The sequence below is a fragment of the Lontra canadensis genome, unplaced genomic scaffold (genome assembly GCF_010015895.1).
Source record: "Lontra canadensis isolate GAN:19392208 unplaced genomic scaffold, GSC_riverotter_1.0 scaffold25, whole genome shotgun sequence".
Taxonomy (NCBI): domain Eukaryota; kingdom Metazoa; phylum Chordata; class Mammalia; order Carnivora; family Mustelidae; genus Lontra; species Lontra canadensis.
This window is the reverse complement of record NW_022631019.1, coordinates 14,372,787-14,441,880: the sequence shown is the minus strand read 5'-3', so window position 1 is coordinate 14,441,880 and position 69,094 is coordinate 14,372,787. Positions and strand designations below refer to the sequence as shown.

Genomic DNA, 69,094 nt, shown 5'->3' with positions numbered 1-69,094 from the left:
GCCCGGTGAAGTGGCAGCATTACCCTCTGTTCCCGCAGCTCCAGGAAACAGAACTGTCCTGACGGCCGGCCACTGCAGAGGCTACTCGTCTGGGCTCCGGAGAAGTCTGGGATCGGTGCCCAGTTCAGTACAGGAATAAAGAAGATATCCAAGCTCAACACTCACCCTGTCACAAAGGTCTGGGCAGATTTCTCTAGCTCCTCGGAAAGAAAAATGTGCTACCCACCCCATCTCCTTTATGACCCACCCCCCTCCTCATCCCTGGGGAGACACCGTGCTCAGACCACAGGCTTTGACATACACAGGAATCTTCTCAAAGAGGTGGGGCTGATGAGAAGTCCCCACCCCCATGCCCCCTCCCTGCCAAACATCCCAGAGACACTCGCCTCTGAGTGCCCAGACAGACAGACATTCTGGGAGGCCCAGACAGACAGCAGACACTCCTCCAAGGCTTGGCACAGGTGATGTCACACCTGCTACTGTCTCCTTCCCTGACATTAAGGAAACAGCTTCCTGGCGGCAGCCCTTCCCCGCCCATCCTGCCGCTTGGCTCCAGATGCTAAAGGGGGCCCCTTCCTAGGGGCTTGTCCTGTCCCTTAGAGTTCTGATAGTATTTTTGTCCCCAGCAAGCCTGGCATCAAACAAAACACCAGAGTGGAGACAAGGATGAAAAAGCAGGTCCACTTTATTTACAATGATCATTTGGTGACACATAGATCTTTGGGCTTTTTGTGGCCTTCTTGAGACACACCTGAGCAGGGGCCCTCTCCCTCTGCTGGGTGAACACATGCCCCTTCCTCAGCTGGCTATGAGAACCCACCTCCTGTCAGGACCCTCCTGCCCTGACCAGCCTCCACTGGAGGTGGGGGGAGGGGGACATCTCTTCTGTGTCCACTTTCTGGGTAGTCAGTGTCCTCAAGCACCTGCCAGAGTTTCTCCTTACCTCCTTTGGAGACCCCATCTTGGTCCTACTTGGAGGCACCTAGTGGGGAACCCCACACATCTGTCTGTGGAGATGGGGGGTGGAGTCTTCTGGGGGTGCCAGGTACCAGGGCACAAACTTGGGCAATTGCCTTGGGCAGAAGGCTGATACCTGGTCTAACCTGTTGTTTGGGTTGGTAGGACCAGCCCAGTCTTCTCCAGAGGCAGAGCAGCCAAGTCCAGAAGTCCTCCAGGGGGCAGAGAGGCCAGGAATAGGGCCTGTGAGTATGGCAGCGGACTCCCTTCCCACTTTGGACCTGGTCTCAGGTCTTTGGGGCCACTCTTCGTCCTCTATGAGAATGCCTGCCCAGAACTGGTCCCATCCCAGCAAGGAAGGCTTGACTGGCCAAGGGGAGGACCACCGCTTCCACCTGGCCTACATCCAAGGCCACCCGCCTGGTTTTCTGGAAACTTCTTTCCCCTTCTTTGGAGAGGTTGTTTTGGGAGGGAGGGGGTGGTCTATGGACAAAGACCTATTGTAAAGCTTATGGACAATTCCACGATGGAAAGCAGTCAGAAACTCCGGATGTGGGGGGAAAGGTGAACATCGAATACTTCTCTTGCTCTCCTCCCCTCTGTCCCCCAATAATCAAGGGCATATCAGGCGTCACCCTGAGCCAGGATGAGACAAGGGGTAGGCAACAACAGAGACCACGAGGGAGGCAAGGGCGGGGGGCGGGGGCGGCAGGGCACCAGAAGGGAGCTGAAGCGGGCACGGCCAGGGTTGGAGGCTGGAAGTCAGGCCGGCCGGGGCTGGGGCCGCAAGTCCTGCTCCCCACTCCGCGCTCTCAGCGCGCCTGGCCCGCCCGCTCCCTGGGCCCGGCCTTCCAGCGGCGGGGCTGCGCGGGCGGCGGCTGCGCCGGGGCGCCCCGCAGGCTGCACGTCCTCAGCTCCCGGGCCAGGCTGAGCACCTCGGGCCGCTCGCGCTCCTCCGCGTCTGCGTCCTCCTCCTCGTCCTCCTCCTGGATGCTGCTAAGGCGCGGCGCCCCACGGCCGCGCTCGGCGGGCGGCGGCCGGTAGGCGCACTTGGCGTTGAGCAGCCAGCGCAGCGGGGCGCGGGGCACCGAGGCGGCGGCGCCCCCCGCGCGGAGGTGCTGCTGGCGCACGTGGCGCGCGTCGCTCTGGCGCTGCAGGCGCTTGAAGTCGCTGAAGGCCGCCAGCGCGGTCTGGCGGAGCAGGCGGGCCAGGGCGCGCGCCTTGTGCGCTCGCGCCAGCAGCACGGCGTGGCAGCGCAGCACCACGGCCTTGTGGCGCGCCTGGTGGCGATAGACCCAGGCGAAGACGCGCGGGTGGCGCCCGTCCGCGGTGCAGTAGGTGATGCGCGGCAGCAGGTAGGCGTGCGCCGGCCGGCGGCCCCCCAAGCCCCCCGAGCCTCCCGAGGCGCCGCGCTCGCACGGCTGCATGCGGATGCCGTGAGGCCCCAGCGTCAGCTTCATCTTGGTGCCCCCGCCCGGCCCGCAGCGCGCCCAGATCTTGCCCACGGCGTCGTCGGTGCAGCCGTCGCCCTTGGCGTGCAGGGTGACGGCGTTGCCCAGGTACCACACGGTGTAGGTAGGGTCCTCCTTGTTGAGCTCCACTTTCTGGCGCCGGCTGCGGAACACGCGGCCCAGGCGCTCCAGCGGCCAGTCGGGCAGCAGGTCCGGGCAGGAGCGCAGGAAGCTGGAGAGGAGCGACGTGTAGGCGAGTCCCGGACTCAGGCTCTTCGCCTTGCACTTGGCCTCGTCCTCCACCAGCACGAATTTGTTGCGTCTCCAGGGCAGCATCGCGGCGGCGGTGGCCAAAGGGGCTGGGGGCACGGGGAGCTCACGGGCGTCCTGCCCGGCGGCCGGGGGAGGGGAGGGCGATCAGAAGCCCGCGGCCCCGGGGTCGCCAGCAGCTGGGTGGCGCCGGGGCCAGTCGGTGTCCGGAGATGCCCGGTGCCCGGCCGGGCTGGCAGCCGAGATGCCCGGGCGGCGGCCGAGCGTCCGGGAACAGCCTCCCCCGGGAGTAGCTCCAGCCGTCCGGGAAGCGAAGAGGGGAGGGGGCTGGGCGTGGTGGAGGCGCCCCCCAGGCCCGAACAGGGGAATCCGCGGTCCCTGGCGCTCAAATTGCCGCGGCAAGGAGGTCGCGGGAGCTGGGGCTGGCGGCTGGCCGCTCGGAGGGGTAAACCAAGAGCGCGATTGCAGTGGGGACTCCTTCAGGCGTCGCGGCTCCACCTCCCCGGGCTGCCTACATCACCGGGCGGGACCGCTAGCTCTCTTGTCCCCTCCCCTCGCCCTCCTCTTTTTCCTCCCCCGCGCCGGCTCGCGCTGCTCTTCGCCCCGGACCCGGCACAGGCGCGGTGGAACGGGTTTAATCATTCTTACTGGAAGAGTGGGGAAGGAGGGGCGGTTAAGGAGTAGGAATCTTTTGAGATGTACGGGAGGGCTTTGCTAAATGCACATTTCTCTGACCTCCCTGGTGGTCTCCACGCTCCCAATGGCGCATTCGGTATCCACCTCCTCTTTCCAGGTTTCCTGCTGCCTGTCAGTCGCCGCGTATCCCTACCCCCATCTCTGAGTGCTTTTGGGTGGGTTCCTGATGGGGCTGGCCTGGCGCACTTTGCCTCCAGTCTGCACAGCAGAAAGCCAGCTGAGGTGGCCGAGCCCTGTAGTGGAAAAGTACTGTCGCTTGGTGAAGCTTTCTCCTCAGTTCCTCCAAGGTCATGGGCCAGGCTGCTGCTCCTGAGCCGGGAGAGCGCCAGCGCCTAGTAGAATCCCCCCCGCCTGGCCGGGAAGCACAGGGGTACTTTTTGAGGGTGGGGGAACGTTCCGGAGCAGTCCTGGGTCTGTGGGAATTGCAGCTGAAAAGCTCCTTCTGGCCAAAGGGCTGCCTCTGGGCCCTCTGAGGATTAAATAGGTAAAACTCCTGTTTGCGAACTCGGATCCTCCTCCCAGAAGCCCTGGGGTTTGGCATTCATTATCTCATTTAATCCTCGGAGCCCTTAAGTGACTTGCCCAAGGTCAAAGGGCCAGTAGGAGGTGGGACTAGTGCTCTACTCAGGTTTGGGAGACCCAGAAGCAGGCCCTCATCCTCCTAGGAGTCCACAAGTGCTGCATATAGATGAGTGTCTTCTGTCCTCCCCTGCGTCCATCAGTGGGTGCTTTAACTGGGGAGGGGACTGGAGTACTAGGAGACAGTTGTCCCTGGGTGGGGGGACGCATCTCCCCCTTTCAGGATTTGTTAAACCATAGGTTCTGTAGAATCCCAGGTCTGCTCCGATGGGGCCCAGGAGTCTCACGATCTCGGGGCTCTTACACAGCCAACATCCAGGCTCCTTCCTTGGCTTCAGAACAGATCATCTGGGGAGTCTTCTAGGTCAAGAACCAGCTCAGAGACTTCGGCCCCACCAGGCAAGCCAAGTGACCTCTGGGAGTGGGGGCAGGGGGAAGATTGTTCAATGTTCAGGGTCAGCAGGCACCAGTAGTGAGTGGCTGAGTTCAGAGTCCTTGGGGGAATCAAAGCCCCCCCACAAATCTCCCAAATACCCCCCCAAAACAAACAAAAACCCATAACTAGTCTGTATCACTGAATGTTTCTAAAATTACATGCAAATAACGAACAGACAGTTACTTAGAATTGCAGACTCTTAGCCTTGGAGGGGCCCTCACAGATGATCCGGTTTACTGTGGCCTCATTTTATTTTCAATATGGAAATGTCTATTGCTTTTTAGTGATTATAAAAGTAATACGTGCTTGTGATCAACAATCATTCAAGAAGGACATGGAAGCCTCCCGCTGTTCCCGCCGCCCTGAAGATGTGGCCTCATTTCCCCACAAGAGAACGGGCTCTGAGAAGCACAATGAATGTTTTGAGTGCTTTTCATGGGGCTAGATTTGCCTTTTGGGCCAGAGGAGACATTATTCAACCAACTCCCTTTATGGAAAAAGCTTGAGGTGGTTTTGACCAGAGGGGTAGCTCATGGAGAAATCCTGCTGTTTCTTGCCTTGTGTCCCCCATCTTGGTGGGAGTGGCCCCAGCAGGGATGTATCGATATGCAAAACGGAGATGCGTCCGGGCCTCTGAGGTTACTAGGTTCACATACAAGATGCAAGACACAGACTTAAATCTGCATTTCAGATAAACCACCATTTTTTCGTGTAAGTAGGTCCCCAGGATTGCACGCCTTTTATCTGGTCCCTGAGCCTCCTGCCTCCCAGAGGAGGAGAGATCAAGGAGCTACAGGTAGGTGTGCAGCCTGGAGGGCTTTCACTGCCTCTCTAAGCGGCCGGCCGTGCCTTCTGTTCCCACTGCCTTTGGGACATCCCCTCTGGAGGGTGCCCCCAGGGCTGTGGGAGATCAGTGTGCAGTAGTCTGCTTTTATGCGAGGTCCCCTGGACCTCAAAGCTGCAATTGACATTGTGAGCTCATTTGTTACCTTGTTCACAACTCACTTGGCCTCATTGGCAGGGATACCCACCTCTCCTGTCCCCCCTTCATCCCTCCCTCCCCCCACGCCTCACTTCCAGGGCTCCTCCTTACACCCTCAGGCTTGGTCTCAGACCTGCACTTCCGCCGGGTTTGGTCCCTTAGAGGGCTCAGCGGCATCCAGAGCTGCGCTGTTCTTTTTATTCAGGTTTTCTTCACTCTGGTCCTTGGTACGAGCTCCTTTGCATCAGCCATCATTGTCTTATGGACTAGTGTGCAGTTGGATATTTTTTTGGGGGGTGGTCCTTCTTCCACTCATTTTTATTTCTATCATATTGATACTTGTATTATTTTTATTTTATTTTGTTTTTAAAAAAGATTTTATTTATTTATTTGACACAGAGAGAGACAGCGAGAGAGGGAACACAAGTAGAGGGTGTGGGAGAGGGAGAAGCAGGCTTCCCACCAAGTGGGGACCCCAGTGTGGGACTCGATCCCAGGACCCTGAGATCACAACCCAAGCTGAAGGCGGAGGCTTAACCCATTGAGCCACCCAGGTGCCCCTCCCTCTGAAAGTTTTAAGGGTCTCCCAGAGGTGAAGGTTTCATAGGGATGTGCATTGACTCTGGGCACTTGGTGAGTCTTTTAATCTGGAAATCAGTCTCTTTTAATCTGGAAATCAGTTTGAGGGACATTTCTTTGTGTTAATACCCTCCATTCTGTTTTCTGTTTTTGTTTTTTCTTTACAGATGTAGTTTAGTCAGATGTTGGACCTCTTGGACTGGTCTTCTCATTTTTCACAATGTTCTTTCCAATTTTCCATTTTTAAAAATGTTTGTTCTGTTTTCTGGGACATTACCTCAACTTTATCTTCCAACCTTTCCATTAGATTTTTTTTTTCATATCTTTCTCATAACTTTTCACTTCAAGGATTTTATTTATTTATTTGACACAGAGAGAGAGATCACAAGTAGGCAGAGAGGCAGGCAGAGAGAAAGAGGGAAGCAGGCTCCCTGCTGAGCAGGGAGCCCCGATGTGGTGCTGATCCCGGGACCCTGAGACCATGACCTGAGCTTAAGTCAGAGGCTTTAACCCTCTGAGCCACCCAGGCGCCGCATAACTTTTCACTTCTAAAAGCAATTTTTTGTTCTTTTTTAGAGCATCCCATTCTTGTTCATGTCTCAAAGAATAGTAGTTATAGTTGCTCTAACTTTTTTTTTTTTTTTTAGTTTTTAGTTGTGGTAAAATACACATAACATAAAATGTGCCATCTTAACCATTCTTTTTTTTTTTCTTTTTTAATATTTTTATTTACTTAAGAGAGAGCGTGCGGGGGAAGGGGCAGAAGGATTCTCTAAGCAGGCTTCACGCGGAGTGTGGGGCCAGACTCGGGGCTTGACCTCACGACCTTGAGATCATGACCTGAGCTGAACTCGAGTCCAACACTTAACCGACTAAGCCACCCAGGCGCACCCACCCCCATCCTAACCATTTTTTTTTTTTTCCATAAGAGATATTCTTTTTTAAATCTGGAAAGAAATAAACCTATAGCCTTTTTTTTTGTTTGTTTACCCCTGACAGTCCAAGATAAATTCCTTCCTCTCTTTCTTTCTTTCTTCCTTTCTTTCTTTCTTCCTTCCTTCCTTCCTTCCTTCCTTCCTTCCTTCCTTCCTTTCTTTCTTTCTTTCTTTCTTTCTTTCTTTTTTATTAACATATAATGTATTATTAGCTCCAGGGGTACAGGTCTGTGAATTGCCAGGTTTACACACTTCACAGCACTCACCATAGCACATACCTTCCCCAGTGTCCATAACCCAACCACCCTCTTCCTACCCCCCTCCCCCCAGCAACCCTCCATTTGTTTTGTGAGATTAAGAGTCTGTTATGGTTTGTCTCCCTCCTGATCCCATCTTGTTTCATTTATTCCTTTCCTATCCCCCAAGCCCCCCACATTGCCTCTCAGCTTCCTCATATCAGGGAGATCATATGATAATTGTCTTTCTCTGATTGACTTATTTCGCTCAGCGTAATACCTCTAGTTCCATCCATGTTGATGCAAATGGCAAGATTTCATTTCTTTTGATGGCTGCATAGTATTCCACTGTGTATATATACCACATCTTCTTTATCCATTCATCTGTTGATGGACATCTAGGTTCTTTCCATAGTTTGGCTATTGTGGACAGTGCTGCTATAAACATTCGGGTGCATGTGCCCCTTCGGATCACTACATTTGTATCTTTGGGGTAAATACCCAGTAGTGCGATTGCTGGGTCGTAGGGTAGCTCTGTTTTCAACTTTTTGAGGAACCTCCATGCTGTTTTCCAGAGTACATCTAACCATTCTTAAATGTAAGTTCAGCATTGTGAATCGTATTCACACTGTTGTGCAACCAATCTCCAGAACTTTTTCATCTTATAAAACTGAAATGCTATACCCATTAAACAACAACTCCCCATTTCTCCCTGTCCTAGCCCATGGCAATCACCATTCTGCTATCTCTGTGGTTCCATATAAGTGAATCATGCAGTATTTGTCTTTTTGTGACAAGTATTTGTGACTTTTTGTGATATTTACTTTATATAATGTCCTTGAGGTTCATCTGTGTTGTAGCAGGTGAGAATTTCCCTCCTTTTAAAAGCTGTATAATATTCCTTTGTATGGATATACCGCATTCTGTTTACCCACTTATCTGTTGGTGGACATTTGGGTTGCTTCCATCTTTTGGCTGCTGTGAATAATGCTGCTATGAATGTGGGTGTACAGATGTCTCTTCAAGGCCCTGCTTTCAAATTATTTGGATCTAGAACCAGAAGTGGAATTGCTAGATCATATGGTAATTCTATTTTTTTAATATTTTGAAGAACTACCATGCTGTCTTCCGTAGCTGCTGCACCATTTTACACCACACGAGGGTTTTAGTTTCATATCCTCACCACTTGCTATTTTTCTGTTATTATTACTTTAAAAATATGTAGTAACCATCCTGATAGCTGTGAGGTGGTATCACATTGTTATTTTGATTTGCATTTCCCTAACTATTGCTGTTGAGCATTTTTTTTTTCATATGCCCATTGGTTATTTGCATATCTTCTTTGGGGAAATGTCTATTCAAGTACTTTGCCCATTTTAAAATTGTTTAATTGTAGGAGCTCTTTATATATTCTGGATATTAACCCCTTATGACTGGCAAATATTTTCTCTGTTCCTTAGGTCGCCTTTTTATTCTGTTGATTATGTCCTTTAATGCACAGAAGTTTTAAATTTTGCTGTAGTTCATTCTATTTTTACCCTTATTGCCTGCCATTTTGGTGCACTGCCAAATTCAATGTCATGAAGTATTCTCCCTTTGTTTTCTTCTAAGAGTTCTATAGTTTTAGCCTTACTTTTAGGTCTTTGAACCATTTGGAGTTAGTTTTGGCATATAGTGTGAGGTGAGGATCCAACATAATTTTTTTTTTTGTATAGGGGTATCCAGTTTTTCCAGCACCATTTGTTGAAAAGACTGTCCTTTCCTCAGTGAGTGATCTTGGCACCCTTTTCAAAAATCATTTGACCACATATGCAAGCATTTATTTCTGGGCTTTCCGTTCTATTCCATTGGTTTATGTTGGTATTTGTGTCAGTACTGCACTGTTTTGATTACTATAGTTTTGAAAAAGGAAAGCGTGAGACCCCCAACTTTATTCTTCTTTTTCAAGATGGTTGTAGCTATCTGGGATCCCTTGAGATTCCATGGGAACTTCAGGATGGATATATTTATTTCTGCAAAAAGTGCCATTGGGATTTTTCTTTAAAGATTTTATTTATTTATTTGACAGAGAGAGACACAGCAAGAGAGGGAGGACAAGCAGGGGGAGTGGGAGAGGGAGAGGGAGAAGCAGGCTCCTCATAGAGCAGAGAGCCTGAGGCGGGGCTCAATCTCAGGACCCCGGGATCATGACCTCAGCCGAAGGCAGACACTTAACGACTGAAACACCCAGGTGCCCCGTGCCATTGGGATTTTGATAGGGATTTCATTGAATATGTAAATTTCTTTGGGTAGGATAGACACATTGTAACAATATGAAGCCCTCTTCAGTTCCAGTCCATGAACATTGCCATTTATTTGTGTCTTTTTAAATTTCTTTCAGCAACATTTCATAGGTTTTGGTGTACTGATCTTTCCCCTTCTTGGTGAAGTTCATTACTAACTATTTTATTCTTCCTGATGCTATTGTAAATGAAATTGTTTTCTTAATTTCCTTTTCAGATTGTTCATTGTTAGTGTATAAAAATGCAACAGATTTTTCTGTGTTGGTTTTGTATCTTGTAACTTTGCTGAACTTGCTTTAAAAGTTTTTTTGTGGTATTTTTATAGTTTTCTAATTATAGTTGTTTTTATTTTTTATTTTTATTATTTTTTTAAAAGATTTTATTTATTTATTTGTCACAGAGAGAGAGAGCACAAGCAGGTGTAGCAGCAGGCAGAGGGAGAGGCATGCTCCCCACTGAGCAAGGAGCCCGATGTGGGACTCCATCTCAGAACCCTGGGATCATAATCTGAGCTGAAGGCAGATGCTTAACTGACTGAGCCACCCAGGCATCCCAGTTGTTTTTATTTTAACATTTTATTTATTTATTTATTTATTTATTTATTATTGTTATTATTTCTGGAGACTGTTGTGATTTTTATTCAATTTGGTATCTTGATTAAAATAAGAGCAATACAAATTATGTTTTATAAACATTGTATTATTACCACATCATTCTGATAAGGCTTTACATTGATTATATTTAGAGAAAAAGATAACCTTGGAATTATAATTATAGTTGTTTTAAAAAGCCCTCTTCAGTTTCAGGCATTGCTCTGCTCCCTGGGTTCCTTTTTCTTGTTTTTCATTTTTTTATTATTCATTTCTAGAAATATAAATCTCTGATTCTCATGTAGACAGCTTTCCCCTACTGTCTGGGAATCCTTGTTTCTTGTGTCTGAGAGGCACAAACGCAGACTGGAAACTCGTTATGTTTGGGGAGTGGAGGGGGATGACAGGACTTGTGCCTGGCCTCAGTACCTGACGACGAACTCAGCCGTCGATGTTATAGGCAAGCTGGACAAAGGCTGTCCTTGCCAGAGCTTGAGTCAGACCCTTGTGCACCGTTTTTGCTCTGGCCCCAGTCCTGCATCTCTCGGTCATAGCAAGAATCTCAGTAAGTCACTTTACTGACAAAGTAGGGCCCTACCCTCCGTATCTGGTCACCCTCAATGTCTGATCCAACTCCTCACACCCCACCACCCCGCAGGGGAGATCTGATCACCTTCAGGAAGAATCCTGTGGAGTCGGTTTAGCGAGAAGAGCCCCTCACCCCTGCTGGAGCCTCTTAACTCTCCACCCACTGAGTCCATGCTACTCCTTGGCTATAAAGCCCCACTTGTTCTTGCTGTTTTGGGAATGGAGCCCAGTTCTGTACCGAGGTCTCATTTCCCCTGTTGCAATCACTTCTGGATAAAATCTGTTTTTACCACTTTAACAGTCCAGCTCTGGTTTTTCTTGAACAACCCTCACAACATCAACGTCTGTAGGGCTTTTCTTTTGGGCAAGCCACTGGCCCCAGAGAGAACTTCTAGAGCGGCCTGCACCTGGGGGAGGGCTGCCTCCCTCTGGGGGAGGAGTGGAGGTGGGGCCTCCTGCCTCCTGATGGCCAGGCAGGCTGCCAGGGAATCCCTCACCCGGGCTGTGCCCCGGGGTCCTCAGTCCAGACGCCCTGGGGACAGCCCCTCCAAAGAGGAAAGCTCCAGGCCACCACCCAAGGGCAGAAGTGGGAATGTGTGCACTTCTCAGGAAAGGGGATGGCATCTGGGGCTCTCACTGCCGCATTCTACCTGACCCCGGTTCCTGGCCCCCTGGCATGACTTTTGTGAGGTTTCTGTTGTTCCCACCCTACTGAGCTTACTACCCCTTGCCCATGTGCCGTCCATCTTCCAGAATGTTCTTAACACCTCAAAGCTGCTGTCATCACTTCTCTCTTTTTTTCTTGTCAGTTGATGCCACTTTTGGTCTTTTGTTGTCATCTTGGTGAGGCTTGGGGAAGGACTGGGGAGTTTACCTCAATTTTCCATGTCTACCGGCAGTCTCTCCTCAGTAGTTTCAGATGGGCCATTATTTTATTATTATTATTATATTTTTTAAAGATTTTATTTATTTATTTGACAGACAGAGATCACAAGTAGGCTGACAGGCAGGCAGAGAGAGAGGAGGAAGCTGACTCCCTGCCGAGCCGAGAGCCGAAAGCCCTATGCGGGGCTCGATCCCAGGACTCTGGGATCATGACCTGAGCCGAAGGCAGAGGCTTTAACTCACTGAGCCACACAGGTGCCCCATTATTATTTCATTATTTAAAAAAAGATTTATTTATTTTAGAGAGAGAGAGAGAGAGCGAGCAAGGCAGGGAGGGGTGGAGGGAGAAGGAGAGGGAGAATCTCAAGCAGCTCTGTGGTGAGTGCCAGCCGGACAGAGCTCCATCTCACTCTCCTGAGATCCTGACCTGAGTCAAAACCGAGCATCAGCCGCTCAGCCGACTGAGACCCCCAGGTGCCCCACAGATGGGGCACCGCTGTGCTTAGGAGTCACATGTCATATTCTCATGACCATTTGTTCCTGGGATCATAAAAGCACCTCGATGCACATCAATTGATTCGTTAATCTGTATTTATTTATATATTCATTCAGCAATGTTTTTCTGCCAACTGAGGAAGTTGGACTCATCGCCATAGTCCTTTTTAGTCTGGACATTGTGCCATCATAGGAATCGTTTTATTGAGTCGGTGCTGAGTTCAAAATCAGACACTGCAGGGGACACTGAAGAAATGCATGAGATGTTCCCGCTGTCGCCAGCCACTGAGAGGCTCCCGCTGATCCCCGCCTCCCTGGTACTCATGCCTGTGCATTGTCCCCTCCCACACTGAGGAGTGCTGGCATAGGTCATGGGCCAGCCGTTGGAAGAAGGACATGGCGTGGTTTCTTTTCTTTCCTTTTTTTTTTTTTTTTTTTTTAAGATTTTACTTATTTATTTGCCGGAGAGAGAAAGAGAGAGCATACATAGGGAGAGGAGCAGGCAGAGGAAGAAAGAGTCTCCCTGCTGAGCAGGGAGCCCCATGTGGGGCTGGATCCCAGGACCCTGGGATCATGACCTGAGCTGAAGGCAGAGGCTTAACCGACTGAGCTGCCCAGGTGCCCCATGGTGTGGTTTCTGAGGCAAAGACATTGTGGGTCACCGTCTCTGGTGGAAATCAGCTGCTGGGTCATGAGGACACTCGAGCAGCGAGTGTCTGGAGGAGTCCACATGGGGAGAAACCGAGGCCTCAAGCCAAGAGCCGGCATCCGTTCACCACGCATGTGAGGGAACCACTTGGAAGTGACCCTGCTGATCCCCACCCTTCGGGTGACCCTGACCCAGCTTTCATCTGGACTGCAGCCTCGTGAGGGACCCTGTAGCAGACCACAAGGCTCGCCTGCCCTCCTCAAACTGGGACGTAATAAATGCTTACTGGGGTCTTCAGTTGCTAAGCTTTGGGAGGGAGGATTTTTTTTTTTTTTTTTTTTTTTTTTAGCAGAAGATAACTAAGACAATCCCTAATCTGTCAACAGGCCCCCCAAATCTCTGTGTGATTGCGCTCCACCCCCACTCCCGGCTTCCCTGGGAGACCCTTTCTTGGCCTCAGCCATGCTATGCCAGGCTCCTTCTGGTCCTGCCACCTCCCCAGCCCTGTCCCGTCCTCTCTGCAGGTTTTTCCTGCTCACCCCCATGCTTCCCCTTCATCTTGTTCTCTTCTAGCCTGTTCATCTTCCAAGCCAATGCTGAAGTGTCACCGCCAGGGAAACAGTCCCCTAAGCTCTCCTGCTTTTCCTTGGTTCTGTCCCTCACAGCACCCTTAAAGCATTGTTCAGAATTGTCATCGTGTTGTTATATGTGTAATCATTTATATAATGCTTGACTCTCTCTACCCCTAAGATTTGGAGCACACCGAGAGCAGGGAGTGTGTCCATCATTTACGCTGCTGAACCCCACAGTGCCCCCGAGAGCATCCAGTACCTAGTAGGCTCTGCAAAGACATTTGTTGGACATAAGAATGAGAATGAGAGGTGCTCCTGCCATCTGACTCAGTGGTCGTCCTCTCGGCTACGACAGAAACAGCTTAGAGCAAATCCTGAGTACGTTATTCTTATAGGACAGCACATACACTTAAATTAAAAAAAAAAAAACTAAAACATAAAACTCACTTCCGACAATGACTCATTTTGTGACCTTGGGCGGCTTGTCTTCCTTCTCTGAAAAAGGTAGAGAGTAATTGGCGCAAAGTTTCTCTTGAAGGCTGGGAACTGTTTCATTTAGAGAGATTTTGGCAAGGTTTTCAGAGCTCTTAAAGTACAGTTTTCTTAATATTCAGGTGGTTGTAAGTGATTGCGTAAATGGTGAACAGAAATGAGTTATGTTCCGGTGTGGAGGCATCTCATTTCTAGGTGTGTGTGTGGGGTGTGTGTGTGTGTGTGTGTGTAGGTCTTTTGGTGCTAAACTGATAGACCTTTGTGTGTCTATTTGTTTTAAAGAAGAATTTATGTTTGCTCTAGACTGTCCTTGAACATCTAAAATTCTACAGATTTGTTTGAAGCTGTATTTTTTTTTAAAGATTTTATTTACTTATTTGACAGAGAGAGAAAGACAGTGAGAGAGGGAACATAAGGCAGGGGAAGTGGGAGAGGGAGAAGGAGGGAGCCCGATGCAGGGCTCGATCCCAGGACTCTGGGATCAGTACCTGAGCTGAAGGCAGACGCTTGACGACTGAGCCACCCAGACGCCCCTGAAGCTGTGTATTTTACAAAGATTTATTTATTTATTTGAGAGGGAGAGAGAGGATGAGTGGGAGGGGCAGAGGGAGAGAGAGAACCTCAAGCAGGCTCCACAATGAGGGCAGAGCCTGACATGGGACTTGATCTCACAACCCTGAGATCAGGCCCTGAGCTGAAAGCAGGAGGCAGATGCTTAACCGACTGTGCCACCCAGGTGCCCCTGTTTGAAGCTGTATTTGAAGCTGTATTCATTTCTAAGTCATTCGGCTCTATTCTTTTGTGATAATAATAAACCCATATTTACTGAAAGCTAACTCGGTACCAGGCATTATGCAAAACCTTTTCCTTCACCAAGCCAAACCTTACAGTCACTTTTTGCCAGGTAGGAACTGTTGTAATCCCCATTTTACAGATGAGGGGACTGAGGCTCAAAGAGGATAGATAGCTTCTCTAAGGCCACGCAGTGGGTGTAGAAAGAGCTGAAATCTGTTTGGCATGCTCTTAACCTTTGGAAAAATTGCACATGTGGATTTGTGATTCAGAAATGTTAAAAAAGGAGTGGGGGAGGGGCTCCTGGGTGGCTCAGTCGGTCAGGTCTCTGACTCTTGATTTTGTTTCAGGTCATGATCTCAGGGTCAAGAGAGTGAGCCCCACGTCAGGCTCTGAGCACAGCGTGGAGTCTGCCAGAGATTCTCTCTCTCTTTCCCTCTTTCCCTCCCCCTTTGCTTGTGCTTTCTTTCTTTCTTTTTTTTTTTTTAAAGATTTTATTTGTTTATTTGACAGAGGGTGAGAGATCACAAGCAGGCAGAGAGGCAGGCAGAGGGAGAGGGGGAAGCAGGCTCCCCGCCGAGCAAAGAGCCCGATGCAAGGCTTGATCCCAGGACCCTGAGATCATGACCCGGGCCAAAGGCAGAGGCTTAACCCACTGAGCCACCCAGGCGCCCCTGCTTGTGCTTTCTAAATAAATAATTAATTGATTTAAAAAAAGAAAGAAAAAGAGGAGTATGGTAAGAATTCCTATTCATTCAGGAGGATGTAAAATGTCAAGGAGCCTTTGGGCTAGCGTTGGTCCATGATCAGATGCCTGAGTGCCGAGTGGTATGAAGGTAGGAGATGAACACGGGTGATGGATGAAATGTTATTTTCAGTGCACCTGAGTTCACGAGATAAGCTCCTGGTGCATCCATCAAATTATAGTCTGGTTCAAAGCAAAATCATGTTTGCGTAACAAACGGAAGAGTCTCAGCTGAGGCTTGTGTTTGGGTACAGCTGGCTCTCGGGAATGCAGACAAGAGGAGACAGCTGCGGCCCCCAGGCCCTGAGCCCGGGCAGGTGGCATCAAACACAAGGCTGGAGGCGGGGATGTGGCTCCGTTTTGTCCCGAAGCTGATCTCGACGGGCCCCCTCCACTGGACCCCCTTCCCTAAGCAAATGTGGTCAGTCTTCAGTCACTCTGCCAGCTTTTCAACAGATGAGTTCTGAGCACTCGTTATGTGGCAGGCACGGGGGACAGAGGCCTGCAAGGTATGTGTGGGCCGTCTCCGGAGCTTATGGTCTTGGCTGGGAGAGGGGCATGTGTCCTCGGAATGTACACAAAATGAACGATTGTGCAAATCATTATTTAATTATGCGGTGAGAAGAACAGAGGGCTCTGAAAAGGGTCAGGGGCAGCCTGTCTGAGGAATTCACTTCATTTGAAATCTAGGGGTGTTGGCTGAGGAGAGACTATTAAAAAAGCACAGGTTTGGGGCGCCTGGGTGGCTCAGTCATTAAGCATCTGCCTTCGGCTCAGGTCATGATTCCAGGATCCTGGATGGAGCCCCACATCGGGCTCCCTGCTCAGCAAAGAGTCTGCTTCTCCCTCTCCCTCCCCTGTGCTCATGCTCTCTATCTCTCTAGAGTAAAAAAACAAATAAGATTTTTTTTTAATAAATAAGATTTTTTAAAAGATGTTTTTTATCTATTTGACAGAGAGAGAGATCACAAGTAAGCAGAGAGGCAGGCAGAGAGAGAGGAGGAAGCAGGCTCCCTGCTAAGCAGAGAGTCCGATGCGGGACTTGATCCCAGGACCCTGAGATCATGACCTGAGCCGAAGGCAGAGGCTTAACCCACTGAGCCACCCAGGCACCCCCCCTACTTTTTTTTTTTAAAGCACAGGTTTATTTAGTTATCTATGAAACAATTCCCTCCACAACACAGTGGCTTACAACAGCAATAATTATTTGATTACCTCTCAGGGTTTCTGTGGGCCAGGAATTTGGGGGCAGCTCCCCTGGCTAGTTCTCAGGGTCTCTCCTCAGATCTCAGCCACATGCTGGCTGGGGCTGCCATCATCTGAAGGGTCGCCTGGGGCTGGAGGGTCTGCTGTGACAGGGCTCACCCTTGTACCTGGCAAGATGGCACGGCTGTTGGCCGAGGCCTTAGTTTCTCTTCATGGGACTGCTTGTGTGTTCTCGTGGCATGGTGGCTGAATTTTCCCCAGAGAGAGAATGAGCCAAGAGGCCAGGACAGAAGCTGCAAAACCCTTTATGATTAGTCTCCAAAGTCACACAGTGTCTCTGCCATGTTCTATTAGTCATATAGGACCAGTCCTGCTCCAGGCTGGGAGGGACTATATCGGGTTATGTGTGCTGGGAAATTGGACCCTCGGAAGGCATTTTAGAGGCTAGTTACAAATGAGGGGTTTGAGCAATGGCCCTCCCATACAGTGTTTTCTTGGAGCCCTTGCAATGTGTGGGTGGGTCCTATCCCACACCACTCAAACCACTGGACCTGTGGCCAGGTACTGGTCCTTGCTGCTTCCCATTGTTGCTCCCAAATCAAAATCCCTTTCTCCCCCCTGAAATCTCCCATGTCACCAGACCGTGCCACCCATATGGGGCCTTTTTCCCCCACAAAAGATGTTAAGTCCTGGCTCGTTCTCTGCCGTAGCCACAAACAGGATTCCCCACCATTTCAGCCCCCATTTCCTCCTGTTAGGATCCTGTCTCCTGCCCCGTCTTAGTACTCATTCCCATTATCCTACCCTTGACCTTGCCATTATCAAAAGCTGCAATCCCATCATAATGTCAACTCAAAGCATCCTTTAGTACAAGACTTTACCTTCTAGTGTATCCTCTCCTGTAGTTCTTGGAACCCACCTGGTCCTCTCATTCATGGATCTTACTACCTTTGTACCCTGCTCATAGCTCGATTTGCTCTCACTGAGCTCAGAGGCTGTGACTTCCTGGCATATCCATGTATTCGTCTCCCGCTGCTGCTCTTACACCACGGACCTGATGGCCGAAAACAACACAAATCCATTTTCTCGTGGTTCTAGAGGTCTGAAATCTGAAATGGGCCTCACTGGGCTAACACCAAGCCATTGGTAGGCTCCAGGGAGGACTCTGTTTCCCTGCCTTCTCTAGCTTCTAGGGGCCACCCACATTCTTGGGTTCATTGCCCCTTCCACCATCAGCAATGTTGGGCAGAGTCTCATCTGACCATTTATGTCTTTTCTGTCTTCCTCTTCCACTTATAGAGACCCCTGGAGATCACACTTGGCCTGTCCAAACAACACAGGATAATCTCTCTGTTTCGTGGTCCGCCGATTGCCAGTCTTTATTCTATCTACAACCTTAACTCGGATTCCTGTTCGCCTTGTAATCTAAAATATGCCGAGATTCCAGGGATAAGGCTGTGGATATCTTTGGGGAGGGGGGCAGCATTATTCTGCCTCCCACAAGCCCCCTCAAGTGCTTTGCTCTCCCCCCAGGCTGAGTTACTAAACCGAGCAGAATCCCAAATCTTGCTTCACCCAACCATTCACCTACTCTGGGTCTGCACTGGCACAGCTCAGCCTGGCTGGACCAAGACGGAGACTGCAGCTTGGTCTCCATTCACGACTATTTATCTCAAGCAGACATCAGCCAGCCAGCCAGTTCTACTCTATGTCCCTAGTCCATTCACTCTCCCGCTCTCCGTGATGACTTCACACCTCCTCTCCCTCCAGACCCCCACGCCTCCTTCCTGGTCCTCACTCTCAGCTGTGCATCTTGCTTCCTACTTCACAAAGAAAATTGGGGCACTAGGAAGAGAACTTCCTCAGACTCAGCAGCACACCCACCCGCCCACCTGCATCTGTGCTCACATGCTGCTTCCTTTCTGCTACTGTGGAACAGCTGCCTAGAGCCGGCCCTCCACCGCAGGGAGTGAGCCCACAGCCCACCCCATTCCCCTCCTCAGGCTTTTCCCCCAAGAGAGCCCCTGTGCCCTCTTCTGTGTTCTCAATCCACCCCCCTCAACTCCTCTCTTTTGGGTAATTGTTCCATCAGCATACAAACATGCCATCATTTTTCATCCCATACAAAATGAGAACAAAATAAAATCCTCTCTTGATCTGACATGCTGTCTTTAGCCAGTGCCTACTTCCCCACTGTTCTTTGCAGTGGAACTTGAAAACGTGCTCTCTGCTTCTTGGGTCCAGTTCCTTCCCTCCCAGTCTCCTGGATCCGTTCGTTCATATCCGGCCTTGGCTTCCACTGTGCTTCTCAAGGTCATGGCCGACTGCCAAGCTGCTAAATCAGTGTCAACTTTCAGTGCGCACCTTAACTGAGCTCCCAGCAGCGTTTGATACATCTGGTCACCCCTTCCTCCAGAACATCCGTCTTTACATCCTCTTTGGTGTCCTTGTCTCTCCATGGCCACTCTCTCAAGTTCCTCCACTGGGCTCTCCTCATCTCCTTGACCTTCAGGTGCTGGAGTGCCCACAATCCCTTGGTGATCTCATCTGGGCTCTTTGCCCAAAATACCATTTTATAAGCCAACGACCTCCAAATTCTATCTGTAGCCTGGACCTCTCCTCTGAACTCCAAACTCTTTCCTATCCTAGACTTGCAGGTCACATAAACTTCTCAAAATGAAAATGACCCAAACCAGTGATGACTAGCCTGCCAGTTACTTGGGCAAGAACTGAGCATCAATCTTGACTCCTTCCTTTCCTTCACATCCTCAGCCAGTCCTTCTTCCCCTTTACCTTGGCTCTTATTTCAAGAACGTCGGAGGTCTGACCGCTTCCCACCACACCCACTGCCCCTACCCTACTCTCTGCCCTCATTCTCTGCTGTATTTTTCTCCATTGACGTGTTTCTGTTTGTCTCAGTTTCCTATTGTCACTATGACAAATGACTATAACAGTGGCTTAAAACAACCCAAACTTATTATCTTAATAATTCTGGAGATCAGAACGCTGTAGGGCTATATTGCTTTTGGAGGCTTGGGGGATAATCTGTTTCCTTCCCTTTTCCACCTTCTAGAAGTTTCCTAAACTCCTAGGCCTGTGGCCCCTTTCTCCACCTTCAAAGCCAGCAGCATAGCCTCTTGTTTATCTGGGGCCCACCTGGATAATCCAGGATAAGACCCTCATCTCAAGATCCTTAACTTAATCATGACTGCGGAAACCCTTTTTGCTACTTCAGATGAAATATTCACAGATTCACAGGGATTAGGACATCTTTGGGGGGGGGTGCTTGTCAACCTACCCCACCTTCTGAAAAACCATCTTTTCCTTCTGTGTTGTTTATCATCTGTCTTCTTGGGGGCAGGATTTAGACTCTTTGAGGAAGGTTTTTGTCTGCATCCCCAGTGCCTAGGACTATCCGTGGTTGATAGTAGCTGCTCAGTAAATGCTTTTGTGGCATAAACACCTTTTGTTTCGGCTGTGGTTGTGTTTGCCTGTTTTTGGGCTATGTGCCCCCAGCAACGCTGGCTCCTGTTGGAAAGTCCCTGCCACCTAAGCAGCAGGCAGTGTTGACAGTGCCCAGGGTGGTTTCGAGGAGGGCACTGGGCAGCCCCCAGCCCAGTCAGGCTAATGGGAGCTTCACTCGCCTTCCATTTTTCCTAGGCTGCTTCAGTGCAATTCGATTTAATTCTTTGATGTTTTTTTGAGCGGCAAGGTGGAAGGCTCAGTCCCGCCCCGCCGCACCAGGAGATGTCTAGAAAGAGCCACCGTCTCCCTCAGCTTCAAGCCAGAGATTCATCTCCAGTCTCGAAAACGGTATTTGGTTACCATGGCAACTGAACTTCTAAAAAAACGGATGTCAAGCAACATGCGGATCCCAGTGCTCATGGCAACCACCGTTCTGCATATTTTGGGGAGAAAATGTGTCTTGTCTTCTTCCTGCCTGGGGGTTGAGGAGGGGGAAGGTGAGCTGAGCAGCACCAGGTTCCCTTCCAGAATTGATGAGCCCCTGAGGGTATCGGGTTAGAGGCCAGGCCCCTCCCCCAGTGTAAAAACAGCTCTTTTCCACAGGGTTGCATAACCAATGTCTAACACCCCCCCCACCCCCCGAGACACACACACACCCTGGGAAGATCTGACTCCTGCCCCTCTCTTCTTTAATGCTGTTCAAATCCCTGGGGCCTTGCTTGGCTTCCGCTGGGCACATATACGGGAACACTCGCCCTCCACTCCCCATGGGCTGAGGATCTGACAGGTGGAGGCATAACCCTATAACGCTCACCATTGTCCTGCTTATTTGCTCTTCAATTCATTCATGCATTTCCTCAGTAAAAATTCACTAAGACCCTCCTGTGTGCCAGACCCTGTGCTGGGGCTGTGGGGGCAAGTAGGACACGATTCAGTGACCCTTGTTCTCCAGTCCAGAATCTTGCAGAGGAGATAAGTAAACACTCAAATTACATAGTGGCTTGAAAGAAAGAGGCGTCGTGCATAAGGCACAGGAGGAAGGGGGTGCTTAGCTCTGGCGTAGATGTAGGTGGGGGGAGGAAATCAAAGAACCCAGCCTTGTTTTTGCTTCTTTTATGGAAAAAATTGGCCCAATTCTATTCATTCGAGGAAGACTTAAGAAAATACCTCTGACAGCTTTCTCAAAGGCATTTTGGCCTCTCCACTTCCTCAAGGGAAGACGCACATTTTCCCCAGTATAGTGTTTCTGAAATCAAGATGTCTTATGATCAATGTCCCTATTTAATGAAGCGTTTCTTTCCTCACTCCCAATAAAATTGCTAGTGTGTCTTATAATCAGTGGTGTCTTAGAATCAAGAAAACGTTGTTCCCAATATTCATGAGTAACTAAGCCTGAGACCTCTGAGAATCTCCTCCGCCTCGGATTCCTGCTTGTATTTTTTCCCTGAAGAAGTGTAGCCTTTCCCGTTAGAAATAAGGTATGAGGGGCGTCGGGGTGGCTCAGTCAGTTTAGTGTCTCCCTTTGGCTCAGGTCATGATCTCAAGGTCCTGGGATTGAGTCCCAAGTCAAGCCCTGAGTCGGGGCTCCATGCTGAGCCGAAAGTCTGTTTCTCCCACTCCTTTTGTCCCTCCCTCAGCTTGTGCGCATGCTCTCTCTGTCTCTCAAATAAATAAACAAATTAATCAATTAAAAAAAGAAAAGAAACAAGGTTTGGTTCCAGTCAGAAGGATTTTGAGGGGTTCCCTGACTTGGGTAGCAACTAAGTTAGTGTTCAAGAGCCAGACAGCCTGGGTTCCCTTCATGTCCAGGCGCCTCGCGGTGAGATACTCTCAGACCCTCATCTGTAAGTTCATTTTATTACGTAATTTTATCCTTCCATTTGTTCATTCAACTAATTTTGTTTGAGCATCTACTATGAGTTGGGCACTATCAAAGAACTAGGAATGCAGGAGTGGACAAAACATAAAATCTCTGCCTTTGTAAGCTTACATTCCATTGGGACAGACCAATGATAAAAACACAAATTATTAAAATAAAGTACATTAGATGGTAGTAAGTGCTCTGGAGAAAAATGAAGCAGGAAGTGGGTGGGGACAGCTAGTGCAGGGTAGTTAGGCTTAGCAGTTGCGATTAGGTTCACTTGGGAGTAACAAAAAAAGCCAAAACAATGGTGACTTAAAAAAAGACAAAAGTTCACTTCTTTATGATAGATGTAGGAAGTCCAGGCTGACTTTATAGCCATTAGGGATCCAGGACCCATTTATCTTACTGCTCTGCCATCCTCAGCACCTGGCTTCTCCCTCATGATCCAGTATGGCTGCTGGAGCACCAGCTATCTTGACTATATTCCAGCCAGCAGGAGGAAAGGAGGGAGTGCAGGAGGATGAGTTCTTTATAAAATCAGGATGTATCTTATGATCCAAGTATGTATCTATTGAAGCGTTTCTTTCCCTACTCTTTTTTTTTTTAAGATTTTATTTATTTATTTGAGAGAGAGACAGTGAGAGAGAGCATGAGAGTCAGAGAGAGAAGCAGACTCCCCATAGAGTGGGAGCCCGATGTGGGACTCGATCCTGGGACTCCAGGATTGTGACCTGAGCTGAAGGCAGTTGCTTAACCAACTGAGCCACCCAGGAGCCCTCTTTCCCTACTCTTAATTAAACTGATGTTTGTTAAGAACATTCCCTGGAATGTGACATTTCCCTTTCCTCTCCTTTGTCTGGAACTTTGTTGCTGAGATGGTTATATTTTGGAAGAAGGGCCGGAAAATGCCGTTTTTATGTGCCTAGCTGAAACCAGGAGCTTTTATGACAAGGCAAGAATGGATGGGACCAATATTGGGTGCAGTTAGCGTCTCTGCCACCACTGTCACACAGATTTGATTAGATAATGCATGCAAAGGATTTCGCATAGAATAAGCACTCGGTAAATATTAGCTGTATTTCAGTGTGGGTTTTCTTCATGTATGTGTGGTTGGGAGCTATTTGCGCCTGGTAAACATTGAGCAAACGGGGGCCCAAGGGTCTTAAGTGACTGCCCCATGGCCACAGAATGGAATGGTCGTGGGTCCTGTCTGGGGAGCTTGAGTGGGTCTGCCTGGGAAAGAGCAGGGAGTCATATGGGGGTGAGGGTGTGTCAGGGAAGACCCTGTGGAAGTCCTCTGAGTTCGAGGACCCACATGATGCCCTAGGAGTTAGGGCCCCGACAATGTGCATTGTGCTGTGTGCATTCGGGCTACCGGCTTCCCCAGACTGCAGTCCTTTCCAGCACGTGGGCCTTGTTACCTCTCCTGCCAGCCTGAGAGGTGTTGGCCACACAGTTTAGTGGCTTTTCAGAGCCATTTCTTTCACTCGGACATGCCTCTGCTCTGCTCAAAAACTCCTTGCTGCTTCCTGAGTAGAATGCGGACTTCACCATTTGGTGGGCATTGATATACAAGTTTATTAAAGTAATCAGTTACAGGACCTCATTGATCTGGCTTTATTTTTTCCAGCCTCTTTCCCCACAATTTCCACACTCCCTGCTCCAAGTGGAATCTTTTCTTTTGTAACTCAATTGTTGCATTTTTTTTTTTTTTTTGAACATCAGGTTATCAAACTGTTATTTAAAAATAATTGTATCAATGGAAAACAAACAAACAAACAAGGGCTAGACTGTTGACTTACAATACTCGGAGTTGTCTTAGCTTACCAGACACTTTCCTGGCCTCAACCTGCAGCCCCTGGATCACAGGAACAAATACATGTCCCAGATGATACCACCGTATGATCCCACCCCTTGGTCACAGTGATTGGTCCAGGCATGGACACGTGACCAAAGATAACCAATGCGAGGTCTTCCCTGAGATTTTCCTGAATGCCACTACCTGGAAACTCTCCCAGTCCCCTCTCGCATTTTGCTTACAAGACAAAGAGCTTAACCCGGAGCTGCTTGCAATGATGATGTAATTGTAAGGAGAAAGATGAATAGTGGTAGGAGAAGGAAGTAAAAAGGCAGCGGAAAAATGAGGAGGAGGGAGAGGGAAGGGGAGAAGAGAAGAGAATGAATAAATAGGGGTGCCTTTGAGTCCTGGATCCATGCGCCCTATTGGCCAGCATCACCACTGTACCTTTCCTAGTTGGAATATTGTTTTGTAAATATTTTTTCCTTTTTGGCTTCAGCTAGTTTGAGGTGAGCCAGGGCTGGGACTGGAGGAAGGCAAGCTTGTTTGTACAGACCTGAGAATGAGTGCCTCCTTAAATTTGCATCCTAGAGTACAAGCTGGTTCACCTTCATCTTTGGCCCTCCGTTGAGTTTCACTGACTTGTAACTGAATGAATTTTTGATCAATAAAAATTCTATTTATATTTTATAATCACAAGTTAAAAACATATTCGTTGGTCAAATTGGCCAAATACATCTAAATATTAATGAGTGCCTCCTGTAGAACATAGGCGACTGTACCAAAGCCCGTGGGTATCTAGACCAAGAAAGGAAACTGTAGCCCATTTCACAACTGCCAATGACTGGCTGGGCTGTAACACAAGCTATTACATCAAGAACGTGGTTGTGTTGGTTATAACGTGGTCAGTTGTCATTGTACATTTCTGAGTTCTTGTTGCTCCGGCATGTCTTATGGCTGGTGGAGTGGACACTGATCCATCTCCATTTCTTTGGGTTACAGTGCCTAGAACAGTGTTTGTTGCATAGAATTCAATCAGTAAATATTTATTGGATTGGACTGAACAGCCAATCCTCGTGCCATAATGCATCTAATAGTGGCTACACCATTCCTTCTTGACAAGTCAGTGTTTTCCTTCCCTGTCTTCTGTGATTAGCTCAGGGATGGATATGAAATCCAAGGCAGTCCATGGAACTCAAATCATAGGAACTTTGTTGAAACAGTTGAGAAAGGGAAGTCCTCTTCCACTGGGGCTGCAAAGCTGTAAGGATATGGGTCTAAGGCTCTCAGTGACTGCTTTATGACCTGGGGACTGACTGCCTCAGAATGGAACAGAGGAGAGAGAGATAGAGAGAGACAGAAAATGAGTCCTGATAACATGATTTGAGTCCTGGATCCATCCAACACTGAACGTTTCAGTTTCTGAACTAAGGCATTCTATTTTTCAAGCATGTTGAAGTTGAGCTTCTGCACTTGTCCCTGAAAGAGCCCTCATAATGCAGCTGTCTTTTTATCTGTGTATCTGTTAGGATGCTCTTGCAGGTAATACCAATGGCCAGTTCACTGGGATTATGCCATAGGGTTTATTATTCTGTTGACGAGAAGGTTAGAGATGGAACACCTTCAGGCACAGTTTGATCAAGGTTCCGACTCCACTTCTCTATGATTCTCTTGGATTTTCCCTTCCCATGTATTGGTCTTGGTGGCAGCAAGAGGGCTTCAACAGTTGTATCACATCCAGATCCATTCATCAGAGGTGGAACAGGGGCCATCTCTTTCAGCCTGTGCTTCTTAAGAGAAGGCTTTTCTGAAGACCCTCAGCAGACCTTCCCTCTAGCTTATTGACTAGAACTGGGTTATGAGCTCATTCCTACGCCAATCCCTGGCAAGGGAACCAGGGCCACTATCACTGGTTGAGGCTGAAGGCAAGGCCCACCTCCTGCAACACATGGTTCCCCAGAGGGTTCTCTGTTTATCCCTTCCTCTCCAGTGTCTACAGTCTGTTTCCTTCTCAGGGTCCATCCCAGCTGCTTCACACATAGATAACTTCCTCCCATCTTGTTCCCCCTTCCTTCCTTCCTTCCTTCCTTCCTTCCTTCCTTCCTTCCTTCCTTTGTAAAGATTTTATTTACTTATTTGAGGGAGAGAGAGAGAGAGAGTGAGAGAGTGCACAAGCAAGGGGCGGGGCAGAGGGAGAAGCAGACTCCGCTTTGAGTAGGGAGTCTGACCTGGGGCTCAAATCAGAGAACCCTGAGATCATGACCTGAGTTGGAGGCAGACACTTAACTGACTGAGCTGCCCAGGTCCGCACCATCTTGTACTCTTTCTACCTGCCATCATGTTTCTCTACTTCCTTCCATTAGAGTTAGGTGGGCTCAGGGTTGGCAGAACTCAAGGGAAATTTCTGAGGTATGCAGAGGGGCTCAATATTCAGTCTCTTCCTCAGGATGGTCAAAGCCTTGGGATGGCAGGACCAGGGCCAAGAAGGTGAAGTGCCAGAGAAGGCTGCCCATGGACTCCTGTGAGGTAGTGAGTTCCCCACCGAGGGAATTATTCAGGTAACGGCTGGCTGACTCTTTCTGAGTCCCCGTAGAAGGGCCTCTTCTTTTTTTTTTTTTTAATTTTATTTTTTTTTAAACACATAATATATTTTTATCCCCAGGGGTACAGGTCTGTGAATCGCCAGGTTTACACACTTCACAGCACTCACCATAGCACATGCCCTCCCCGATGTCCATAACCCCACCCCCCTCTCCCAACCCCCCTCCCCCCATCAACCCTCAGTTTGTTTTGTGAGATTAAGATTCGCTTATGGTTTGTCTACCTCCCAATCCCATCTTGTTTCATTTACTCTTCTCCTACCCCCTTAACCCCCCATGTTGCATCTCCTCTCCCTCATATCAGGGAGATCATATGATAGTTGTCTTTCTCCGATTGACTTATTTCGCTAAGCATGATACCCTCTAATTCCATCCACGTCGTCGCAAATGGCAAGATTTCATTTCTTTTGATGGTTGCGTAGTATTCCATTGTGTATATATACCACATCTTCTTTATCCATTCGTCTGTTGATGGACATCTAGGTTCTTTCTATAGTTTGGCTATTGTGGACATTGCTGCTATAAACATTCGGGTGCACGTGACCCTTCGGATCACTACGTTTGTATCTTTAGGGTAAATACCCAGCAGTGCAATTGCTGGGTCATAGGGTAGTTCTATTTTCAACATTTTGAGGAACCTCCATGCTGTTTTCCAGAGTGGTTGCACCAGCTTGCATTCCCACCAACAGTGTAGGAGGGTTCCCCTTTCTCCGCATCCTCGCCAGCATCTGTCATTTCCTGACTTGTTAATTTTAGCCATTCTGACTGGTGTGAGGTGATACCTCATTGTGGTTTTGATTTGTATTTCCCTGATGCCGAGTGATATGGAGAACTTTTTCATGTGTCTGTTGGCCATCTGGATGTCTTCTTTGCAGAAATGTCTGTTCATGTCTTCTGCCCATTTCTTGATTGGATTATTTGTTCTTTGGGTGTTGAGTTTGCTAAGTTCTTTATAGATTTTGGACACTAGCCCTTTATCTGATATGTCATTTGCAAATATCTTCTCCCATTCTGTCAGTTGTCTTTTGGTTTTGTTCACTGTTTCCTTTGCTGTGCAAAAGCTTTTGATCTTGATAAAATCCCAATAGTTCATTTTTGTCCTTGCTTCCCTTGCCTTTGGCGATCTTCCTAGGAAGATGTTGCTGCGGCTGAGGTCGAAGAGGTTGCTGCCTGTGTTCTCCTCAAGGATTTTGATGGATTCCTTTCTCACATTGAGGTCCTTCATCCATTTTGAGTCTATTTTCGTGTGTGGTGTAAGGAAATGATCCAATTTCATTTTTCTGCATGTGGCTGTCCAATTTTCCCAACACCCTTTATTGAAGAGGCTGTCTTTTTTCCATTGGACATTCTTTCCTGCTTTGTTGAAGATTAGTTGACCATAGAGTTGAGGGTCTATTTCTGGGCTCTCTATTCTGTTCCATTGATCTATGTGTCTGTTTTTGTGCCAGTACCATGCTGTCTTGATGATGACAGCTTTGTAATAGAGCTTGAAGTCCGGAATTGTGATGCCACCAACTTTGGCTTTCTTTTTCAATATTCCTTTGGCTATTCAAGGTCTTTTCTGGTTCCATATAAATTTTAGCATTATTTGTTCCATTTCTTTGAAAAAAATGGATGGTACTTTGATAGGAATTGCATTAAATGTGTAGATTGCTTTAGGTAGCATAGACATTTTCACAACATTTATTCTTCCAATCCAGGAGCATGGAACATTTTTCCATTTCTTTGTGTCTTCCTCAATTTCTTTCATGAGTACTTTATAGTTTTCTGTGTATAGATTCTTAGGCTCTTTGGTTAGGTTTATTCCTAGGTATCTTATAGTTTTGGGTGCAATTGTAAATGGGATTGACTCCTTAATTTCTCTTTCTTCTGTCTTCTTGTTGGTGTAGAGAAATGCAACTGATTTCTGTGCATTGACACTTTACTGAATTCCTGTACAAGTTCTAGCAGTTTTGGAGTGGAGTCTTTTGGGTTTTCCACATATAGTATCATATCATCTGCGAAGAGTGATAGTTTGACTTCTTCTTTGCAGATTTGGATGCCTTTAATTTCCTTTTGTTGTCTGATTGCTGAGGCTAGGACTTCTAGTACTATGTTGAATAGCAGTGGTGATAACGGACATCCCTGCCATGTTCCTGACCTTAGCGGAAAAGCTTTCAGTTTTTCTCCATTGAGAATGATATTTGCGGTGGGTTTTTCATAGATGGCTTTGATAATATTGAGGTATGTGAGAAGGGCCTCTTCTACTGGGAATCAGTTTGGACAGGGTTTGTTCATTCATTTATTTATTCCACAAGTATTTATTGAGCACCTACTGTATACCAGCTCCTGGGCTACATACTGAGAATGCAGCAGGTGACAAGAGTGATACCTGGGCTCATTCAGCTTTGAATTCAGCAGGGGAGATGGACCAGAAATGAATCATTATACATGTAAATATAGAATTGCTGGTGTGACAGGTGAGCTCCAGAGTCCCTTTTGAATGCAAAATGGATGATTCTGTACATAGTTGCTTAGCTGAGGGCGTGGCACATAGTAGGTGTTCAGTAAATGTTACTGCTATTATTATTCCCTAGCCATAGAAACCCTCTGGCAAAGTTTTCTTTCTCTGAACCTCTGTGTCATCTGTGTCTGTGTGTTACTCATTTGCCATTCGGCCACACTTTGATTTTATTATTAAACTGTTAACTTATCTTGTGACTACCTTACATTTTTTCCACCCAGAAACTACAATGTTAATCTACCAAATGATGCCGAAGAGATTCAACTAGTTAAAAATCTAGAATTGTTCAATTTTATCAACCTCCTTGCCGATGTTTTACAAGTCAAGAACACAAACAATAATTAAAAGGAGAACAATTCCTAACATGTCCATTTTGGTTTCCCACGCATCAGCTTATGTGGGATGACAGCAGTCCTGTGTGGAAGACGAGGGAACATTACCTGCCTTTCCAGCTAAGAAAACAAAGGCTCAGAATGGGGAAATGGTTTGTCTAGTACCTGGGGAGGAGAATGTTTCTTTCTCCAATTTTTAAGTAGTTTGAAATTAAGTAGCAGAATCCCAGCTGGAGGATAATCTGGGGACCATCTACATCTACAGAGGAAAAACATTTTACCCGGGACTTGCCGAAGACCACATTGCTAGTAAATGGCAGAGCCTAGGACTCCAGTCTTGCCTGATTCCCCCCTTTCCCAATACCCAGGGTGCTGGTCCTTCCAACTGGCCAAGGGGTGTTGTTCATAACTAGGGGGGCTCCTGTATTTCCCAGGTGAGGCTGGTGGTAAAACTAGCAACATGTGAGGGCCACAGGACCTGTCGGCAAGTAGCGAGACTGAGGAGTAGTGGGACCCCTGGATACAGCCCAGCCTGGGGCTGCCTTTAGCCTGAGCGCTCCCTCCACCTTCCTTGTCTTCCCTCCGTAGGCCCCAGTCCCTTTTATCTTCCGGCTTTTCACCGGCTGCTTCTTGTGCGCTTTGCGCCTCTCTGTGGCTAAGAGTATCCACTGCACTGGTTCTTGGGAAAATCCCCGAAATCATAGAATGTAGAAATTGAAGGACCTTTGGAGATCGTTTTACAAATAATTTCCATTTTTTCCCCCTGCAGTGGTAAAACCAACCTGAGTCAGGATTAGAGCTCAGGAGTCCCGATTTCTAGACCATTTCCCCAAATGGGCTGTCATTGACTCAATCTTTGAACAGGAGTAACTTGTGGGGTTCAGGGTAGGAAATGACTGATTGATCACTGAGTTGTTTTTAGGGCCAACAACAAGAGAGAAATGAGTCAGTATAGTTTAGTGCTGAGGCATATAGATCTGGAGGGAGATGAAGTTGGGTAAACCCTACAACTTTACCTCACTGAGCCTCAGTTCCCACATCTGAAAATGGGGAGGAAAATAGTATGTAACCACTTTGCAGGGAAACGCGAGGATAGCAGGAGATGGTGCACAGAAATCCCAGTGCCTGGCACACCACATATGCCAAACAGATTGTAGACAGAATGTGAAACCGAAAACGATAAAACTCTGGGGGGAGAAAAGAGGAGAAAATCTTTGTGATCTTAGGTTAGCTAAAGATCTCTTTGATGCAACCCGGAAAGAAAGCATGGTCCAGAGAAGAAAAAAACTGATAAATTGAACTTCATAAAAATCAACACTACTGCTCTCCAAAGACAATTTAAGAGAAGTTAAGACATGATATGGAGGAGATATTTACAAATCACATATTTGATGAAAGACTTGTGTCCAAAATATATAAAGGACTCTCAATAATTAGCAGTACAATGCAACAGAAATATGGGAGAAAGATTTGAGCAGACACATCACCATGAACACAGATGAGTGGAAAATAAACACATAAAAACCTTCAGCATCATTAGTCTAATATTAGAGAAATGCAAATTTTAACCACGATGAAATGCCACTCTGCACCTATTAGAATGTTTAAAATAAAAAGGTTGATCGGGGGCACCTGGGTGTCTCAGTCGGTTAAGTGTCTGCCTTCAGCCCAGGTGATGATCCTGGGGTCTGGGGATCGAGTCCCCCTGGAATCCAGTCCACCATGGGCATAAGGCTCCTTGCCCAGCAGGGAGTGTTTCTCCCTCTGCCTCTCCTTTCTGCTCATTTGCTCGCTCTCTCGTGCACATGCTGTCTCTCGCAAAAATAAATAAATAAAATCCTTACAAAAAAAGGCTTATTGTTCCAAATGTTGGTGAGGGTTTGGAAGATCTAGAACTCGCATACACCACTGATGGGAATGTAAAAGGGTACAACCATTTTAGGGAACTGTTTAGAAGTTTCTTAAAAAGTTGAACGTTTATCTACGGTATGACCCAGCATTCTAGTGCTAGGAATTTACCCCAGAGCGGTAAAGTTTATGTCCATACAAACACTTGAACATGAATGTCCAAAGCAGCTTTGTTTGTGGTAGTTGAACTAGAAACAGCCCAGATGTCCATCAACGGGTCAATGGATAAAAAGATGGAGGTGTATTTCTACGATGGAAGACGATTCGCAGTAAGAAAGAGATGGGCTGTCACTGATACACACAAGGTAGGTGAATCTCAAAATGCTGATTCTGAGCATAAGAAACCAGAGACGGGAGAGTACCTGCTGTGTGATTCCATTTACAGAAGATTTCAAAAAATTCGAACTAATTTATAGTGACAGAAAGCAGATAGGAGGTTTCCTGGGGATGAAGGATGGTGGGATCCGAAGAGAGGCATCACCAAGGGATTCTAGGAAACTTTTTGGGGTGATGGGTATGTTTACGATCTTAATTGTGCTAATGGTTTGATGGGTCTATACAAATGTTGAAACTTATCAAATTGTGGGGCGCTTGGGTGGCTCAGTGGGTTAAGCCTCTGCCTTCGGCTCAGGTCATGATTTCAGGGTCCTGGGATCAAGCCCTGCATCAGGCTCTCTGCTCAGTGGGGAGCCTGCTTCCCCCCCCAACCGCCTGTCTCTCTGCCTACTTGTGATCTCTATCAAATAAATAAAATCTTAAAAAAATAAACCTTTAAAAAACTTATCAAATTGTACACTTGAAATATATGTCAATAAAACTGTTAAAAAAGAAAATTACAATGTTCGGTTGATAACATACTGTGTTGAGGAATTTCAGAGTGAAGTAGTGAACAGGTCAGTCCCCATCTAGGGGCTAGGACTTCTCCCATGGTTTGCGGTGCTGGTGAGGCCAAGGCCCAACCCTACATCCTCACAGGCCATTTTGCCTTCCATAAGACTTCCCATCTGTGTGCTGGAACCTTTGGTCAGTCAAGGGTAAGTAGGTGCCACAGGCCCAAAGACGACTGAGAGTGAAAGTGAACCCACGGGGCTTAGACTCCCCTCTCCGCTCCCACCCCAGGTGCACCCTCTTTTGGGAAATCCTCAAAGCCCGTATCCTTCCATGAGCTTCTGACCGCAGCATCCTTGGGGATGGACGGTGAATCGACCCTCTGACCTCTAGTCAACTTGGCCCGTCCCTCTTCATCACACTTTTCACCAGCTGCCTTGAGTTGATCTCTCAGGTACTCACCCTGTCTTTTGTATGAGATCATACCCAACACACTTCCTTTTTGCCATGGCTGTTGGGAAGCTCACGGTCAAAGATGGTGTCCAACTGTAATTGTTAACTCATTCTAGATGCCCAGTACCTGTTAGTTTCCTGCTCCTTTCAGCTGGGTTTTGAAGATTTTATTTATTTGTCAGAGAGAAAGAGAGCGCACAAGCAGGGGGAGCAGCAGGCAGAGAGAGAAGCAGGCTCCCCGCTGAGCAAGGAGGCTGATGCTAGACTCCATCCCAGGACCCTGGGATCATGACCTGAGCCAAAGGCAGACGCTTAACCGACTCAGCCACCCAAGCGCCCCTCATTTATAACTTTTTTTTTCAAGATTTTTTGTTTTTACTTTGATATATATATAGAGAGAGATCACAAGTAGGCAGAAAGGCAGGCAGGGCAGCGGGGGTCGGGGGGGAGCAGGCTCCCTGCTGAGCAGAGAGCCCGACGCGGGGCTCTATCCCAGGACCTTGGGATCATGACCCGAGCCAAAGGCAGAGGCTTTAACCCACTGAGCCCCCCAGGCGCCCCTATGCTTATTTTTAATATATCTGTTTTATGGTATGTTCCATCTTAGGAAATCATCTCCGTTTCTTTTCACAAATAGATGGGGCTTCAACCATTGTAAAAAGAAAAAAAAGTCTCACTTGTACCCCATGAGAGGAGGGGGCATGTCCTGTACATTATCCTTGTGTCCCATATCTGGAAGAGTACATTACATGGGGAAGATGCTTATTAAAAATATTTTGAATACATTATATATTATATAATTACATAATTATTATATATAATTATATAATAATATTATATATACAGCATATAATTATTATATATGATATTTATTATGTTAGAGGCTCTCCCCAGGGAAAGTAGGGACACTGAGTGACAACCAGATGTGGATCTTTTCTATTTTCTGTCTCCCATGGCACCTGTCTGGTAAACGTCAGTGCAGGTGCTAAGGTGACTGCTTTTGTATCAATTTGGGGCCTGGACCCTGCTAAGTGTCTTGCTGGATGGATGGCTGAAGATGGCATTTACTCAGTGACTCACAGGGAATTGTTGCTCCTCAAAGAGGAAATTAATGGCCTCAACTCTGTATTTCCAGTGGTGGCACTGTCCTTGGTAGCCCATGTCTCCCAGGCTTGGCACCCCCAAAGTCTCTGCCTCGTGCCTTGGGAACTTATCTCCCTTTCTTGAAATCAGAGGCTCATCTTTACTTCGTGACTCCATGAGGACAGCCATTCGGAGCTAGGAATGGCTCCCTAGGGACATCTGGCTGCAGCCGAAACTGCCCATCTCTCATCGTTCCTAACAAGGGCCATTGGATGTGCATTTCAAAATGTTCCAGTAGGACCGTGCTTAGCATGGCTAATGAAGGATTTCAGCCTTTGGCAAAGAAATGGCAGGGTTAGTTAAAACCGAACTGTTTCGTTGAGGAGTGATGGGTCTTTTAATGAGTTCACAAGGAACCCATGAAAGGGTCGGCAGACTAAAAATCAAGAGGGCCCCAGAAAGTCAGAAGTCATAAACAAAGACCCCTACTAGTGGAGACACCACACCTGTTTTCATTTTTATGGCCCCTTCTTTGTTCTTTCCCCTGCTGTGTGCTAAGGATATAGGAATTTTGATGATAAGAAAACAGATTAGATCATGCTTTGCTGGTTCTCAAACAGCCTTACTAGATCTAATCCCCAATATGAGGGAGTTTAAATTTCTGGTTTGGTTTTTAGGATCCTACAGGATCTGGTTGCAACCTTCCTTTTTAATTTACTTGCTCCGCATTCTCTGTCATTGCATGTCCTGGGCTTGGACTATACCAGCCATCTCTTGGTAGCTTCCACGCTTTTGGTCATCCTCTTCCCTCTGCATGAAAAGTCTTTCCTACCCCCATCTCTCCACTCCACCCTCTGTTCTGTTTGCAGAACTCAAATTCCTTCCCTAGTGAGGAAAAGAAACTGCACCTCCCTACGCCGGTGGTACTTTGCTTGTCCAAATTTCACTAGGTCCGGATAACAGATATCTGTCCATGTCTGTTTCTCCCCAAGATCCTAAATAGCCAGAAGGCAGAGCCTGGCTGGATATGGTTGTATCACGTGGAGTGGTGTGTTTTTATTCTTTTATTTTTTAAAAGATTTTATTTATTTATTTGAAAGAGAGAAGAGAGCATGAAAGAGAGAGAGAGAAGCAGGGGGAGGAGGGGCAGAGGGAGAAGCAGGTTCCCCACTGAGCAGGGAGTCTGATATAGGGCTCCATCTTAGGACCCCGGAATCATGACCTGAGCTAAAGGCAGACACTTAACTGCCTGAGTCACCCAGGCACTCCTCTTCTTGTTATTTTTATTATATTATATTATATTATATTATATTATATTATATTTTAAAAATATTTTATTTATTTATTTGACAGAGATCACAAGTAGGCAGAGAGGCAGGCAGAGAGAGAGCAGGGGAAGCAGGCTCCCCGCTGAGCAGAGAGCCCAATGAGGGGCTCGATCCCAGCACCCTGAGATCACAAGCCGAAGGCAGAGGCTTAACCCACTGAGCCACCCAGGTGCCCCTATTTTTTATTTATTTTTAATGATTTTATTTGTCAGAGAGAGAACACAAGCCGCAGGAATGATGGGCAAAGGGAGAAGCAGACTCCTTGCTGAGCAGGGATCCTGTAGGGAATACCAGGACCCTGGGATCATGACCTGAACCAAAGGCAGACACTTACCCAAATGAGCCACCCAGGCATTCCTCTTGTTCTTTTAAAATCAAGTTTTATTAATTCAAAATATGCCGTATATGCACACTAAAAAGTATAAAAGAGTGAAAAGTCACTCCATTCTCTAGCCAGCAGAATCCTTTCTATGTGAATAACCAATGTTATCAGCTTTTTATGAATCCTTCTAGACATATATAAACGTATATATTTTTCTTCCTCCTCTTTATTTTTTTTTAAGATTTTATTTTATTTATTTGACAGACAGAGATCACAAGTAGGCAGAGAGGCAGGCAGAGAGAGAGGAAGAGAAGCAGGCTCCCTGCTGAGCAGAGAGCCTGATGTGGGGCTCCATCCCAGGACCCTGAGACCATGACCTGAACCGAAGGCAGAAGCTTTAACCCACTGAGTCACCCAGGCGCCCCTCTTCCTCCTCTTTAAAATAAATGGGATCATATTTAAATAGTTTTGCATTTTGCTTTTTCACTTTACGATGCCCACATACACATACATTTAAAACTTACTTAACCAATTAACTATTGATAATGTGTTAGTTGTTTTCATTCTTTTGTTATTAAAAACAATGCTGCAATGAATAATCTTGTATATTTGCCTTGTTCAGATGTGTAACTATTTATGGAGGAAGAATTTCTGGAGGTGGAATTGCTAGGCCAATAAGTATGGGCACTTTTAATCTTGATCATCACTGCCTAATTGTTCTTTACAAAGAACATCCAGTTTCACACCCATAAGTGATATATGGGAATCTCTGTTCCTTCACTGTTGCCAACATGATGTGTTATTAACTTTGGACAAGCTATTTATTTGGTTTGTCGTCTGTTTGACAGAGACAGACAGGGAGAGAGAACACAAGCAGGGGGAGTGGGAGAGGGAGAAGCAGGCTTCTCACTGAGCAGGGAGCCCCCATGATGCAGGGCTCGCTCCCAGGACCCTGGGATCATGATCTGAGCTGAATGAAGGCAGATGCTTAAGGACTGAGCCACCCATGTGTCCCCAGATTTAATTTTAAGTGTGTGTGTGTGTGTGTGTGTAACAAATTCATGATCACTTCTTGGGTTGAAAATCATCAAAATTATCTGGGGGAGTTAACAATCTGGAGATTCTAAACCCATATTCACAGAAAAGTAATTCTTGTTTGACTCCAAGGGTAATTAAGGAATGTGGTAGAAAAATGTCACAGAGAAACCGTTTCTTTAATAAAGAGATCTTACTCTTGTGGAGCAATTTCCAGATTTTAGATGCATTTTACATGCATTGATTTCGATTTCGGGTATCTTCTGATTATTTTAGTAAGGAAATTACTAAAGAGGTCAGAAAGTCTGAAATCTGTCCCATAGTCGTGTTGTGAGGATTAAATAGGATGTCTGCAAAACTTTTGTCACATACTCGGCATATAATAGTCACTCAGTAAAGTAGCTCTAGTTATTAGCTAACAAACAATAGGTTGTTACATGCTGCGATTACAGATTAAGGGGCTACTGAGGTGGTAAAAATCTGCCCTCTTGGCAGTAAGGGCTCTGGAGCCGGATCAATTTCTCTCTGGCAGTGTGACTTTGAGCACATCCCCTAACCTCCCCCGTCTCAGTTTTCGCATCTGGAAAGTGGAAGAATAAAATCCAAGGCTCGAGGTTTGCCCTGAGCTTACATGTGCAGTACTCCCAAGGGCTTGCTACACACTACTTCTCTTCTTTCCTCTCAGTCTATTGACTGGGGCCATCAAGAACCCATCCAACAACCCGATAACCCAGAAAACCAGAGGGATCGAGACCAGGGCGACACGGGCACGGCCCTCGCCACCAGTACACCGCGCGTCTAGCAAAAGGTCACGAGCGACTAGCGATCCCCAACTACCCCGGCACAAACACCTCGCCCCGCCCCTCGGCGAAGGAGACCGTGCCCCCGCGGGGAGAGAGAGTCGGCCGTCCGGCGATCACCTCGGCTACGCCGTCTTCCGGTCGACTCGGCCCCGCCCACTTCCGGCTCGGCGCGACCCGGAGCGGGTTTCCGGAAGGGCGGAGGGCGGCGGAGCGCGGGGGGCGCGCGGCCTGACTTCGGCGTCGCCGGCGGCACGCGGGATTCCGCGCAGCCATGGAGAGCGGAGGGCGGCCCTCGCTGGGCCAGTTCCTCCTCTTGGGCACCAGCTCTGTCGTCACCGCCGTCCTGTACTCCGTGTACCGGCAGAAGGCCCAGGTCGCCCAAGAGCTCAAGGTCAGTGCTGGAGCCAGCCTGGCCTCACCCGGCTCACCCCTGCCCCCGGGAGTGGTGTGAGCCCGCCGTTCGCCTCGCGCCGCTCCAGCGTCCGAAACGGCCCTAAAGAGGAAGTCCGCCCTTGAGAGATGTCGCCCCGCCAGGCACGGGAGGAGCTAGGATCAGAATTCCGGTCTCGTGATAACCGCGGCCCTGCCCCTCTTCTCCTCAGCCGCCCCCGTTCCTCAGAATCTCGACTTCATTACTTTATTCGACAGATACTGAGGGGCGGCCTGCGCGGCTCCAGGCACTGGGGCTCTGGCATGGGTAGAAGAGACAAAAGTCCCTGCCCTCATGGAGATTCCATTCCCCTAACAGCGAGACAGAGAGTAGCTCAGATGGTATGACAGACGGGGAGGAAAATACTACAGGCTCAGGCGGGGAAGAGGGGAAATGCGGCGCTGGAGAAAGGGAGGTTTGCTATTTCAAATAAGGTGACGTTTAACAGAGCCCAGGAGGAAGTGTGGGAGACCCGGCAGGTGTCTAGGGGAAGAGCAGTTCCCGCGGAGGGGCAGCCAGTGCAGGAACCCTAGACTTTGCCCATTCACGTAACCACGCACTTCCTTGCTTCTACAGACCCTTCCTTTTTAATATTTTAGTTATTTTAAAAATCACGCTTGCTTTCTTAGGCTGCCCTCGACAGCTTAGCACATTCTCATCTTGTTATTTTTTTCTTCACAATAATTATTTTAAAAGCTTTTATTTATTTGACAGACGGAGATCACAACTAGGCAGAGAGAGAGAGAGGAGGAAGCAGGCTCCCCGCTGAGCAGAGAGCCCGATGTGGGGCATGATCCCAGGACCCTGAGATCATACCTGAGCCGAAGGCAGAGGCCTGACCCCACTGAGCCACCCAGGCACCCCTACAATAATTTTGGGGGGGTAGGGAAAACGATAGTCATGTCCGGATTGCAAATCAGGAAATGGAGACGCAGAGCAAAAGTCTCACAGCTCCTCTGGTTGGGACTTGAGCTTAGGTTTTTTGATTCCAAGTGTAGGCTTTTTTTTTTTTTTTTTTTTCTCCTCATTGATCACATTGCTTTATTGTGAATGTCTGACTGGCCCCTGAGAGGTGGACCTCTTTAGGTCAGAGACCGTCTTATTTATCCTCCCCGCCCCCCACCTCCCTTCTAGGTTCTCACTCAGTGGTAGATGCTTAGTAAATGTTTGTGGATTCCTTTTGGCTGAAATACCACAATGTCACAGTATCACAGTTAGGGCTTCTTCACTTGACATTTATTTGAGGAAGGATTCCTAAACCTTAGTTCATTATCATCATACTGTTTTCAGGAAGGGCTTAGAAACCAGTGTGTGAAATCCCTGCCAGGGAAGGGAGTTTGGTAATCCATCTGAAATGAAGCAAGTTACCAGACAGTTGGATTTGCGGTGCAAGTGGCCTCCTAGTGAATTCCGGCTGCCCAGTTGTTTGTCTAATTGTAAATAAGCAAGTTGCTGCTGAAGTCATTGGCTAGAGGTATAACCAGTACTTCACTTTCTGACCCTAGAAGTTTGAAATCGGGCTGGCCGAATGTGGGACCTTTGAAGCAGTGAACTCTCTAGGATCCAATTTTGGGTGACCTTAAAAGTTTTGCCAGTCAGTTTCCAAATGAGGATGAAATAGCCCCTTCTTGGAAAGAGTTGGAATTCCTAAAATTTTAGATTCTATTTTCTTGATCGGATTACAAAACCTCCAAAGTAGGTTCGAGTCTTATCCTTGTGTAGCTCTCATAGTGATGGGAATGCCTCTTTATGGCTTGCCTACACGTGCCAGCCCCTGGGCTAGATTCCTTCACACCTTGTGCATCATTTATTTTTTATTAACTCTTCTAGGATTTTATTTATTAGAGAGCGTGAAAGAGAGCATGAGCAGTGGGGAGAGGAAGAAGCAGACTCCCCGCTGAGGAGGGAGCACGTGGGGCGCCATCCCAGGACCCTGAGATCATGACCCGAAGGCAGACGCTTCACTGACTGAACCACTTGGGTGCCCTCCCATCATTTAATACACGTAAAAATCTGTGACAGTTTCCTCTCCGTTTTCTACAGCTTTGTAAACAGGTTCAGGTTGTTCAATCATGGTAGATGCACTGAAACTTGATTCAACCCCAAGTCTTTGTGATAGTATTCCCTCTTCCCTTTAAAAAAATTCTAACTAGCTCTCCTGTGGTGGATACTCTACCCGCTGTATGACTTGGAGCAAAGCACTTCACCTCTCTGAGCCTCTGGTTCCTGATCTGTATTTGGGGATAATGTCTTCTTTATAGGGACGGTAGGAGCATTACATGCATTTATGCTTTTAAAGTGTTTAGCATAGTGCCTGCTATATACACTTGACCTTTGAACAAAATGGGTTTGAAATGTGCAGGTCCATTTACATGCAGATTTTTTTTCAGTAAATACAGTACTGTGAATGGATTTTCTCTCATGATTTTTTTTTAAAAGGATTTTATTTATTTTTTTGAGGGAGAGTGACACAGCGAGAGAGGGAACACAAGGAGAGGGGGCATGGGAGCCGGAGAAGCAGGCTTCCTGCAGAGCAGGGAGCCCTAGGTGGGGCTCGATCCTATGACCCTGGGATCCTGATCTGAGCCAAAGGCAGATCCTTAACTGACTGAGCCACCCAGGCGCCCCTCGTGATGTTTAAAAAGTCTTTTCTCTAGCTTGCTTTATTGTAGGAACACAGCCTATATAACCTACAGAATGTGTGTTGATTGACTGCTTAGGTTATCAGTAAGGCTTCTGGTCAACAGTAAGCTCTGAGCAGTGAAGTTTGGGAGCCGGATTTACATGCAGAATGCAGCTTTTCGACAGCATGGCGGGTTAGTGCCCCTCACCCTGCGTTGTCCAAGAGCCAGTTGTAGTCTAAGTGATGATTCATTCACTAACTTATTCATCAACTACATACTGAGTGCCTGCTGTGGGTCAGGCACTGTTCTTGGCCCTAGGGCAACAGCAGTGAACAAGGCAAGTGAGGTCCCAGCTGTCCTCCAGTGTAATAGTCCAGGGGAGGGACACAGAACAAAGGAGTCCGTAGACTGTAAGTGTTAGTTGCTGGGTGGTTATTGTACTATGTTCACACTGCAGGTGGTTCATAAGTTTGGTTTGACCCGGCTCCTGTCATGCACTGTGCAGCTCTAGCTTCAACTTCGAGTGACCTCAGTGACCTTAGAGTACCCATCTCTCTTCACGCCTTAAGGGCTTACTTAGCTGGCAACCTTCAGATTTTTTTTTTCCATCCTTCCAATTTGTCGATGGCTGGTCCCTGCAAGCAGGAAGTGTCCTTGATTCATCCCTGAATCCCCCGTGCCCAGCCCACATGGATGCTCAGGAGCCGGTCATTGGTTTTATTAATCTCTTTATTTTTGGTACAGCAGTGCCAGGCTGGCTTGGTCCCCGTGCACAGCAGGTTGGAAAGTGAATCAGAGCGAGTGGCCCACCATTGCCTGAGCCCCTGCTGTGTCCGAGGCACTGGCGCGGCTGCTTTCCGCAGCAGCCCTCTAGACACGTGGCTCTGTGTCATCGTCAAGAAGAGATGAAATTTTGTTCTGTCTGTGGCATGGAAACCAATAAGTCCCTTTCATAATTTCACTAAAAAAAAGTTAAAATGAAGAGGAGGGTGTGTTTCCGTTAACTGGGGAGAGAATGTCACCGGCACCCCCGTTTGGAGGGCGGCAGATGCTGGTTATGTGGAGAAACTTCTGGGACACAGCTTGGGAATGTGACTCTCCATCCTTTCCTTCCTGCCTGATTTCCTTGTTCTCTTTTCATTACGTGAAAAAAGTAAATAGGCTTTTTTCGTGTTGGGCCTGTCAGTGTGGTAGAACATGGAGTTTTCAGCAGCTGGTTGAATGTGTTGTTTCCATTTAGGGAGCTAAGAGAATCCACTTGGGTGAAGACTTAAAGAACATTCTCTCGGAAGCTCCAGGAAAATGTGTTCCTTACGCTGTTATTGAAGGTACGTTTATTGGCAAAATTAAAAATTTCCTCTAATCCAAGTTTGATAAAAAATCTTCTTGGCTGATATTAAGGTCCTTTTGTTTGGGGCAGTGGTCCAGACCTGGACCTTGGGGTCAGGAAGAGCTGTGTGATCCCGGTGCAATTACCCAGCCTTTCTGAACCTCCCTTACGCCATCTGAACAATCTCTCAGGGGGGTTGGAGAGCTGAAATGATGGGTCCTCGTAAAGTGCCTGTGGGACAGAACTTAGAGTGATGTCATTTTCCTCATTTTGATCAATGGAACTCCAACTAAAAATAATATTTAAATCACCTTGAAAGGAAAGGGCAGAACAGTTCTTCAGAAGTAAAATAATCTGTTTCTGTTTAGGGGCTGTTCGATCTGTTAAAGAAACGCTCAACAGCCAGTTCGTGGAAAATTGCAAGGGCGTGATTCAGCGGCTGACGCTGCAGGAACACAAGATGGTGTGGAACCGGACGACCCACCTTTGGTACATAGTAGCCTTTCTCCTCTGGCCAGGCCTCCCAGTTGGCCGGCTCGAACGCGGGTGTCCTGGGTACTGTTTCCATGCCTTCCAGTTCCCCTGAGACAAGGCCTAGACCAGTTCCTTCATGCTGACGGTATTCTTGCGGGAGAACGGTTTTTCCAGCCAATCCTACTGGGTTTTTGTTTTGTATTTTTTATTGTGGTAAGAATGCTTAACATGATACCAACTCCCGCACCACCTTTTTAAAAAAAGATTTTATTTATTTGAGAGAATGCGGGTGTGTAGAAGGGCAGAGGGAGAAGCAGACTTCCCACTGAGCACGGGATCCTGACGCTGGACTCGATCCCAGGACCCCAGGATTATGACATGGGCCAAAGGCAGATGCTTAACTGACTGAGACCCAAGCGCCCCAAGATTTATCCTTTTAACAGTACTGGGGCATACAGTACTATTAGCTACAGATGCAAAGTTGTACAGCACATCTCTAGAATATATTTATCTTATATAACTGATGCTTTATACCCACGGAACAGCAGCTCCCATTTTCTTCTTTCCCAGCCCCTGGCAGCCACCATTCTGCTGTCTCCATGAATGACTATTTTATTTTATTTTTACTTTTTTGAGAGAGAGGAAGAGCATGTGTGCGTGTTCGCGCGAGATGGGGGAGGGGCAGAGGGGGAGGGAGAGAGAATCTTAAGCAGGGTCCACGCTCAGCATGGAGCACGACGTGGGGCTCGATCTCACGACCCTGAGATCATGACCTGAGCCAAAATAAAGAGTCGGACACTTAACCGACTCAGTCACCCAGGTGCCCCTGAGTGTGACTATTTTAGGTCCTTCATGCAAGTATTTGACTTTCTGTGTGGTGGTGTAGTTCCTCTTAGCATAATGTCCCCTAGGCTCATCCCTGTTGTCACTGTCACATATGGCAGAATTCCCCTCCTTCTTATGGCTGAATAATGTCCCGCTGTGTGTGTATCCCATTTCTCACTCCACTCATCTGCTGGTGGGCGTCTAGGTTGTCTCCACGTCTTGGCTCTTGTGAATAGTGTTGCAGTGAACACTGGAGCGCAGATACCTCTTTGAGACCCTGATTTCACTTCACTGGGATGCATACCCCGAGAAGTGGGATTGCCAGATCATACAGTAGTTCTGTTTTTGATTTTCTAAGGAATTGGATAGTTATTTGAAAGTGGCAAGGAGTGGTAAACGGAGGAGGTGATCTAGGACAGTGCTTAGTGCCCACTGATCGGCCTGAGAACCTCAAAAACGGAGCTTCCCCGTCCCAAGGCACTAGGATAGCAGAGATTTGTACGTATTCTTCCAGTTAGTGCGGACATTACCCTGTCCTGGCATTTAGGCCATCCCCTCTCTGCCTGGGCAGGGGGCGTTTACCATCGTCTCTTCTATCTGGGGTTCTCTCGTTGTTTCAGGAACGACTACTCCAAGATCATTCACCAGAGGACCAACACGGTGCCCTTCGACCTGGTCCCCCACGAGGACGGCGTGGCCATGGCCGTGCGAGTGCTGAAGCCGCTGGACTCCCAGGATCTGGGCCTGGAGACCGTGTACGAGAAGTTCCACCCCTCCGTCCAGTCCTTCACCGATGTCATTGGCCACTACATCAGCGGCGAGCGGCCCAAGGGCATCCAGGAGACCGAGGAGATGCTCAAGGTGGGCGCCACGCTCACGGGGGTGGGTGAGCTGGTGCTGGACAGCAGCTCCGTGCGCCTGCAGCCCCCCAAGCAGGGCCTGCCGTACTTCCTCAGCAGCCAGGACTTCGACAGCCTGCTGCAGGGCCAGGAGGCCCGCGTCCGGCTCTGGAAGGTCCTGACGCTGGTCTTCGGCTTCGCCACCTGCGCCGCCCTCTTCTTCATCCTCCGCAAGCACTACCTGCAGCGCCAGGAGAGGCGGCGGCTCCGGCAGCTGGAGCAGGAGTTCCAGGAGCATGAGGCGCAGCTGCTGAGCCGTGCCAAGCCCGAGGACAGGGAGAGTCTGAAAAGCGCCTGTGTCGTGTGTCTGAGCAGCTTCAAGTCGTGTGTGTTTCTGGAGTGCGGGCACGTGTGTTCCTGCGCCGAGTGCTACCGCGCCTTGCCGGAGCCCAAGCGGTGCCCCATCTGCAGACAGGAGATCGCCCGCGTGATCCCCCTGTACAATAGCTAACCGTGCGAGGGCCCCACGGGGAGACGTGAGGGGGGACACCCCTTCTCAGGAATTTTTGTCGTGAGGCCTTTAGGAGCGCAGTGATGGGGGCCGCTGTTAGCCCAGCTATGACTGAGGGAGGGGACTCGGGCGGCGGGGGCATCCTAGTCCCATGCCTCTGACACTGGGATGCTGCCTTGCTGCCGCCGTGAGAGGGGACCTTTGCTCCGCCGGCTGAGCCTCACGCCGCCACCCCCCCCACCGCGGGGGTGGGTGTGGTGGCCTTGCATTCCTTCCTGGCACCTGTGGAGAGTGTGTGTGTGTGTGTGTGTGGCCTAAGGGCCTAAGCCGCGATCTCTAGCTCTTCTGGTCCTTTGTGGGGAGTTGCTGTGGTCTGGAACCTTGAGTGACTCAGCCAGCAGGGCGGCAAGCCGGGCCCTGGGTCTGGTGTACGCCTCACCGAGCTGTCTCTGAAGAGTCGCCTTTGAGGAGACTGTCAAGTCTTTCTTTGTTTCGCTTATACCCCAGGAGAAAGGCCAGGCTGGACGTGTCACCCGTGTCCCTTTCCCCTCACCTCCTTACCTCTTAAATGCGTGCACGTGTGTGTCAGGACAGAGGGGAGTGAAGCCTGCTGCTTGCCTAAAAGATGGGGCTCTGATCAGCCCACTGAAGAGCGGCCACTTGAAGGGACAGTCGGACCGTCGCGTCGTCCCCAGTGGTGAAGATGGCAGCTTGGCAGCCGCCCTCCTGGCATCTCCGTGACCTAAAGGGAGGGCCGTCCCAGCACACGGAGCGCGCTGCGCACACCGCCGGCCCTGAGTGGGAGCTCCCGGGGCCCAAGGAGGCTGAACGCTGGCTCTGGCTTTCCCTGCCTGAGATGAGCCTGGAAGGCCTCACCTCCTGCAGGAAGCAGTAGGGCCACTGCTCCCCCAGCCTCGCTCTGCCAGCTGTCCCCAAGGCAAAGGAGCCAGCCAGCACCCCGAGCAAAGCGCCTTCTCTGGGGTCCTGCCTCCTCACATCAAGAAGTGAACGTCCCGTGGCAGAATCGCATTGTCCCTTCCTGGGTTGGTGTTCAGCCCCTCTCCTGCCTCCCTTTTTTTTGTGGAAAGAAGTAGGGTAACCCCCCACCTCTGACTAGTCAGAGGTCTTGTGCACAGCTCTCCTCTCCCTTCCCTGGCTTTGAATATTCATGCCCTATCCTCCTCTGGGGGAGGTGGGGTGCTCTTGGGGGCGGATACCCCTTATATGCAGGATCCAGTGTGGACGGCACGAAATAAACATGTTACAACCGAGTGTTAGCCTGTTGATTTGTCGACGAAAGTTCGGTGGTTTGGGTGAGGCTTGCCCAAGATGGGATTGAATCCTGCTCGGTGGAATGATCTCGAGACCTCATAGCCACTGTGTGTGTCTTCTTCCTCGGCAGAGAGGTGCTTTGGGGCTCCTATAGGGGGTGTGCGGCTTGGTGAGGCAGAGGCCTGGGGGCGGGCGTCCTGGAGAGCAGCTGGTTGGTATCCCTGGCCTCGCTGAGAAGTCCTGAACAGAGAGTCAGGGAGACAGTGGCACCGGGATGGGGGACAGCAGGGGGGGGGGGATGAGCATTTAGATTTTATACTGTGCGCTCTTCTGAGCTTTCATTTCAAGGTCAGCTAATCCTCAGGAAACCTGTAGGCTCTCATGGCATCTGCATCTCACAGATGAGGAAATTGCCCCCAGGGGAAGTTTGTGGGGCTGGGGGCACATCGCCAGTAGGTGGGGGGTCCGAGTTTGAACTCCAAGCTGTTTGCAAGCCGCTGACCCTCCTGCTCGCTGGTGGTGGCTAAGTTCCTCAGGGTCCATGGGAGCTGCGCAGGACACTCGCTCCTGAATTCATGGGAGGGGCGGGCTGTGGAGCATGGGCAGAGGTGAGAAGCCGCTTGCCAGCACTGAGTCCTGTCGGGGGATGTGGGAAGAGCCTGGGGGCTGGGCGGGTGGGGGGGTGACCCAGTGCCCTGAAAGTACCTGCCCCTTTTTCCTTGTCCTTCAGCCTTGACTTTTTCAGAAGGTCCAGCTTTTATTTTTTATTTTTAAATTTCATTTATTTATTTTTAAAGATTGTATTTATTTGACAGAGAGATCACAAGTGGTCAGAGAGGCAGGCAGAGAGAGAGGGGGAAGCAGACTCCCTGCTGAGCAGAGAGCCTGATGCGGGGCTCGATCCCAGGACCCTGGGATCATGACCTGAGCCGAAGGCAGAGGCATAACCCACTGAGCCACCCAGACGCCCCAATTTATTTTTATTTTTTTAAAAGATTTTTATTTCTCTGAGAGAGCGTAAATGGTGGGGGTGAGCAGAGGGGGCAAATCTTCAAGCAGACTTCCCACTGAGCGCAGAACCTGATTTAGGGCTCTATCCCAGGACCCTGAGAAGATGACGACCTGAGCCACCCAGGCACCCGGGTCTGGCTTTCAGTAGAGGTTGAACGAACCGCCTGTGGCGGGTGTATGTGGAGATCTATCCAGAGTGCAGCTCTCAGCACAGATTTCGTGAGTAAGCCGGGCTGGAGTGATCGAGCAGGCAAGGCCACCAGCTCTACCCAAGCCCCACCCGGATCTGGGCAGACCAAATCTGCCTCGACTGTTCCTCCAAGCCCAGCTGGGGACACGGAGCCGTGGCACACGCTCGCCGCCTTAGGAAGTGACAGCTGGCAGGAAACATGGACACGCGTGTACCCGGGTTCTGCATTTGAGGTCCCTGCTCAGTCCTAGCCCAGGAGGGGCTGACACTGTCTCCCAGCCTCCTGGCCCTGTGGCAGTTCCCACCTTCCACTAAGGAGCCTCATCTCCAGGAGGGCTGAACGGGACCTACCCTGAGACACCCCATTTTGCAGGTTATATGATATGCTTGAGGCTACTAAGGTCTGACTGGAATGCCTCCACATTTTGTCTTCATTACTTTAAGCCTGAGAGGGGAGGGGAAGTTGTCCAACAGACCCTTGAGTGTGGCAGACTCAGCGTTTTCCTGGCCAGTCAGCACCTCAACAATCACCAGTCACCCCCTGGTTTTACATATCACAGGGAGAGGCTTTGCACTTCCCCACCTTATCCTGATGGAACAGAAGCCAGAAGGCAGGTCTTTGGAATCCTAACTCATTCAGAATTATGATAGAAAATTAAAGAAGCAACAATATGGGGAACATTTAAAAAGCAAACAACACGACAAACTTGGCCAGTCTAGCACCTTTTACAAGCCCGGTCCCAGGCCACGAAAATCCCAACTGGACCTTGGGTCTGAGGCTGATGATCCCACAGGGCCTCTGGAATGCTCAGAGCAAGTGCTCGTCATGTTCAAGCTCATTGATGGGCAGTTATTCATCTAACAAACATTTGCTAAAAGTATATTTAGCAATCTGTGCCTGGAGATGCAAAATGAGTAGGACAGTCTCTGCCCTCAAAGGGCTCCGAGTTGTCTCTATACACCAGCATTGTTTGAAAGGCAGTAAACCTTAGGGGAACGGTGTGATGACCCTCAGAGGTTGAGCATTTTTGTGGTTCACAGAATACAGGAGCTGGGATGGGCCTTTGAAACTGACCTGGTTAGAGCAGATTCCCTTTCAAAATCAACCAACCAAGGGCAGTTCCGTGTCACAAAAGGGGAGCCAGGAAGAGAAGACGGACCCCAAAGAGCCTAGAATGACCTAGGAAAACACCAACCTGACTGTGTCCATCCTCTGCTGGAAACTCTTCCCCAGGCTCCTTGTGATCACCAGCCCCAGGCCCTGACTCTTCCCTGGCATCTGAAGGCCTGCGTAATAGAGCCCGGGCCACCTGTCCACGCCTCTCCGCATCCCTCTGTCCCACGAGTGTGGCTCTGGCCATGCAGTCAGTGAGGCTCCTGAGACAGGCAGTGCCAAGGTCCTGCCCGCGGCATCCTGGCCCTTCACGTCACTCATATCTACTTACCCCTTTCAAACTCAGCTTTAGGTGGTGTCCCCTCCATTCCTAGATGCCTCTGCGGGGTTAGGGCCTCTCCCCTGAGGTTCCATAATACAGTCTTCTCATTCCTGCACCTAACCTTGGGAAGGACCTGCATCTTATTTTCTCTCGGGTCGTCCATATACACTAGTTAGAGCTAACATCAGGGCTTATTCTTTGCTGGGAACTCACCGAGTGCTCGCCACGATCCCTGTCATTTAATCCGTATCCTGAGTTACGTGTTTGTATTAGTCTTCCTTTAAAGAGAAGGAACCAGGGTCCCCCATGGAGGGGGGGGGTGCTCTGTCGGTCATGTGTCTGCCTTTAGATCAGGTCCTGATCCCCAGGTCCTGGGATCAAGTCCCAGTGGACTCCCTGTTTAGCAGGGAGTCTCCTTCTCTCCCTCCGCCTCTGCCCCACTCATGTTCTCTCTTTCTCTCTCCCAAATAAATGGATAAAATCTTTAAAAAATAAATAAATAAAGAGAAGGAAACCAAGGCCCAGAGATGTCAGGTATCTTGCCGAGCTCATAAGACAGTCAAGATTTAAGCCCATGCAGTCTGACTCCAGGCCTAAGCAGTGAATGTCCATGGAATGTGTGTTGAGTAGCAAGTGTACTAGACGCGCGGTAAGCGGTCCTGAAAGGCTGCCTGTGGGAGTCGGTTAACTGGACCAGAGATGAGAGCCATGACCTGGTTGTATGAAGCGAGGGAAGGACCTCCTCTCTAGGGCTTTAGGCCAATGACAATAAACTGTACGAGAGGAACATCACGTCCAGCGAGCTGACCAGAGCGTTGAGGACTCCACATAGGGAAGTTGGAATGATGTCATTGTGTGGTGGCAAATAGTCTGCACTGGCAGCAAAAAGGCTGGCCTGCTCTCAGGTCCTGGCTCTGGGGCTGTGTGATCTTAATGGAGTGATCTGACCTCTCTGGGCCGCAGCTCTGTCTATAAACTGAGCGAGTTGGATCAAAGCCCTCCAAACCTCCAACCAGCTCTGCCATTTTGTATGTCTAAGAGTGGGTGGGGGAGCAATGAGGGAGAATTTGGGGGCCCTCTTTGGGGTTGCAGGTCTGACAGGGGAGAGCTGGGCCCTCTTCAGGCTAGCTGCTTACCATAGCTTCAGGACCACATTCCCCTCAAGCTGGGGAGAGCAGCACATTTTCTAATTAGATAGTGTTAACTTATCAATTTTGAATGAGATAAGTTTCAATGTATGATGTCCTGAATTGCTCCCTGGGGTGCTCATTAGTCACTTCCCCTGCAGCTGCCTTATTGTTTTCCAGATGCCAGCCGAGGCACCTGGCATTTTGCTTCCCCAAGAGCGGGCCGCACGAGGCTGAGCCAGTGACCCCAGCCTTGGTTAGAGGGACTGACCAGGCCTGGGCCGGGGTCCTCCTGTCTTGCCCTTTACCCTCTGTCCTTGCCAGAGCGATTCCCTTCCACGACGTTCCTCAAATTCAGATCCCTCAGGGATTGAGCCACGACTCTGGGGGCCATAACTGAACTCGACAAGCATTTATTAGGCACCAAGTGTGCCCGGCACCTTGTATCTGCAACCTGAATGTTCTCCAGGCTGGGGGAGGGGAGGGAGGGACAAATGAGGTTGTGTTAATATTAAAGTCCAAATTGCCCCAACTGAAGGCCTCTCAGCTCCTCATATTCTTTCCTAGTATTTAAGGTTCTTCATAGGGTGGAGCTTCATAGACTCTTGAAATAAGTTGGTCCATAGTCTTTATTTCTTCCTACCCTTTCCCACTGCAGGACTCGCGGCATGGGAGCTCTCCTACGGTTGCAGTCCCTGCCATGACCTCCAGGTGGCGCTGTGCCCCCACGGTTGAGGCCGGATGGCGGCCTCAGGAACCACCTAGGCTGTGCTTCCAAAGGTCTGCAAATTTTCTCTCCCCTGAGGGGCAGAAACAGGCCTGGAACGATCCCGATCCCGAACTGCTGATCCCAGGTCTAGCGGGGCACAGCCTGGAAAGGAGAGAAGCAGGGATTTTTCTCTCTGGTTCCTTTCTTTCTCTGCCCAGCTCACCAGGAAGCTGGGTGGAGATGTGAAAGTTTGAAGAAGCCCAGAAAATTCTGGGGGAAAAAAATCCTCCATTTCTCCCCCGATAATTTTCCAGGCATTCACATCTTTAAATATACTAACCATGATTTCTTTCAACAAAAATGAGATATGCATAATGCATCACATGTTCTTAAAATACCCAAATGACTTCACACTGGTAAAGGATGCTTAAAAAATTGTATGGCATAGATTCTGATTCTCCCCCAAGAAGTGTTTTCTCGGCAGGAGAAAGAAAGAAGTGTCTCTTAGCCCGGCCTGCTGTCCTTGCTCTCGGTCTCTTCTGCCCTGCCTTTGCCTTTTGCCCCCTCATCCAAGTGCCCAGCTCCTCTGTCCCCTGATCGGGCTGCCTCTTGTCAACTACTTTACTTGGCAGTCCTACCTCTTATCTGCCCTGTTTGCCTCTTACCTTCCAATGTGGGTAAGAGTTTCTTCCTCTGCGTGTGGATCTGCCCTCTTCCCTGAGGCTTTCTTAGGCTCTCTGCTTCTCTCTGGGGAGCTAGGGGCTGCTTCTGTCTGCTTCTGCTTCTGTGTGGCTCTCTCCCCTCCCATCTTTCTCACCTGTGCCTGCACCTGCCCTCGCAGACGGAACTTCCTCTTTCCCCGTGCCCTGCTCAGTCAGGGTAGGATGCGGAGGGCTCTGTGACCATGCAGTGGCTGCTTCTCACTCTTCTCCCCTTCCTGTTACATCGGGATTTCCATTCCTAGGGAGCAAGGGCCCTTCTGTCCACCCCTGGAGGGCTTTAGGTGGTGGGATTCACAGCATGGGACTATCCCCTGAAGTGACCCCACAGCACCTCATCTGATCCATACAATCTCCCTTTGAGGCTGATGTAGTTATCCCTCTTTCAGAGCTGTGAGGAATTCTGGCTCAGAGAGGGAAGCAATGGCATCCACGCCCATGCGTGTGGTGTAGGGAGGGTTTTAGGAATGGGTTTAGGAAGGGGTGCAGCTGGGTGAGGCACGGGTCTTCTGATTTACTCTCTTTTACTTGCTCTTCAGCAGGTCCAGTCGACAGATCTGTGCTGGGAGACCTGGGGTCTTGGTTCTTCTGTTGTCGCAGGAAACTGTTGGGGAATGGCATTTGTGGAATCTAGTCCTGCGTTCTTTAACTTTAAGGGGCTTTTAACTTTAAGAGATCCCCTGGGAACTGGGTACACAGTTTTCTGCTTCTGGGAAAGAGAATCCCACCTCTTTGATCAGATTTCCAAGTTCTCGGCCTACAAGGGTTAGACTCTAGGCTAGAGCCTCTCCGTATCTGTGGGTAGGCCGAGGTGCAGAGACCGGAAGAGGCTTGTCCCTGGTTTGGTGACTCCCGGGTGTCCTCAGGGAGGCAGTGTCGCCCAACAGTTGGGAGCTCAGCCTTGCGTCAGACCCGCTGCCTCTCCTGGGCCGTTGCAGCTCTGGGCTTGCCACTCCACTTTCCTGGCTGCAGACCCTTACAGATGGTCTAACACAGATGAGAGTCACTCCCAAGGTAATGGTGAGCATAGACGGTCTACAGCCGTTAGCATGATCAGGGGCCGGGTAAGCTCTTAGTAGTGACTGGGCAGTAGGAATTTGGGGTCAGGAGGTGGTGGTGACCCTTTCTGACTTGCTGGGGTCAGTTCTTCTTTGCCCCCTTTAGCTCAGCTCATTGCTCTGGTGGGGTCAGGTATCCTTTCGTCAGCAGACTTTGGGCCTCTTGCGAGCTCTGGACAGATGAAGGCAGACGGGTAGGTAAAGTATCCAGAGCCCCGGCTTCAGAGTCAGACCCCAGTTCCCAGGCTCCTGAGCCTCCCCATGTGTCCTAAAGGTGTACCCATCCCTGTCTGCCCCTAGGGTCGTGTGGATACCAGAGAGCACCATGGCGCCAGGCCTGTCGGCTGCCCTCTTTTTTCCCAGCCCGAGAGGAGCTATCATTTCCCAGGGTGACACAGAGCCCCAGCACCCCAGCTGCTCGGTCTGGTTTGGGGGTTGTAGGCAGAGCTGCTCTCTTAGAGTTCCAGGATCCCCCGTCCCCCCACATGTGAGGATGCAGAAGGAGGAGGGTGGGGGAGAGCAGAGTCAGGACACAATACCAGTTATCCCCTTTTCATGTTCCGGTGACATTTGGCTCCTAAACCCCTCCCAGCTGTCCCCACCCACTGTTCTTTAGGTTTTCCTGAAGAACCTATGGGACTCTTACTTTGTGGGCTGTGGTCACAATAAAAACTTAAAAATTTAAAAAATTAAAAAAATTACTCTCCGATACGTTTATTTATTTTGTCGGAAACACAACAAACGTCCTTGTTGAGAAAAGCCCTTTTTTCTGACTAATGGTGGGTGCTGCAACTCCCGCCCGCGTGCAGTTCCGGGTGGGCTGAGTGATACAGCGCTAATGGAGGGGAGCCCTCCCTTCCAGCAAGGCCTGGCATCGGGGCCCCAGTTTCCCCGTCTATGCTGGGAGGAGGCTGGACTAGCTGAACTCTGGGTGGTTTCCCATGGAGCTGTCTCGAGCTCTGGGCATTCTTTGGAGACCCTTCGGGGGGGGTGGTTGGGGGAGCCAAAGGGTGGGTCTTGAACCCCTAGCTCCCCAGAAGCTTGCCCTTTATCTATTATTTTATTTACTGGGGTTTCTTGTGAGATGATTTCTGAAGAAAGGGGCTTGGTGATTAGACAGATGAAGGGAAGAAGCAAAGAGCCCTTGAGCTGTCCTGGGGGAAGGACGGTGCTGCCACCAAAGTCCTCAACACACGTTTGCTGAAGGAGTGAGAGACGCACGAATTCTTCTCTTTCTGTTCTTTGATTCAAGGCCTAAGCCATGTCCATGTGTTAACACGCCTCTCTCTCATGGCGTGTGCCCGGGCATATGTGCCTGAGTGGGGGGGTGGGCGGCAGAGGCCCTGCCTGGCTGCACCCAGGTTCCAGTCCCTGAGCTGAGAAGGGTAGGGGTGACATGAGTTGGCATCCAGACTTGGCTCAGAGCGACAATGCCCTGCTGGGAGGCCTCTTAGCCTCTCTGGAGGTGACCAGCTGGCCATTGACCTCGCACAGCATCCTGATGGAAGGCTAGGGTCGGAGCCAGTCCTGGCAAGTCTCCACACTCCCTGCACTCCCCTCTGTGGCGGCATCCCTGAGGCTAAGTTTCCCCACGGTCTCATTCTTCTCTGAGTTCTGCCATCGCTCTCTGCTGCTGTCACTTGTGCCCTGGTTTTCCCTTCTGGATAGGAGAGAAGGGAAGGAAAGAAAGAGAACCACTGTGTGCCAGGTTTGTGCTGGTGCTGCTGGGGCTGGCTTTCCCTTTATTCCCCCCAAACACTGGTGTAGGCCTCCGTGCACAGCAGGGACCTGCCAAGATCTATTACTTCAACCCGGGAATGTCGGTGCCCCAGGGGTCATGGACGTAGTCCAGTCCTGTGGCCCCCCAATTCTAAGAGTCCTAGGGTCCCTTGAAGGAGATTTCAGATGAAATTTGAGGGGATGCCCCCCACTTTTGCCTCAAGGAGGTTTTGTCTACTTGAGATTTGGGAGAACTGGCTGATTTTGCAGTTTAAAAAAAAGATGCAATTTTCTTTGTTTTCTATTTTGTGATGTAGAGTCAGAGGCCTAGGGGAGAGCACCAGCTTATTCAAGGCCACAAAGAGAGTCAATAGCTGAGGATGAGAAGTACGTTCATCCAGGACTTACTGTGTACCAGGCATATGATGAGTGTATGAGCTCCTTTCCCGAACAAATAGGGATGATTATTTATTCCTGACCAAATAGGAATAATTATTAGCCCCATTCGACAGGTGAGAAAACTGGGGCACCATGAGGTGAAATAATCATGAAGTTAGGAAATGCCAGGTTAGGGATTTGAATGTGGTGCCCCCAGGGAAGGCTGCCCCCCACCCCCCGCCGCTGGGCTACTGCACTAGACCGTGTATTGCCAGTCTTCCTTGAGGGGTAGCAGGGAGGGCAGCTTCCTCTCCTGTCTTGCTTGGTCCACTCCTCCATCTGGCCCTGGCACCCTCAACACAGCCCTGGGCATCTGGCTCAGAGCCAGCCCCTCAGCTTTGGAGGAGAACGCCGGAATCCCCAGGCTATGTCTGCATCCAGGTCTAGTGGCCCGGGGATAAAGGGATGCCCCACTGGAGGCTGGACAGAAGGGAGGATGGGTATGGCATTTGTAACTGAGACAGCTGGGAGGCGTAGAGGCATGGACAAATGCCACGCTGATTCACACTTGCTCTTGCAGAGCGGTCATGTAAACTTGAAGACACCAGTGAAGACACTAGTCAAACTTCAGGTACCTTATCTGTAAAATGGGCCTGACTGTCCTAGTCCTGCAGCTTCTAAAGGCTAAGGGAAGGCTCCGAGGGTGTAACAGTCATGGAAATGCTTTTCTAACTGTCAAAGTGCTGAGTGCCTGGTGTGTGTGTGTGTGTGTGTGTGTGTGCTTCAGGAAGGGGGTGTGTACTGAGCTGGGAGGGTGCAATGCAGCCACCTTTAACCTTATTTGGAACAGGGCAAGGAAAACCTAAAAACAGATGGGGTTTAAAAGCCGGCTTATCTTCTTACTCTCACTTGCTGTGTGTGCGGGGTTCCTCAGCCCTCCCTGTGCTGCTGTGCTCACCTCTGTACAGCAGGGACTGTGCTGGATGCTCATTGTGTAAACTGCTTCATAACTCTGCAGGAAGGCGGTAACTGGATGAGTAGGGTGGTCCCAGCCCTGCGTGGAGTGTCCCCTACAAGGACCTGGAACTACAGCTGGCAAGAGTGACTTCTCCTGACTCCATCACTAGCCTGTGACCTTGGCAAGTCACTTATCCCCTTTCTGGGAATATCGTTAGACAGGGATGGGAGGTCTCCTTTTTCTACCTCGGAAGATACTTATTTTGAGAAGCAAGGTCAATCATGGATGTGAAATGCATTGGGGGAAAAACAGAAAAGCAGGATACATTTGTAAGAGCTTCTTGTTGTAACTTGATCATCCTCCTGGTTATGCTTTTGTTTTCTCTTCCAGCATTTGGCCTGATGCTAACCTCAAAGCAGACACTCTGCAGAGCCTTCATGAATGGGGCGGCTTGTGGAGGGAAGCAAAGGGAAGCTGCAGACGGGCATTGACCAGCTGACTCGCTGCGGGATTTGGGGCAGGCCCCTGAGCCTCTGTCTCAGGATCTCAGTTGCCCCCTTGTCAATGAGGTTGGGCTGCATCGTCTCTTAGGGATCCTCTCAGCTATGACACCTCAGAAGTGGGAATGAATGAAGTACTAGTGTTCTTTCTCAGTACTCATTAAGCACCAGGAGCCTGATTTCATTTTGTTCTGCTAACAGCCCTGTGAGGCATCCAGGCAGCTAGCCAGCCAAATGCCCCATTTTACAGCTGAGATAACGGAAGTTCAGAGAGGGGACGTGACTTGTCCCAAGCCACACAACTAGCCAATGACAGGATAGGGATTCAAACCCAGGCCCCACTCCCCTTCCCCACCCATCCCATGCATCCCACTGTCTCCGTCTCCTGTTTCTCAGCCCTCTTCCTCCGCTCTCCCCAGGGTGCCTGGCTTCTGGGCAGGGGACCCTTTTGCACAGTTGGGAGAGGGGGCTGGTCTGGCTCCTCTCATGTAGCCCCCTCTACCAGATGTGGTGTCCCCAAAAAACCACACCCCTTTCCCTCCCACCTGCCCCCACGCGGAGTTCCAGAAGGAAGGGGAGCGTGAATCTAAGGGTGCTCCTTCACCAAGGGTGGGGCCAGGTGCTGGGGCAGCGGTTGGGCCAGCTGAGACCTCACCGGGGGACCTAGATGTGTTCCCTGGCTCTGCCTTCGCTGGTGGCACGACCTGGGGACGATTACCCCTCTCGGCACTGGCTCTGCCGAGTGGAGGCGGTCTCCAGGGGAAGAGCTGTTGGCTCTGGGCGAGGATAACGAGCCCTCCTCACGTCCCTTTCCCCCCCGGAGTTACCATCTGCTTGGCAGATGCGCCTCCTATGCCTCTGGGGCTGCCCCAGTCTCCCTCCCGGGACCGGGAGCCCGCTCCTCGCCACAGAAGCCACAGTATCTCCCCAGGGCTCGAGGCTGTTGCTGGCAGGGAGGTCCCCCAGGGCAGAGGGCTGCAGGCCCGGGGCGTCCCCAGAGGAGGAGGCGGAGGCGGTGGACGCCGAGAGCCGGGCATCCCGGGCGAGCCCCGCGTAATGAGGCACTCCCCTCTCCTCCGGGAGGCGGGGCTGCCCCCTCCCCCCCCCCATGCCTCCACCCCGAGGCCCCGCGGGAGCCCGAGTTCTGAGCCTCGGCTTGGGAGCAGGGCCTTCCAGGGCGATCGCCGTGGGGGAGGAAAGGGGTGAGGCCCAAGGGGCCGGGCACCGGACGTTTGAAGGGGGGAGGGCCAGGGTGGTGGGGGGAGGGGGCTTCCTGGTTTGAGGCGGGCGCGGGAGGCTGCGTCCTCAGGTCGCCCTCGCGCCCTCCGACCTTTCGCGCTAGCGTCCGGCCTCGGGGGAGACCGGCGTCCATCTGTCCTTCCCGGCTTGTGGTCTTTGGTCCGCGGCCCCCCACCCCCACCCCCGCCCCGCGCCCCGCGCCCTGCCGGAGGCTGAGCGGGCGGCAGGTCCGGCGCTCACCGGCTCGAGGCCGGGTAAACACCCCGCGGGAGGGGAGCGGGGGGAGGCGGCGCCCGGAGGCCGCGGGGCCGGGGCGGGGCTCGCGGGGGGCCCCTGGGCGCGGGCTGGCCGGCGAGGGCCGGGGGCGGGGGCAGGAAGCGAGCCGCGGCCCGGGCCGGCCCGCGCGGCCCCGTGACGTCGCGCGGCTTCCAGGGATCTCTCCCCGCGGCCCCGGGTCCCCTCGTCCCCGCCCTCCTCCCGCCCTCCTCCCCGCGCCTCGCCTCCGCGCAGCGGCCGGCATTTCTCGCTCGCAGCTCGCTCGCGGGCCGGCTTCTCCGTCCCAGCCTCCTCCTCCGCGCGCTCCCACTCTCCGCCTTCCCTCCCCGACCCTCTTTCTCTCCCCGCCGGCCCAGTCCCCGATCCTCTCCGCTCCGCCCTTGGCCGCGGCGAGCGGGACCCGTCGCTGCCTCCCCTTTCTTCTCTCCCTCCCCTCCGTCTCTCCCTGCCGGTTCCCCTGCCTCCCTCTCCCTTTCCCCTCTGTTTTTCTCGCCGTCTCCCTCCCGGTTTCTCTCTCCCCTCCCTCCCTCCGGGCATCCTCTCCCCTCCACCCCCGTGCCCTCCCTCCTCCCTCGCTCCCCTCCCCCTCCGCCCCTCGGCGCCCGGCCGCTCGCCGCTCCCCAGTCAGCCTCCCCGAAGCCGCGCGGCCGCCGCCCGCACTCGCCGCAGGACCGGCCCGCCGGGCTCCCCGGGGTACGCCCTCCTCGGCCCCGCGCCCCGCGGGCTCGCCGGGACACCGCCCCCCCAACTCCGGCTCGCGGCCCCGCCCGGCCCGGCCCCCGCCCAGCGCCCGAGCGCGCCGAGGATGTGAGTCCTGCTCGCCGGTGCCGGAGCAGCAGCCACTCGCGCGCCGAGCCGGAGCGTAGCGCAGCGCAGCGCCGGGCGCTCGCAGGGTCGCTCGGGCGTGCGGCGCGCTCTCGCCTCCGCGGTGCCCCCCGGCCCCTTGCCGGCGCCACCGCCGCAGCTGCCCGCGGGCGGTCCCCGGCCGGCCGCCCCCGGCCCCAGCGCCGCTGACCCTGTCCGCCGCGGGCGGGGACGCGGGCGGAGGAGGCGCCGCCGCGGAGCCCCCGGACGCGACCATGTCGGAGGTGCTGCCCTACGGCGACGAGAAGCTGAGCCCCTACGGCGACGGCGGCGACGTGGGCCAGATCTTCTCCTGCCGCCTGCAGGACACCAACAACTTCTTCGGCGCGGGGCAGAACAAGCGGCCTCCCAAGCTGGGCCAGATCGGCCGGAGCAAGCGGGGTGAGTTCGCGGCCCCCTCCCCGGACGCCCCTTTTCTCGGGCGCCGAGACCTGGCCGAGGTTTGTGGGGACTCTTCAGCACCCGGGAGCCGGTTCCGACCGAACGGAATCCCATCGCGCGGAACTGGGGGGATCCCGCACTGCGGGTCGGGCGCCCGCTGGCCGCGGAAACCCCTCCCCCTCAGCCTGATTCCCGCTGGGGTCACCCAGGGGGCGTGGCGGCCTCGAGCTGCCGCAGGGGCTGGAAGGTTATTCCCGGGTCCCCACCCGCGCCAAAGTTTGCTTTTCGATTTCTAAGCCCCCCTCCCCTTTTGCGCAGTGTAGTTGCAGCTGCACTCGCTTTATAACCCGGGGGGGGGGGGCGTCCCAGGGCTCCCCCAGGGACGGCGTGGAGAACTGCTTGGGGGGGAACCCCACTCCCGCGGGGAAGGCTAGGGGCTTTCGAGCGGACGGCTTCTCATTGTTACTTAGCAGGGGGAGGGGGTGGCGGAGTCCGAGCGCTCGGCGCGGGAGCTGGAAAAGCCGGGGGGAGACTGGGACGCAGCGAGGCTCGGAGAGGAGCTCCAGAGGCGCGGGGACAATGAGGGGACCTATAGCTGCCCGGAGATTTTGAGACGCAGAAATGGGGGGCTGGTGGGGGAGGCGGGTGGTGGATCGCGGGAGACCGAGAGGGGCAGAGGCCGAGACAAAGCTCGGGAGAGGGAGCCAGAGCGGGAGACAGCGAGCCGGGGACGCCAGTCGGAGAAGGACAGAGAAGCAGCTGAAACAATGAGGGAGACCGACACCCCAGACGGAGAGAGACCCAAAGACCTCGACAGGTGACGGCCACGCCGAGAGACTGCTGGCGGGACTGAGGAAGGCGAGGCTGGCTAGGTAGAGGCGGTGAGAGAGGCGGAGGGGCCGGCGGGAGGCCGGCAGCTCGGGAGGCTCTGACCTCTGCCGCGGCGGGCGGAGCGGAGGGGGCGCGCAGGAGGGGTCGCCAGCCCTGGCCAGGCCAGATCCGCGACCCGCCGCGCGCGGTAGCCCCCGGCCCCCAGCGTGCCCCCTTGCTCCCCGCATCTCCGTACCCAGAGCCTTGGACACCCGTGCCGCCCTCGGGGCATCCCCGAGGGTCCCTGGGAGGGGACCCTGGCACCTCCTCCCCTCCGCCTTCTGCCGGTGAGCCTTCTTTCTATAAATGCGCCGGAGAGGTGCGGTTCGGTGAGGACGCGGCCAGTCCGCGTCTCGGCTGCGGCCGGGCCTGCGGGATTTGCGCCCTTTCCGCCGGCTTTTCTCAGACCCGAACCCGGGCTCACCCTGGGGTCGGGGGGAGCGGTTCAAAGGGAAGCAGCACAGGGTCCCCCGGCGGAGACAGAGGAGGTTGGCGCGCGAGGAAACCCCCCTCCCTCGGCCTCCCGCATTTCCCAGTCCCCGGACGTAGCTGGCGACATCGGAGACCCCCGGCGAGGCCCAGGCGCGCTCACGTCTCCTTTTCTCCCCCTTTTTTTGCAGTTGTTATTGAAGATGATAGGATTGATGACGTGCTGAAAAATATGACAGACAAGGCACCTCCTGGTGTCTAACTCCCCCAAAGACAATGAGTTAAGGGAGAGTAAGAACGGCGGTAACAGTTATTGGCAAAAAGCATGAAAAGAGAAAGCACTTTGAAATTCATGACTAGCTTGCTACCCACGATGAAATCAACAACCTGTATCTCGTGTCAGGCCGGGAGACAGACGAGGCGCGAGAAGGAGGAGGAGAAGGCTCTGGGCTCCTCAGCAAAAATAAAAATTAAAAAAAAAATTAAAAATTTAAAAATCACTATATACACACATATAAAGAAATAAAAAAGAAGTCTCAGTACAGCTATTTGTCAAAATTAATATCCATTTCCTTTTATATACAGTGAGTATTGCGCAATGATAGATCTGGATTTTGAACCACTTAAATAATGAAGCGGCAACACCGGGTGATTTGAGGTGTTGGCATTCTTCACTGATTTGGCTGTTTCCAATGTTTACACTATTTAATCTTGCAAAAATGATTCTGTGCACTTGGATGTGAAATGCTGTCCGGTTTTATTTTTTTTTATGTTGTTATCCTTGGATGTATGAAAAATCAGCAGATGATCTCTATAGATACTATGTTTTATTTTGGTCATCATTTGAAGTTATCAGGAATGTGTTTAAAACAAGAAGAGAACTTTTCTAAGGAATGATACAAAGGAAGAATCCTTGTTTTATTTTAAAATGACTTGTAAAGCTTGTGTTTCTTTGTTGCTGCAAGCTATTTGCCCAAGTTAATGCAAATGGACACATTTTATATGTCAGGAAAAAAACCCAGAAAAACAAAACGAAACAAACAAAAAAAAATGCTTGAGCTCTTTCTAACCTCTTCCTGCAGTCTGTTGTGTGAGCAGCCTGTTTTTTTTTCTCTAATATTGTGTCAGTTTATTCTCTTTAATGGGCTGTAAAAAAATGTAATCACAAGAGTGCCAAATATCTTGAAATGCCAAAAGGCATTTTGGTTTCTTTTCTTTTTCCCTGTGCTCTGAGTCCACGTAAAGGAATGCTTGGAGTGTCTTTTCTGTTATTTATAGGGGTTCTCTTAAGGCACACCAGCTGCCTGTTTTGCATGGTATTTGCAAAAAAAAAAAACCAACAAAAAAAAAAAAAACGCCTCTTGCGTGAGGAAATCTTTTACCACTTTTTGTTTGCAACTTTGGACCTCAAGAGGTTTCTTCCCTTCCCTGTTCCCTCTTTTCTTAATTCGATATTCTGGATGTCGCACCTGTAACCAGCACACGGGGCTCTTTCTCCAACTTAAAATAAAAGAACTGTCCCTGTGTCTCACTCCTCTCTGGTCTCTGCTTTGGTTTCTGGGGACTTGCTTTTGTCTGCTGGCTGCAGACCAGGAGGGACTGGTAGCTTTGGTCCGGGAGGCAGGAAGGGGGTGTGGAGGGCCCTGGTGTGGAGCGGGGTTCGGCTCAGATGGCAGGAAAGACTAGTAGACTGGCAGGGCCATCGCCCGAGGGAGAGTTCATTCCATCTGGATTTGCAAAGGGCTCTCCCTGCTTCCCTTCAGTTGCTGCCATCCCCTTGGGTGCGGATTGATGAAGGTCCCGTGTGTTGGAAGGCAGGCAGTCTTGTTAAAAAGAGTAGTGTTTAGAGGCTGGCGGACTTGGATTAAAATCCCAGCTCCCTCGCCTCCCACCTATATGGATTTGAGCAAGTCGCCTTGCTACTTGAAGCCTCAGTTTCCAAATCTGTGAGCTGGGGGTCAGGCAGCTCCTGCCTTCTGGAGTTGTAGGAGGTTTAACACCACACCCAGCAGGCTGTGGCGCTCCATTATAGGCCACTCTATGCCCATAGAATGCTTCACCAGGGGCCATCTGTCCTCAAAGGCAGGACTGAGGAGCAGCGACACCCTTTTCCCTGCACCTTGGGCTTTCGGAGTTCACAGGCCCTTGCAGAGTTAACAGGTCACTGTGTAAGGGATGGGTCCCGTCTTCTGGGGCCCACACAGCCTGGTAGGTCTCAGGCTCCCCCCCCCCCCCAATCAGCACTCAAAGAAGGTCCTTAAGAAACAAAATCTCAGTCCCTCATGGGGCTCTGGGGGCAGTTAATGGTGATGGAGCAGGTCCCTGTAGGGGGAGGGTTTGGGAAAGGGTTTTTGGCTGAAGAAAGTCCTGGAAAAGTTTTTTTTTTCTTTTTTTCGGGTGCTGTTCTGTATCCAGGAGCCTCAGTGCCGGGAGTTTTTAATGTGTTTGTTGTAAAACTGTCAGCCAGGGAGTCACAACACAGCTCACGGTGACAGGAGCCTGATTGTGACTCAGACATCAGGTAAGACAGGCCCCAGGGTGGTGGCAGTGGGGGTAGGGAAGAGGGGCTCCAGAGGGCCTGTGGGGGAGGGGGTGATGTCTCATCCCCCTTCCCAGGCAGTGGAGGCCTTGAGCCTCAGGAGGGCCCAGCAGAGAGGCTGGACATCCTATCAGCCATTAGTGGGAATGGAGGGCAAGTCAGAGCTGGTGGTGGCAGCAGGATGACCAGGGATGGCAGCTTGAGCTTCCCAGGCGTGTGACCCTGTTCCTGAACCAGGCTCTGTGTCCGGTCAACCTCAGAGAATCCCAGTGTTTTGGAGCTGATGGGCCTGTAGGCACCACAGAGCCCGACTCTCTTTCCCCTTGTGCTTTTCCCGTGAGAAAGTGGAAGGGTGCCACGCTGGGAGCGCGAGGCAGGGCCCACCTTCTGCTCGGCCTCAGTCTGCCAGGAGGGGTGGGAGCCATATGAAAAGAGTCTTTTTGAAGACACCTCTTGGTCCATACCAGGAGTAATTACTGCTTAGCTGCTGGATACAGTGCAGCCCTTCTCTCGCATAATCCACCCGGCAACTCTGGAAACCCACAATGATGAACTCTCTGGTAGGTAAAGAGATTGATGCCCCAGAGGGGCTAAAAAGACCACAAAACAACCACACTAGCTGAGCATTGTATGCCAGGCTCACAATCGCCCTAGGAAGCTGGCTTTATTCCTATCCCGATTGTGCAGGAGAAACCAGGGCTCAGAGATTCGAGGTAACTTGCATAAGGCCTGTGGGCTAGTCTGTTGGCTCAGCTAGAGTAGAACCCAGAGCCTGAGTTCCAGGACATTGTGTGGGGGGGTGGGGGGCGATGCAGAATCACCTGAGCTCAGTCCCAGCTGCAGCCATTGTCCTTCAGCCTTAAAGACCCTTTAGCTGGTTCGTTGTTTCGAGGTTACGCTCTCTGCCTTCTGCACAGCAGACAGCTGCATGAGCAGTCAGGAGGGAGGCAATGCTTGGATGTGTCAGCGAAGGCCGGGAGCTGCCCTCTGCCGGGAAGGGGGGAGCACGGGAGCCCTCTGCCAAGTCTCCGGGTCCACTTTAATAAGTGATGTATTAAAATATTCTTGCTGGAGGCCACCCCGTCAGCCAAGGCAGGATCCTCTGCCTGGGAAGACAGAGTCGGCTTTTCCGGAGGGCTCCATTCAGCAAAAGGGAATATCAATCTTTTAAATATACTCCAACATCGGGGTAAACATTTGTTGGGAAGGCACTTTGGGGACTGGGCAGATACCGGATTATACAAAGGGCCGAATATGTTTGAAGTATCTGGTTAGGTGGCAATAAATATGGAAAAGGCCATGACAAGTCCAAGGTGGGGGAGGGCATCTGTAAGCCTCCCGGCATCCATCCAGCCACCAGGGCTGCATTGTTCAACCTTCACTAATTGAATGCTTGCAAATAAGTATCCATCTCCCTGGATTCTGCTTCTGTGGCCTGTCCAGGTCGACAGCTTGGAGGAATATCCAAAAGCACCTCTAAGGGAGAAATTGGCAAATTGAGTTTTAAAAGAAAGAGACATGAACGTCACTGGATGAAAGGATTAAGTAGGACTGCTTATCTCTCCCCTGCTTAGAGCCTGGTGCATAATGAATGGTAATCACCCATGAACGTATAGCAAGTGTCTACTATGTGCCAGGCAGTAGACTTTCAGAACCTGGAAAACAGATCTTGTTGTATGAAGCCTCTTTGTAGAAGTACCCATTGGGAGTATGGAGGGGGCAGTGGAGGCTTCACTGCGGGGTCTGGGAGCAGTTTGGAGGAGTCTGCTTACCTGTTATCATCATCAGCTCCTCAAAACCCCCGATAAATTCAATCCTAAGTAAATCTCAATGCTTGTTTTCCAAAGGCCCTGTTTGGAGAAGTCTACCCACTTCTAACCATGTTGCCAGAAGTCTTCCTTCTCCAGATGGGGACTTGGATGGGGACTTGCAGGTACTGACCTCTTGCCTAAGAAAAGGAAAAGTATGGCTCTCTGCTCAGATCTTCTCCTTTGACAAGCCCTCAAGTTTCATTCATTTTCACAAATATCAACTTAGCACCTGCTATGGGCCAAACACGGAGTATATAGCCATTAGGAAGTGGGAGTTTTCGTTGGGCTTGAAAAGAATGACAGTTCCATGGAAAGGGGGTTGGGCTGGGGTACAGCCAAAGTCAGCAGCCTGGACCCTTGCTTCAGGCAAAAAAGAGGGAACCAAAAAGAACCCGGTCTTAGGGGTTGCCTGAATCCCACTTTTCAAAAAGGTAAATTTTTACTTCAGAATATTTTTAAGATTCACAGAAAAGTTGTGTGGATAGCATGGAGTTTTCAATACCCCTGACTCGGTTTCTCCTATTGTTAACGTCTGACATTACTATGGTACATTTTTTCTTTTTTAGATTTTGTGCATGTATTTATTTATTTGAGAGAGCGAGTGAGCGAGCACATTTCTGCAAGAGCAAGGGGAAGGGCAGAGGGGGAGGGAAAGGAAGAGAGAATCGCTGAGCGCAGTCCAACTCGGGCCTTAACCCAGGGACCCTGAGATCATGATTTGAGCCAAAAGCAGGAGTTAGATGCCTAACCTGAGCCACCCAGGTGCTCCACTTTGGTACATTTTCTGCAACCCAGGAACCAACCCTAGTACACCACCATTAGTGAAACTCCAAGCTCATTTGGATTTCATTCCTTGTTTACCTAATGTCCCTTTTCTGTTGCAGGATCCCACCTGGGACACCACATTCCGATTAGTCATTGGATCTCCTTGAGCTCCTCTGGGCCCGAAAAAGTTCTCAGACTTCCCTTGTTTTTGATGGAGGACTGGTCAAGTATTTGGTAGACGGTCCCTTGACTGGGGTTTATCTGATGATTTTCTGGTGATTCAGCTGGGGTTATGGGTTTGGGGAGGCAGGGAGGTAAATTGTCCCTCATTACATCATATCAAGAGCACATGCTATCAGCATGACTTAACACTGTTGCCACTGACCTTGATCATTCAACTGAGGCGACATTGGTCAGGTGTCTTACCCTCCCATCTCCTTCCATACCGTCCTCTTTGGAAGGTAATCATCATGTGTAGCCCACTTAAGGTGTGGGAGTTATTTTGTTGGGAGAATATCTCCATAAATTACTTGGGATTCTTCTGCTCAGGTCATGTGAATGACCCACTTTTTGGCCATTCAACTTTGCCCTGTGTTGGGCAAGCCTACTGTGGTTTAGATGTAATCGTGAATTCCAGCAAATGGAAAAAAAAAAAACAAAAAACAACCACCAAAAATGTCCATAAGGGCAAGGTGCTGCCTGATGACCGATAGATGGAGTCTTACAAAAAAAAAATAGATTAAAAAAACCAAAAAACAAAAAAACCCACACACACAAAAACCCAACAACCTTAATAAAAGCAACTTCCTGTGGAGGGGAACTGTCACCCTGGTTAGAAACTGTGCAGAATTTTCTCTTGGAAACCTCAGGCAGCTGCTCTGGTTTATAAAATCTGCCTATTGGAGGGAAGCAGAAAGAAAAAAAAAAGGTTGTCGTTATTCCAGCAACAGAGATTCTCCCAAACCATATGCAAAAATAAATCCGAGGACCAGGCTGTATCCCGGGAAACCTGGCAGCTGGGCCAGAGCTGGTGGGGTGGCCCCCAGGGACAGAGAGGCCATGCCTATGGGCCCCAGGCGCTTCTTCAGTGCAACCCAAAGTCTCCGAAAGACAGCCCCACCTCGGGGCCTCACCATCCCCCCTCTCATTCTGGGAGGAAGATTTGATTTATCTTGTCACCTCTCACCTTGGAGGGTTAACCCGGGGCTGTGCACGCCCTCGGGCCTGGAGGAAGGTCCTTGACCCAGAAACAGCTGTTTGAGGACAAAGGGTCACCAGAGGGAAAGGGAGGTCGGGGAGGACAGGCCAAAGGGAGGAGAAGGATCTGGGAAATGTGCCATGGGAAATCCTAACAGAATGGCCATGGGGGCTGGGCAGATGAGGGGCAGGCAGGGATGGCAGGAAGTTGTCAGGGAAAGGGGTGTCCTGGAAAGCAGAGAGCTGGTAGCCAAGGCCTTAGGGGGCTTGGTCTGGGAGAGTGTTGGGGCAGAGGAAATGAACTAATTAATGAACTAAATCCCTGTTCCTTTAAGACTCATGTGCTAGGGATGGGGGGTGTGGGCAGGCTGGGTTTTGGACTTGGCTGGCACCTGGGCCACAGAACTGGCCTTCAGGGACCTCACTCTCTGGACAATGACCCTTTGAGGAGAAGGCAGCTTTAAGAAGTTGGGAAGGGGGGCTGGTGTTGCAGGAAGCTTAGGAAACCCTTGGGGAACCCCCAGAGCAGGCGCCCAGCACACGCGGTGGGTGTCTGAGAAAGGACTGGTGACTTGTTATTCCAACCCCAAATGTGCTGCCTTTGAACCTCACCGTGGGCAGGTCTTTGCCCCTCTGGGTCTCCCTTTCCCCACGCGGAAAATAACGTTTGTGCGGGGCTCACTGTACACCAGTAACCATTCCACACTCTTCCCATTTAATTCATTTAATTTTCACAGCCCAAGGAGATAGCTCCTAGGATTATTATCCCCATTTTACAGATAAGGGAAACCGAGGCACGGAGCCTTGGCGTCTTCTGCATGCCCTGGCAAGGTCAGGAAGTCGTGGAGCTGAGACAGAACCCTAGGGGGCCCGACTCCAAGAGTCCCCGGTTTCAACCGGTCCAGGATCAGGAGGGGGTCGGGCTAGGCCCGCGCCCAGCGCCCAGAGCCCCAAAGGCCCGTCCTCTGTGTGTGGGAGGGGGAGGTTGAGGATCCGGCCGGCAGTGAACCCTGGACCGGGCCAGCGGTTGCCATGGGGACGGCAGGGCGGAGGCGGCGGGCGGGGCTCCGTGCCCCGCGGGGCAGTTCCGGGGAGCTCCCGCCCGTCGAGGGGAGCCGCCCAAGCTGGCACCTGGGGCCGCGAGTTCCCGGCAGCCGGGGCCGCGTTAGCGCTCCCCTCCTAGACTGCGGAGACCACAGGCCCCCTGCCGCGGTCTGCGCCTCCTCCGACCTGAACCCGATCCCCCGCGAAGCCGCACTTATCGCCAGTTCATCTGTGTGAATTATTTACTGCGTCTGGCGGCCTCCCGGGAGGCCTCCCGCCCGCCTCCGCCCTCCGGGTCCCCACGGCCTCTCCTTATCCGGGTTGGCGGGGTAGACCCTGCCCTCCGGATCCAAGAATTTCAAATGTCAAGCCTCCCCCGGGAGCGCGGGCCAGGAGGTTCCCACCTTCTCCCACCTTCTCCCACCTTCCTCCGGGAATCCTTGTGCTGGATCCAGGGCGAGCACTGGACGAGGAGCGCTCCCAGCAGTCCTATCAGTCTGGGTCACTGGAAATCATCCCCACTTCACCTATGGAGACACCAATGTCTGGAGGTTTGCCCAACCTGTCCTCAGTCAGTCCTTAGTAGGAGCCGGAGGTGGCAACAGCCCAAGCCTGGCTCCCACTTTTAATCCTGAACCCCTCCTGAGTGGGATAGCACCGTTGCCTCCCCAAGGCCCAGGACCTTTTCTCAGCCCCCGGAGTCAGCTTGGGCACCAGTTGCATCTGTGACAGCCAGGTGCACAGAGCAGGGGGCCTGCCTGGTGTCACCAGCCCCTGTGAGGTGCTGGGGAAACAGGGGTGAGTCAGGCACAGCCCCTGCCCTCAAGTTGCTTCTGTCTGGAGTGCGGGTGGAGCACATTGACAGGGAGCAGGCAAGGCCAGACATGCTTATGACTAGTTAAGATACCAGCTGGAGAGCTGGGGAGGAAACAGTGAGTTCTGGGCTGGGGTGGGGGAGCCATTCAGGAAGCAGGTGGGCTTGGGCAGGGCCTTGGAGATGGAGGTGGGAGTGGGAAAGGCAGTCTGGGTGTAGGGGAGAGGAGCAGAAGGACAGAGGCTGGCAAGCTGGCGGTTTGCTTGAGAAAGGGCCTGTCCTCTGGGTAGTGGTTGAACAAGGCATTTCGGGCAGTGCTGGCAGGGGTTGGAGGAGGGGGTTTCGGGTCGGACGCTGAAAGTCCTTGCGTCTGAGCTCAAGGGTTGGTTTAGAGTAGCTTCTCCGCAGGGGCTAACTTTGCCTTCCAGGCGACATTTGGCTGTGTCTGGAGACATTTCTGGTTGTCGAAACGCAGGGAAGAGTTGGAGCTCCTGGCATCTGGTGGGCGGAGGCCAGGGATGCTGCTGAACAGCGCCCAGGCCAGCCCCCACCATGCAGAGTTATCCAGCCCCAGACGTGCTGGGGTTGAGGAATCCTGAACTGGAGTCTGTTGAAGACCCTTTTCTACTAACCAAAATGAGACTGGGGGCAAGTCACTTGGCTTCTCATGCTTCAGGTCCCTCCTCCCTAAAATGCACTGATGATATGGGCTCACATTTGAGGAAATGGCTGTTTTTATTTTCCCACTTGCTGTCTGCCCATGTTCCCATAAGTGCTGTCCTTACAGTAGCTCATCCAATCCTTATAACCCAGGCACAGATGCTGTTGCTACTAATAACCGTGTTTGGGGGGCACTTTTTTTAAAAAAAAGATTTTATTTATTTATTTGAGACAGAGCAAGAGAGAGAGAGAGTGCGAGCGCATGAGTGGGGTGGGGAGGGGCAGAGGGAGGAGAGGGAGAAGCAGACTCCACACTGAGGAGGGAGCCATGCTGGGGGGTGGGGGTGGGGGTTTCTGTGCACAAGGTGCTCCATCCCAGCTGGGATCCCGGGATGGTGACCTGAGCCCAACGAAGGCAGATGCTTAACTGACTGAGCCACCCAGGCCCCCCTGTGCGGGCACTTCTTAAGCACCAGGTCCTGCACTAAGCTCTTTACATATATAAATTTATTTACTCCTCAGAATTCCAGGAGGTGGGCAATGTTATGAGCTCCATTTAACAGGGAAAAGGGTGGAAGAGAGGGTAGAAGCTTCCCGAGGGCAATGTCTTGTTTTCAGCTGTCTCCCCAGCATCCAGAGCAGTGTCAGAATAAATGTTCGTGGGAAGTACGTAAACTCTCCGTGGACTTTGGCAGGCTCCCAAGCCTCCTGTGACTGGGAAGACACTGGGGCACAGAAAGGTTGAGGGTCTTGTTTGGAGACACAAAGCAGGAACTACACCCCCTTGCTTTCTGGCTGAGGCCTCCAGAAAGCCCCTGGGTGGTTTCTCTGGTTCCCTGGAACCTCACTAGGTTCCTACCACTGGCAGAAAGGGGCCCTGGGCTTTTCTGAGATGTTCCGAGGGTCCTGGGTCTCCCCAGAGTGCCGTGTGAGCTGGGAAGGACTGGCATCCTGGACTGTGACCCAACGTGCAAGCCCATCAGCTCAGCAGTGTGTCTAGTGCCCGGGACTGGACTTATCTACTCCTCTGACCAATGTGGAGAGACTTCAGATATCACCCGACCCTAGTCCTGACCTCGGGGAAGTGGGTGCCTGCAGGACACGTGTGCGCATCAGACACCGTGTTTGGGAACCAGCGGAACTGCTGCTCGGTCTACACGCTACAGCCTCTTGGAACACATAGCAGCCTCACGGCAGCCCCCAGAGCTAGTGGCACTGTCCTTACTGTGCCGACAGGTGTGAAATCGAGATTTCAAGAAGTGGCAATCCGTCCCCAGGAACCAAGGGGGAGGTCGCAGACCGGTTATTCCCACCTGGAGGATGCAGGGCCAACGGTGGGCCGAGGCCTGGGGAGCT

General features: G+C 50.8%; 3 protein-coding genes and 1 long non-coding RNA gene across 6 annotated transcripts; 2 read left to right on the top strand and 2 right to left on the bottom strand.

Moving 5' to 3' along the window:
• Window positions 1–667: 667 nt before the first annotated feature.
• FAM43B (family with sequence similarity 43 member B) lies at window positions 668–3,305 on the bottom strand. Its single transcript, XM_032863633.1, has one exon. It carries the CDS (start codon window positions 2,742–2,744, stop codon window positions 1,770–1,772), a length of 975 nt encoding a protein of 324 aa, XP_032719524.1. The 5' UTR covers window positions 2,745–3,305; the 3' UTR covers window positions 668–1,769.
• Window positions 3,306–36,938: 33,633 nt separating this feature from the next.
• On the top strand, window positions 36,939–43,906 carry MUL1 (mitochondrial E3 ubiquitin protein ligase 1). Of its 2 annotated transcripts, none has more exons than XM_032863629.1 (4): window positions 36,939–37,130; window positions 41,034–41,121; window positions 41,492–41,612; window positions 43,043–43,906. In XM_032863629.1, the coding sequence occupies exons 1-4, from the start codon at window positions 37,011–37,013 to the stop codon at window positions 43,770–43,772; spliced, it is 1,059 nt and encodes a 352-aa protein (XP_032719520.1). In that variant the 5' UTR covers window positions 36,939–37,010; the 3' UTR covers window positions 43,773–43,906. The 2 variants fall into 2 exon arrangements, with proteins under 2 accessions (XP_032719520.1, XP_032719521.1); XM_032863630.1 differs by lacking the exon at window positions 36,939–37,130 and adding an exon at window positions 37,496–37,510.
• Window positions 43,907–44,556: 650 nt separating this feature from the next.
• On the bottom strand, window positions 44,557–51,896 carry LOC116871145. Of its 2 annotated transcripts, none has more exons than XR_004383338.1 (3): window positions 51,878–51,896; window positions 49,117–49,119; window positions 44,557–44,698 (listed from the first exon to the last, which is right to left on the bottom strand). It is a non-coding gene; the product is annotated as an uncharacterized LOC116871145 (long non-coding RNA). The 2 variants fall into 2 exon arrangements; XR_004383337.1 differs by lacking the exon at window positions 49,117–49,119 and adding an exon at window positions 46,784–46,786 and having other exon boundaries at window positions 51,878–51,895.
• A 5,419-nt stretch (window positions 51,897–57,315) lies between these two features.
• Window positions 57,316–60,439, top strand: CAMK2N1 (calcium/calmodulin dependent protein kinase II inhibitor 1). Its single transcript, XM_032863631.1, has 2 exons — window positions 57,316–57,609; window positions 59,100–60,439. The coding sequence occupies exons 1-2, from the start codon at window positions 57,444–57,446 to the stop codon at window positions 59,168–59,170; spliced, it is 237 nt and encodes a 78-aa protein (XP_032719522.1). The 5' UTR covers window positions 57,316–57,443; the 3' UTR covers window positions 59,171–60,439.
• Window positions 60,440–69,094: the final 8,655 nt, after the last annotated feature.

Bases quoted from the DNA above. Each gene is read 5' to 3' on its own strand.
- FAM43B (XM_032863633.1), bottom strand. From the start codon at position 2,744: ATGCTGCCCTGGAGACGCAACAAATTCGTGCTGGTGGAGGACGAGGCC.
- MUL1 (XM_032863629.1), top strand. From the start codon at position 37,011: ATGGAGAGCGGAGGGCGGCCCTCGCTGGGCCAGTTCCTCCTCTTGGGC. The intron at 37,131-41,033 runs GTCAGTGCTGGA...GTTTCCATTTAG, and splicing joins AGGTCGCCCAAGAGCTCAAG to GGAGCTAAGAGAATCCACTT. The intron at 41,122-41,491 runs GTACGTTTATTG...GTTTCTGTTTAG, and splicing joins TCCTTACGCTGTTATTGAAG to GGGCTGTTCGATCTGTTAAA.
- CAMK2N1 (XM_032863631.1), top strand. From the start codon at position 57,444: ATGTCGGAGGTGCTGCCCTACGGCGACGAGAAGCTGAGCCCCTACGGC. The intron at 57,610-59,099 runs GTGAGTTCGCGG...CTTTTTTTGCAG, and splicing joins GATCGGCCGGAGCAAGCGGG to TTGTTATTGAAGATGATAGG.